The sequence below is a fragment of the Schistocerca gregaria genome, chromosome 2 (assembly GCF_023897955.1).
Source record: "Schistocerca gregaria isolate iqSchGreg1 chromosome 2, iqSchGreg1.2, whole genome shotgun sequence".
Lineage (NCBI taxonomy): Eukaryota > Metazoa > Arthropoda > Insecta > Orthoptera > Acrididae > Schistocerca > Schistocerca gregaria.
The window spans coordinates 425,734,222-425,806,310 of NC_064921.1; the positions used below are offsets into that span (position 1 = coordinate 425,734,222).

At 44.1% G+C, this 72,089-nt stretch overlaps 1 protein-coding gene across 1 annotated transcript; it reads right to left on the minus strand.

Annotated features, from left to right (window-relative positions):
- Positions 1–1,699: 1,699 nt before the first annotated feature.
- Positions 1,700–59,984, minus strand: LOC126324024 (uncharacterized). The gene is made up of 3 exons (XM_049994882.1): positions 59,900–59,984; positions 17,428–18,325; positions 1,700–2,790 (listed from the first exon to the last, which is right to left on the minus strand). The coding sequence occupies exons 2-3, from the start codon at positions 18,304–18,306 to the stop codon at positions 2,395–2,397; spliced, it is 1,275 nt and encodes a 424-aa protein (XP_049850839.1). The 5' UTR covers positions 18,307–18,325; positions 59,900–59,984; the 3' UTR covers positions 1,700–2,394.
- Positions 59,985–72,089: the final 12,105 nt, after the last annotated feature.

Consider the following 72,089-nt stretch of genomic DNA (forward strand, 5'->3'; position numbering starts at 1 on the left):
CTATACTAGTTTAACGCCGCTTCAGTGCATAAGAACATCGTGCCTATTTCAGAGGGCAGTGCAGCTCACATTTCCACATTGACCTCTAAAACAAAGATATCTGTTTCCTTGTTAGTTACTATTGTGAAATATAGCGAACTAAAATCAGGATATGAGAGACATTTGCCCGTCACGTTTCTGGAGCAACTGACCATACGGTTAGAAGAAAAATAGTTTCATGGCGTGGTGACTGTAAAAGTTTATAATGCTAAGGACCTGCGTACTTTGTCGTGACAGCGGTATCGGTACATTTCCCAGCAAAATGGTGAAACAAATGTTTCGTCAGAGATGTCCACCTCTATATCTTTGTGGATAGGTGTTGTGATTTACCATCCAGGGGTCGCCCATTCGATTTGCAGGCCCACAGACAACTTGTGTGAGGGGAGTGCAAAACGTAAGTTTTTCTTTCCACGTTAAGACCACTGAGCAATAGAGTGTCACATTTTCATAAGAGACTGCTTGTTCTTGGTTTCCTGTCGTGGTATGGATAACAGGTGAGCAAAGTGACGCGGCAGCTGCAGGTGAAGTGCTTGAGACAGTACGATTCTTGTGGTCAAAACCTGTAAACCGCACACAGATTGACAGTGAAATTCCGGTGGAGTACTGGACCAAATGCCATGTTGAGTCTAGCGTTAGTTAAATGGTACCAACAAATTGACCAGGGCCGCGTAGACGTGGGTGATGTTGATGGGGAGGAAAGGCCATCGACATCGACCACAGACGGCAATGTCCAGGCAATCGACTAATTGATTGTCATCAATGGCAGGTTTCTCTACGTTGAGGACTTTCATACGTCGATGTCGAATGATTCCGTGGGCAATGAGCGGAGTCTGTCGTCGGGGAACTGAACGATAGGTAGAGCGTCGAAAAACAGAGTTAACAACTTGTGTCACTTTGAAGTTTAGTGCAGCGTTTAAAAAACATACATGGCCTGACTTAATAATGTGATACTTACTTTTTGAAGTCCCGACGTATAATGATTCATTCGCTTATGTTTTGTTCTTGTGGTGGATGCTGTCACACTGGTCGACGATGGACACACAAGGTCGTGGCGACCGATCGCCATGCTTTCCTGCCTGTGAATGGGACCCAAATGTGTTACATTTTGTGTGTTAAGTGTAATATTATTAAACCTGCCACAGAAACAGTAAAAAGCAGAGCAAACAAGAGCCGGCGATGGAAATCACCTGATGCTACGACATTTTTAACAAACGGTTGAATTGGTGGTATTATTGACAAGCTGTTCTATCAGCGCGATTCACATCCTGTGAGATATTTGTAGAATGCTAGTGCAAACGACAGAAAGGAGACTTTATGTGAAGAATCACTTCGGTGTCAGGACTTCGATTATGAATTAACTTAGTGGTACAAATTTCTAGACTTCAGAACTAAATATTGGGTAGATGCCCTGTTGTGGGCTTTTTTTTACGTATTCAGAATATTTGTTACTACGTGAGACACTTCATGCGACCTCAGTCCCGACAGTGTTGCGATATACACCCGTGCTGGAGTCGGCCGTTGCAGTCCGACATATTCCATTGTGCTCGTCAGCAAAAGTAGATCGGAAATCCATGTTCCGAAAGCAGAAAGTAGGTCTAGAGTGGGAGAGATTGAATGTAACCATGCAAATATAATCTGAAAAGATTCAGTAGTACTGGAATATGAATCAAAAATCAGTTTATTTTCAGAAAAGAGTTTAAATTCTTTTGAAAAGTCTATAAATGTCGAGTAGTCACATATGTGGCACACTAGTAAATCTTATAATTAATGAAAACACAAAATTTACTTAGTCTGGGCTCAAGTGTTCTTAAACATTAATGGCAATAAAAATTGGTACTTGATTTACGTAGCTACAGTAATTCTTGTAACTGATGCAGCTGATGAACTTTAACATTTCACTGCCATTGCGTAATCAATTCCATTGTACATTTTAATTTAACTATACGCTCTGTACACACGACTTACCTGCAGCATACACTAGACAGAATGCTAGCATTTTCTTTTACAAGAAACTTTTAAACTTTGTTAGGTGATCTAATGGAGCAGTCAGTACCCATTTCTTCTCACAGAACTTATCAACACATTGCACTGTATGCGCATTAATTTCAGTTTTCTTACGGTATGGTGCCCTCCAAGAATTAAGATGCATTGTGGTGCAATACTGCATCTTATGGTGTAAAGCAAGATGTAGATAAGGTAGATACTACAATTTAAATTTAATCACTCTTTAGGATAGTCAAAAATACTGAACTATTATTTGTCTTTGGGCAAATGGGCGCGATGGTCAAAACATTTTTCATCAGTATTACTTGTACCTCAGTCGAAGAAACATTTTGTACCCGAGTTTACGGTCAATTACAGCACGCCCTGCTTCTGAAAGTGAGGAGACAAGTATTCGATGCAACTGAGGTATGTGGGGTTGCTGTACACCTTGGTGAGTATTTCAGCTTGCTTGTCTTCGCTGCTGTAGCTCTGTTGTATGTCGGCTCCGTGGGCCTCCACCCCGAGTATGACGCCCATGAGGATCGCGCAGTGGAGAGCGATGGGAGCGCAGCGGTCCATGTCCCTCCAGAGCTCCTGCAGGGGGTAGGCGTCAGCTTGCTGGTGCAGCCCCAGCGCCTTCAGCGTAGCCTGCAGTGTGCCGTGGTACTCAGACACCAGCTGCTCCAGGTGCTGGCGGTGGGTTTCTTCGCTGGCGTTTGCGTACAGGAAGTGCACAACGTCTATCGCTGGAGCTCCAGTGTTCACCATCTGTGGATTTGCAAGTGGGATCTGTTAATATCTGGTGAAAAGTAGAAGGTAAAGAGACAGTTCATTAATTCACTGATCGCGTTTCGCAGATCCCATCAAAGAAGATAACCTTCAGTGATGTAGGACAACTTAAGTTATACATTGACAAAAGACATGGGAATCGTAGAAACATAATGAATCCGCTGTATTAACAATGGAGTGTCAGTACATTACTTAATGGTATTCATGCTTAAGCCAATTATATTTAATCACGTATTCAGAAAGGAATCTGCGACTTTACTTAACACTGCTGCCTCTTCAGTTACTCTAGTTATTTATTCTTCATATGCTATTTGTAGCGTAATATTTGCTTCAGTGCAGTGGTATTTGAAACAGTGTTATCTATATCTCTTAATATAGAATCCTGTTGACAGTATATTACTACCTGCCATGCAGCTTTACAGTGAACAACAGTTCGATGTTGGATGAGTCCACAGTAATCATGTAATTACAAAACATGGTCGCTTACGCTTACCGTTGTCCAAATTTGTTATTTTATTCGTTGTTTTTCTCGTCTTCAGGGACAAATCCCAAGTTAAAGTTTGCACACAGGCGAAAATACAGCCTCTAGTCCAAAACTCAAGCAAGAGTTAACGGAGACACTAAAATACCTTGGACTATCCGTCGAACTGCAACTCAGATGGAAACCTCGCGTACTAACCACCCAAGATGAAGCCTACAATAGACTGAACTACTGACTGGCCGAATTCGGGGATTACACCACTCCACTATCCTCCGCACTCACAAATCCTGTATCTCACCAGTTATCCCCCTTGAAAATGTTGCATGGATGTATCGCTCCACCTAACAGTGCCTCCAAATCCGTGAACGTAATGCACTCACCCTTATTTATTTTTGCATCCTTTTACCTTCGCCTAGCTGTATCGCCTACTACCTCATCACATTGGACCCCTACTCATGCACATTAAACATCTCCACATATCCTATGCTGTCAGAAAGCTAGAATTCTAACCCTACTGTTTACCCTCAGATCACCAATTCTGATACGCTACCGCGCCTTTACCAACACATTCCACCGTCCCTATACACACATAACTCCGTATTTGATCCCAATGTAACTTCAACCGACTTCTAATACCAGACAATAAAATTCACCTTGATATTTATCCATCCTATCAACAGCAGTTCTATCCCACCCATCTCACTATAGATCGGGTCTACGCCCTCACTCTTCCCTCTCTTCTTCCTCACTCTTCTCTTTCCCTCTTGATATGACAGCACTGCCATCGAAACCCATCCCACTCCCTACATACCCCTCCTCAACCCATCAGACTTCTCCTCACTTTTATCTTTCCTCTCACTCTCCAAACCAAGATCTACTCTCATCTCCATAATTGATATTTGTGCAATCCATACAACTTTAATCACAACCTTCATCCATACAGAACGCATTTTCTCTTCCCTGTATCCGTTTCCCCAGTGCAATTTCTTCAGATTTTAGTGAAATTGCAGCCAGTTTTTCTTTCTTTATTTTTTTAGACCATTACAGTTTATGAATATTTTTAAAAATATATTTTTTCTTTTCATCTTTTAGTCTTTAGATTTTAAATCCAAACAACAAATAAAATAAACAGCTTTAATGTTTTTTTTATAAACGCCAAGAAAGCAAGAAAGCTTATCTTTTTATAAATTTCAAAAAGACGTGGAACTTCCCTTTTTTTTAAAAAAAAGAAAACCAGATGTGTTTCGTCTTTATGTTCCTAAAGCCCTTGGCCTGAAAAGCGGAATCTTGTACCGCTGACAGTCGACCCCTGCCCATTTGGAGTGAATGGGATGGAACAGAACTAAAGAAAAACGAAACGTCTAACGAGTACTAGTGATATCCATATCATGGACTACTCGAATAAACACGAAAACAGATAAAATCCACCGCTGTAACATATTTCTGTTGTTGGTATGATTCCAGTTGACAGATGTCGTACTTTACGTGTCATTTTTATCTTGTTTTGTGTTTATATTTATGTACGTCTTGATTTGACACCGTTCATACTGGCTTGATCGTTGAAACTGATTCTACATTTGTGCTAGTGTGCATATTTGCATTTGAGTATCTGGATAAAGGTGATTAATTCTCGAAATTACAACCTACGTTTCTAGCGCTTGTAGACTTAGAGAAAGCTTTTGACAATGTTGACTGGAATACTCTGTTTCAAATTCTGAAGGTGGCAGGGGTAAAACATAGGGAGTGAAAGGCAATTTACAGTTTGTACAGAAACCAGATGGCAGTTGTAAGAGTCGAGGGACATGAAAGGGAAGCAGTGGTTGGGAAGGGAGTGAGACAAGGTTGTAGTCCCTCCCCGATGTTATTCAATCTGTATAGTGAGCAAGCAGTAAAGGAAACAAAAGAAAAATTTGGAGTAGGTATTAAAGTCCATGGAGAAGAAATAAAAACTTTAAGGTTCACCGATGACATTGTAATTCTGTCCGAGACAGCAGAGGACTTGGAAGAGCAGTTGAATGGAATGGACAGTGTCTTGAGAGGATTATATAAGATGAACATCAATAAAAGCAAAACCGGGATAATGGAATGTAGTCGAATTAAGTCGGGTGATGCTGAGGGAATTAGATTAGGAAATGAGGCACTTAAAGTAGTAAAGGAGTTTTGCTATTTGGAGAGAAAAATAACTGATGATGGTCGAAGTAGAGAGGATATAAAATGTAGACTGGCAATGGCAAGGAAGTCGTTTCTGTAGAAGAGAAATTTGTTAACATCGAGTATAGATTTAAGTGTCAGGAAGTCTTTTCTGAAAGTATTTGTATGGAGTGTAGCCATGTATGGAAGTGAAACATGGACGATAAATAGTTTGGACAAGAAGAGAATAGAAGCTTTCGAAATGTGGTGCTACTGATGAATGCTGAAGATTAGGTGGGTAGATCGCATAACTAATGAGGAAGTATTGAATAGGATTGGGGAGAAGAGAAGTTTGTGGCACAACTTGACCAGAAGAAGGGATCGGTTGGTAGGACATGTTCTGAGGCATCAAGGGATCACCAATTTAGTATTGGAGGGCAGCGTGGAGGGTAAAAATCGTAGAGGGAGACCAAGAGATGAGTACACCAAGCAGATTCAGAAGGATGTAGGTTGCAGTAGGTACTGGGAGATGAAGAAGCTTGCACAGGATAGAGTAGCATGGAGAGCTGCATCAAACCAGTCTCAGGACTGAAGACCACAACAACAACAACAACAACTGCTGCTTTTGCTGTTGCTAACAGAACTTCTCAATCCTTGCCTCTACATCTCCAGATAATTCGGAAGAGTAGCTGATGAGAAATGCTTTTAGTTGTTTTTTAATTGAAAGGGATTTCATAATCTGTAAGTTGTATGGGAACTTGTTAAATATCTACACACCACAGTAAATAATCAAGTTTGAACCTTAGACCACCAGGTAAAGTTTACATGAAAGTTACTTTTCTGATTTGTATTGCAAGTGTGGAAATCGCAGTTCAGCTGTGACTGATTACTATTCTCAGTAACAAAATAAACTCAAGGAATAATGTTTTGTGAAGTGAGCCAAAGAATTCTAAGATTCTGGCAACGTGAATAGTTATATAATTTACACAAGATTCTCATTGTTCATCTCTGACGAATAAACACTTTATTTACTTCAGGTGCACAGCCTCAGAAGAAAATTCAATACGCTCCCAGGAGTGAACACATGCAAAGTAAGCCAACATTTTTGTTGTTAGGTAAATACAATGAGAGGTACTTCACAGAAGAAAACACGTTTAACTTTGCTTCCTGATTAGGTTAACAGTTTTACAGAAACAGATAACCACATAAACACCGCCAACCGCCTTAAAATGATATCCTTCTGGGCCTGGCACGCGCAATGTGTGTAACAAGTAAAGAACAGCGTACTTCTTAGCCTTCGACCTCAAAGAAGACACAGTCCTGTTGCTTGAACACAACGAAAGATAATCGATCGTGTACAGCACTCACTCTGGTTTTATTTAAAATTGTGAGGAACAATGAAACAATTGATTGCAGGCATTGCAAAAACGCCTTCAGCAGTTGACAGTGCTACTACAGTGCATAATAAGATGATGGAAATGTGCCAATAGAAATCGTATGCTCTTCATACAAGAACATAGTATTAGAAATCGGTATAAAGGCACGGGCATTTGTAGGAAAATGAAAATTGCCGGTTGGAATAATTGTGTCCAGTATGTACACAATAGTATGAGATCCAGTATACTGACATAAGCAGTCAAATAATATCACATTCGATGCCAGTAACACAGTATGCAACAAGACATCAACAATTCAGGTTCGGGAGGTTGGAACTCGGTATAAAGGCAGTGGGCTCTGCACAGTGTTAGTGTGTGTGTGTGTGTGTGTGTGTGTGTGTGTGTGTAAGTACAATTTCTGCAGATACGAATCAGACATCATTAGCGGCAGTGTATGTTGTGTATACAAACCACGATTGTGATATATCCACCCGGAAAACAGTTACCATGTGATGAAAAAGTAAAAATCTGTGCATAGAAGGAAACGGGACTCTCTAATCGTCAAGTCGCCAAGAAGTTAAACAGTTAAAAATCAGTGATTTATAATTTTGTTAGATTCAGCCCACGATATGGACAGAACGGAAAATATAGGCAAAGCAGAAAATTGTCTGAGACATCGAAATGGTTACATCTCCGCAAATGAAAAGCCACAAATCGTTAATCTTATTACGTTTTTGCTAATTTACCGTTACCAGTAACTGCCAGACGCGTACGAGAAATTTTGTCAAATGGAAACATCTTACATTCAGAAACGGCTGCAGAAACTTGGCGTAGCACCAAAACATAAACAGGCTAGATTGAAATTCGCTGAAAAACATGTGCCATGGACTTGAGAATGGGATAAATTTATCTTTATTAATAAGAAGAAGTTTATTTCAGGTAGTCCGGATGGATTTCAATATGACTGGCATGATCTGAGAAAAGAGCAGCAGGTAAGAACGAGCACAAATTTTGATGGTGGAAGATTATGATTTGGGCAACATTCTCCACTGAAGGTAAACCATGCATTGCTTGAGTGTGGACTAGAATGAACTCAGATTCTAGAGGCAGAACGCATTAGACTGCACGAGGGCCAAGGGGCGAAAGTCTAATGTTTCAATAAGATAAGGCATCTGTGCATGTTTCTGCACAACGACAAAAATGTTTAAAGATAAAGATATCAATGACTTGCTTGCCCTGACCTGCCCGTAGCCTTGATTAGAACTCCGTGGAAAACATTTGAGAAACACTTGCAAGGCGTATTTATCGCAATGTAAGGAAAGTTCTGGCCATAGGTGAGCTGAAAAGAGCAAGAAGAGTAGGCGATTATTTCAAGAACTTCAAACCATAATAAAAGCATCGCCGAAGATAATTTTTGACGTAATTAGGAAGAACGTAAATCGGACAAAGTACTGACAATGTAGTAACACAACATGACAGTGAGTGCTTTAATACCAATTTCTACGCGGAAAATTGAAAACGCCTTGGTTTGTTACCCGTGTTGTGAAGGAAATTATGTAATTCCGTCCAGATTGTTTATATCTATTTATATGTATCTCCTACATTAACAATAAATTCGATGCATGTATGCTTCGGCCATTATATATTCCTTTCGTAGGAACCCTGCCTTTATACTTATTTCCATTACTGTAGATGGTGTTGGAATGCAGAAGCCACTTCAGCTGGTGGAAACAACCGTACTTACAGTACAGTAATAACACATTTTGTAAGGAGGCAGGCAATATAAATTTAAGAAGCCTTAGACTATTTAGAAGAAAAAATACATTGCTACAAACAGGATGTATACACAGTCAGGTCACTGAAGATGTTTCACATATAACCGAAACAAAATGTGTGTAACTGTGCTTATACAATCAAACAAGTTGGTGACTTATGACAACGTCAACAATCTTGTAAGACGAACGTTTGCCCATATGGAGTCCCGCAAGCCCTTAGCCGTCGGCACGCGGACCGTACTTTCGAGAGTCAACGTTGATCGTGTCAAGTTCAACAACCTGCTGAACGCTCAGAAACGAAGCGACCTTTGTATACGGTCCGTGTGCCTCAAGGTGGTATACGCGACCGCAGCGCGCTCCAAAGGCAGTTGCCGTCTGTAATTGGCTCGCAAAGAATATTGTTTACGAAATGGACGGCCATGAAATTCCTACGACAGCTCCATTAAAACGCACATTTTAATCCCTTGTCCACATGCTAGTGATGTTCTGACGGTAGTCTGCATAAAGAAACATTTCAATATCCATGAACATGGTATAAGGCAAAAAGGGAAGTACCACGTCCAGATAGTAAGGATATCGGCTTATGAAATTTCCATTACAAATTGCGCCATGAAAATATAGCATAGTTCTCTTCACAAGGTAAAAATTACTTCATCATTCTCACTTTTTAGTAAAGCTCTAACGTCATTCTTACTTCATCACTGTTTCTGTTCAGCAGCAGAATATTTACAACATGTGAAATACAAAACGTGAAACAAGAATGCGCAAAATGTCTTTCTACAAGCAGTGTAAGTTGTCTTGTACATAAACCCAATCTCGTTAAGTCATTCCTCAGTCGAAGTGCACAGATTTTTACATAACTTCCATTATCATAAAATATTCTTATTGATAAGAAAGTATCAGAAACTACTAGAAAACACGTAAATTAGAAAAAAATCTACGTCGCTGCTCATTATGCTACACCTACCGCAAACAATTTACGACCAAACTCTGTGTCTAGCCATCTCCTGGCAGCTTTAATTGTAGATATATTATTAACTGCCATTGAATAACAACACATTGTATTAAGTACAACGCGTTCCAATTCTTGTTGGATCCTCAGTATACGACATAAATTTATAATACGCAGTTTACAACAATTCTTTTACCATCAGAATCAGCAGTAAGCATTGCTTGGACATGGAATCAGCAGGAAGATCAGAGTGCATGTCTAAGGCCTTGTTATAAGAAAAACAGGTGGGGCTTAGAGGAAGACTGCACGGTATCTAAGGAAAACGACAAGTAAATTCGGTGATCAACAACTAATGGCACGGACACATTATAATAAAATAAGTGGGTTCAAATGGTTCAAATGGCTCTGAGCACTATGGGACTTAACATCTGAGGTCATCAGTCCCCTAGAACTTAGAACTACTTAAACCTAACTAACCTAAGGACATCACACACATCCATGCCCGAGGCAGGATTCGAACCTGCGACCGTAGCAGTCACGCGGTTCCGGACTGAGCGCCTTAACCGCGAGACCACTGCGGCCGGCAAAGTAAGTGGGAGTATTAGGGAGTAACGGGTACTAGGAGTCGAAAGGGACTTTGGTTGGAATCCGTGTAGGGAGCATACATAAGGAGTAAGAAAAGTACGAGTGGGGAAAGTTGGTGTAGTCAATTCGAGAGATTACCTGAAAACATATAATCAATTCATTTTTCCTTCGGGCAGCGTGTGAACGTGCCCATAATCACATTTCTGCTTACTGTTTCTACTCCATATCTTCGCTATAACATGAATTCATCTTCTTCACCATTTTATAAATTTCTAAATTACGACTTGGCATTACAACGTAGGTAACGGTGATTGGTCAAAATCTTTAGTCATTTGTGCTATCACTAATTAATTCCACACTGCTTGCGGTTTTTACTATGCACAGCTTATCTTCAGAACATAAAACGTTCTAACAACATACTCAACACCAGTGTTGTCAATGCAACAAAGTCGTGGCTAATTTCCTTTTCCGATCCTCGCCCAAACTGATAAAAGTTTCGTCTTTAATTATGACGATGTCCTAGGTGCATTAGGTTTTACATTCCTGTTTATCCTGTTGCACGTCCTGACAAAAGGCAGTTGGTAAGTGAACAGCACAAAGCATTTCAAGAGTGAAACAGAGAAAGATGTATGAGTGATCAATGTAAAAGGTCCCATAGGACTGCATGTTAATCATCGTGCTGTATAGTATTACAACTATTTCACTTCTCGTAAAATAATTTTTAGGTGTAATGTGATTAGTTATTATTGTATTTTTAATAACCATTTTAAATGAGGACATGTTCTACAAACTACACACACAGTTGTACCAGCTTTAGTATCCAGGTTTGGTTTCGTAGTTGTGTACAGAAAGAAATTTTCATTGTAGTTGTCACATTTCTGCAGTACCCTGAGGAAGACCGAACTGTAATCGTCAGTTTGCAAATAAACCGGAGGCTTTGTGACGCACAGAAGGCGCACAGGTAGTGTTTAAGGAGCTACTGAAAGAACCTCAAAACATCGCACACTACAACGGAGGATTCTGCTTAGTGATTCCTAGAGTCTGTAGGGGACACTGGGAGGATTTCTCCTCCGAATTAGGAGCTAAGTGATGATACGTCGTAAGGCTTTGGTAGATTACACGTCAATAAGAGGAACGTAACTTTGCAAGTTTTGTTAACAACTAAATATGGCCAATTTTTGACTGCTAAGAAAGGCAAGTGACAGGCGCATAACTGTTTTGTATATTTATTGGAGCTCTAAAAATTATATGGCCTGCTCTCGTTCTTTTGAAACGTCTGAACGACTCTTTTTTCCTTTTTGCACTCTTCCATATTTCAGCTGTATTCAGACTTTACCTAAGACATTTCTTCAAGAAAATCCTTTGAGTTCTGATGCGGTCAGTAACACAATGTAGTACCATAGATAGTTACTCAATGAAATCATATGAGGGTGGAAGCATTAGAATGGCTGGATGGCAGTTTTGAATCATGTTCCTCCGGAATACGGGTGCAGTGTGTTAAGGTCGATTCGCTCTGGACATTGTGGAACGGAACGTTAAAACCTGCCACAGTGTGTTTCGAACAACGGCATGCGTACAGTACGTCAACGGGACTGGTCGGAACGGAAGGGGACTTTTCTGGGGGACAATAACGACGTCTGCTAACGCTGGAAGTTAATCTGTTCTCACTCAAATTACTTAGGTACCAGCAGTCTCATAAGTTTTTCCATTTCATTAGTATTTATTTTATGTTTACTTTATTTTCGTGAATGATTGGTTATATTCCATGAGGACTAAGACTTTTTTTCTGTGACTTATTCGACAAAAGAGGTCAAATACTCGTAAGCGGACAAAGAACATGCCTACACTGGACATACACAATAACAAAAATAGTTCAAACAACTTTAACTGAAAAACGTTTTTCAACTGTGAAAAAGTTAGCGCTAGGTAGAAACGTTGCTTGCTACTTGAAATGAAAACGAAACATTATGTATAACGTAAATGAACTCTATACACGGTCTTCTAAATTTCGTTTGACGCGTTTGTAAGCGTACATTTTGTTGGAAAGACACTTGAAGTGTATGGATAACACCTTGATGCACTTTCATTTCTCATCGCTGTGGGAGATTTATTATTCGACCTTTCCCAAGAACGTAGATTATGAATTTTGCTTCGGGTATTAATAAGCCTTACCATTGCTACTTCCCTGTTTCTGATACTACACTGCGCAACAGAATTAAAGGATCACTTTTTCGAAAGGCCGTAATTGTTTACCGTTCCGATGCGTAGCTTTAGATCTGACTCAAAGATGTCTACGATCTTCTTCTATAATGGTGCAAAAACGTTGCGCACTGGGACGCCACCCATGCTGTCGACAACGCTTCAAACAGCCAGGAGACGACACATGCGAAAAGAAGGCAGAGCTCAGGAGTGTGAAGCTGCTTAACGATGTGACATTGACACCAACTTTCACGACAATTATGCCCAGCACCACTGTGGACGTGTGACACCATGTGAAGGTCGTCACAGTCGCCCCTTATCAACCACTTCACCCCTCATTTTGACACCTCTGGGGCGCAGTTTCCTTAGGAGTGGCCGATGAAAACATTTCAGATACTCAGCTGGTCAGAATCGAAACGAAAAACCCTCAGGGGAAAGTATAATGGAGGCCAATGAAACCACCGTTCCCTCGAGACGTTGATTCCCACACATTTTAAGGTCGGAAACCGTGGTGCGATGAGCGGAAGGAAAACCTATGGCACTCTCGACACATTCTGTGCGGTTCTACCCTTCTCAAAGAATATTTCGAGGCTGCAGTCTCCTTGAATTTGGTCTCAAAACTTTGGAGTCCTGCGTGATCCTGATTTTTGCTCTTGTGCACAGGACGGAATCCTTAGGGACCGTTCAGAATAATGTGAACTTGATTTGAAGCACCGAAGTTTCATCATGCTTTTTCAATGCTCCTGTTTCAAGCACTCCTGTGGCGTGATCAGGTGGAGGTGCGACGTCGACACATGCGTGAATAAAACGGCGAAGGGCTCCTCCAAGACCTCCCAGTTTGGCAAAACTATCTGTGGCAACCACCCACATTTACTGAGAATTTTAAAAAAACATATGTGTCTTTGTGGAGAAAATGAGATGTAGCTCGAGGTGCCTGGAGGCAGGCAACCTTTTGACACTTCTATGTGGCCAGCTGTGTGCCTGCAGGCGCCCAGGTGTGTTTTGAAGGTTTTATCTGCACAGGCACATTTTCAAAACAATAAATGTGGTCAGATACCACCGAGTGTTTTGCTGAACTGGAGGGGAGGGAGGTCTTAGAGGGGTGTTTTTCTGTTTTATGCATGCATGTGATCACGCCACAGGAGGGTATGAAACAGAAGCACTGAACAAGCATAGAGCATAGGGATTTCGTCGAATGGTTTTGAACGGTCCCGAGTGGTTCCTCGCTCTGCACCAGAGCAAAATCTGCGATCACACTGCACCCCAAGGGGTGATGTTATGTTTCATGAGACTTGTAACGTATTACTATCTTTACGACGTTTCTCATCGAACCATATACGTTACCTCATATTTCTAGCTACTTCTCTCACACAAATAATGATAAAAATTCTGAAATTCAGGGTCGCTACCAGCCCAAGCCCTTCCTAACCATTTAAAAAAACGGAGCTGGAAATTTATTAGTTTAATCACTTTGCATACTTGTAATAAAATTATTAAATTTCTTTAAGTAGCCAGATAAGTAGCACTCCATGTCGTACATGAAGCAACTTGATTAATTCAGGATTGGAAATCGGAGTAAGCGGGTAAGATCGACAACACAGAATTTATCTGCCACCTAGAATATTTATTATATCTAGGTATTTGGTTGCACATCCTAGCTGCACGTAACTGGTGCCCGCCTAGAATCATTTAAGTAAGAATTTCGTGAGAATGTAACGGAGTACAATTTAACTAGAGCAAGAAGAAACACAGAAAACGAGGGAGGGAGACAATGATGCTATCATCTCCTTTGCATTCGTACCATAAAAATAGCTCAGTGAGATTCGCATTACGATTCTACGATTGCAGTATTCTGGACAGAGGTTTAACCAGTGCATGACGTTGTGTGATAATTAGTCAACATACTAACTGCGTCTGCTGCTTGCAAACAGCCGAACTGGAGCAACTGGTGCATTCCGAATCAAACTGTTGTGCTGCTTTGTAGAAAGAGCACGAGAAAACAGATATTCTTGCAGAAATTATAGCTCATGAAACAAGCAAACTGTTAAAATAAAGCGTATTGCGGTGCCATGGTGGACCAGTAGGGTCATTGATTACCAAACACGTGGCACAAAATCGATACACAAAGACAAAAGCAACTTCCACAAAATACAGGGTGATTCAAAAAGAATACCACAAATTTAGGAATTTAAAACTCTGCAACGACAAAAGGCAGAGCTACGCACTATCTGTCGGCGAATTAAGGGAGCTATAAAGTTTCATTTAGTTGTACATTTGTTCGCTTGAGGCGCTGTTGACTAGGCGTCAGCGTCAGTTGATGCTAAGATGGCGACCGCTCAACAGAAAGCTTTTTGTGTTATTGAGTACGGCAGAAGTGAATCGACGGCAGTTGTTAGCGTGCATTTCGAGCGAAGTATGGTGTTAAACCTCCTGATAGGTGGTGTATTAAACGTTGATATAAACAGTTTACAGAGAATGGGTGTTTGTGCAAAGGGAAAAGTTCTGGACGGCCGAGAACGAGTGATGAAAATGTAGCACGCATCCAGCAAGCATTTGTTCGCAGCCCAGGAAAATCGACTCGCAGAGCTAGCAGAGAGCTGCAAATTCCACAATCAACTGTATGGAGAGTCCTACGAAAAAGGTTAGTTATGAAACCTTATCGTCTGAAATTGGTTCAAGTACTGTCTGCAGCTGATAAGATTAAAAGAATCGATTTCTGTGATTTTATCCTTGCGCAAATGGAAACAGATGAATCTTTAGTTTCAAAGATTGTGTTTAGTGATGAAGCAACTTTCCACACTAACGGGAAAGTCAACCGTCACGATGTCTGTATATGGGGCACTGAGAATCCGCTGGAAACAACTCAGTATGAACGTGACTCGCCTAAGGTGAACGTTTTCTGTGCCATTTCAGCCAATAAAGTTTTTGGTCCCTTTTTCTTCGAAGGTGCTACTGTAACTGGAGTACAGTATCTGGAGATGTTAGAGAATTGGCTGTTCCCTCAGCTCGAACAAGAAGCACAACAATTCATATTTCAGCACGATGGAGCGCCACCACATTGGCACTTATCTGTCCGTAACTACCTGAACGTCAAATACCTGAGGCGATGGATCGGCCGCCAGGCAGCCCATGACAGATCACTTCATCACTGGCCTCCAAGAAGCCCTGATCTTACCCCCTGCGATTTTTTCTTAGGGGGGTATGTTAAGGATATGGTGTTTCGGCCACCTCTCCCAGCCACCATTGATGATTTGAAACGAGAAATAACAGCAGCTATCCAAATTGTTACGCCTGATATGCTACAGAGAGTGTGGAACGAGTTGGAGTGTCGGGTTGATATTGCTCGAGTGTCTGGAGGGGGCCATATTGAACATCTCTCAACTTGTTTTTGAGTGAAAAAAAACCTTTTTAAATACTCTTTGTAATGATGTATAACAGAAGGTTATATTATCTTTCTTTCATTAAATACACATTTTTAAAGTTGTGGTATTCTTTTTGAATCACCCTGTATAATATTAAAAATCATACTCGCTTCGACACAGTATTACACTCACGTCCGGTTGAAGTGATCCTAACCAGCTTTTCCTAATCAGATTTACCGATTGAAATTCTACTTCATCGTTGTTCGGAATGAACAAAGAAACTTCCACACTTTTAACTCAAACACCCAAATATCGCCTATTTAAAGCAATATAGTTATGGCACATTCGGAAAAATAGCTCACTTTACACCCTTCAGGTAAGCTGAATTTCTTAAGTATTTCAACAGTTGAACATAGCTAAGTCCTAATTTAACCTGCTTCCTGTCATCTGAAACCCCCCCTTGAGAGCTACGATCCGTACTCACCAAGCATTCGCCGAAGAGTGCCCCCTTCTCTTTCGAGATTACCTAGCGCCGTGTGCAGCGGAAGCTCCCAGAGGGGTAGTCCTCTGTCACCAACCTCACACACAAAAGCAGCCTTCGACTGAGATGCGTAAACCTCTCTGTTCAGGTATTGGACTTAAGTTGGCTATCTTGTGCTCTCCTCCGAACGAGAAGCAACATCGTCTGCTCCCAGCACACGATGACCAACTCAGCAGCCGGCCGGAGTGGCAGAGCGGTTCTAGACGCTACAGTTTGGAACCGCGCGACCGCTGCGGTCGCAGGTTGGAATCCTGCCTCGGGCATGGCTGTGTGTGATGACCTTAGGTTAGTTAGGTTTAAGTAGTTCTAAGTCCCATAGTGCTCAGAGCCATTTGAACCATTTATTTGCACCAGTACACAGGAAGGCTGTAAACGGCTACCTTTGAGTCAAAATAAATACTTAAGCGTTGGAATGGGAGACATTTACGGAGTTTCGAAAAGTGATCTTGTAATTTTGGTGGACAGTGTATATCTGCAGAATGAGATTTTCACTCTGCAGCGGAGTGTGCGCTTATATGAAACTTCCTGGCAGGTTAAAACTGTGTGCCGGACCGAGACTCGAATTCGGGACGTTTGCCTATCGCGGGCAAGTGCTCTACCAACTGAGCTACCCAAGTACGACTCGCGCCCCGTCCTCGCAGCTTTACTTCTGCCAGTACCTCGTCTTCTACCTTCGAAACTTAACACATGCTCTCCTGCGAACCTTGCAGAACTAGCACTCCTGAAAGAAAGGATACTGCAGAGACATGGCTTAGCCACAGCTTGGGGGATGTTTCCAGAATGAGATTTTCACTCTGCAGGGGAGTGTGCGCTGATATGAAACTTTCTAATAGAATAAAACTGTGTGCCTGACCGAGACTCGAACTCGGGACCTTTGCCTTTCACGGGCAAGTGCTCTACCAACCGAGCTACCCAAACACAACTCGCGCCCCGACCTCAGAGGCAAAGGTCCCGAGTTCGAGTCTCGGTCCGGCACACAGTTTTAATCTGCCAAGAAGTTTCAGTCTATATCTGACTTTCTGTAATGTGGGCGGTATCTCATAACCTCACTTTTGTTGTTCGCCAATGGGCTAAGAAAACTGACGTCCTGTTGGTGTTTTCGCTCGCGTGAACACGGCTCCACTACATGGTGAGGTTGCATTCCGTCCTGTTGACGTTTAGTCATTGTGTTACCGTCCCGATAACTAGATGAGTTGGCAGTGCGGTACCACTTGCCTGGAAGTCGAGTAGCCGGACGTCGGTGGGCTGCTGGCCCGAGTAGCGGAAGAGGAAGTTGTTCTTCCAGAGGTCGCCGTGCAGCAACACCCGCAGCGCCGGCGGGCCGCCGCCGTCCAGCTGCCTGAGGCGGCCCACGATGCGCTCCGCTGCAGCCTGGTACCTGTCGGCCAGGGCGCTTCGTCCGCTGGCGGCCAGGGCGGCGGAGAGGGCGAGCGCGTGCCGCGGCACGATGCTGGCCAACTGGTCGCACGCCTCGCGGCTCGTCAGCGGCGACCGCGAGAACAGCGGGTCCGTCCGGAGTGGGGGCGAGTCCTCCAGCAGGCGCGCGGAGGCGGCGTGGAGGCGCGCCAGAGCGCTCAGGCCCAGCGAGCAGTGCGCGCGGTCCAGCCCCGCGCCGGGTTGCGGCGTGCGGAAGCCGCTGGCGCGCAAGTCCTCCAGCAGCAGCCAGGCGGGCCGGCCGCCGCCCCCGGTCGCCGCCCCCAGGGTGCGCGGCGCCAGCGGCCGCCACTCGCCGCCGCCGCCCCCCTCCGCCGCCCGCAGCGCCTCCTCGGCCTGCGGCAGCAGCTCCCGGTAGACGCGCGCCTCGCGCTCGAACACCTGGCCCTCCTCGGCCAGGTCGGCCATGGGCCCCGCACCCAGCCCCACCTTCAGCACCAGACTGCGCGCCTCCGCCGCGCCGCCGCCGGCCAGCCGCACCTCGCACGACAGCCGCAGCAGCGAGCTCATGAAGTTGGCCCCCGCCTTCACCGCCGGCTCCACCGTCAAACTCGACACCTCTGCTACCTGCTTGCCCTCCGCTTCACTGAGCGCTTCCTTTACGAATTTCTCGTCCACCCAGGCCGGCGAGACCACGGCGTTCTTTTCTGATGAAGACATGATGAGTCGTCACGAATACCTAAAACGCAAGAGGGAGATGGTTGGCTAGCTATTTCCCATTTCCCATGTTCCGTGCACCGTAACTACGACCCCTCAGTGGGATGTGGGACGACTACGTTTAAATGATTAATGGAAAATCTCATATAAAGATGTGAAACAAATACTAACAAAGAGATAGAGGGACTGGCCAGAACTTAACTTGAGCTCACTACAACCGATAGATACACAAAACAGTCTGGAACCGCGCGACTTCTACGGTCGCAGGTTCGAATCCTGCCTCGGGCATGGATGTGCGTGATGTCCTTAGGTTAGTTAGGTGTGTGTGTGTGTGTGTGTGTGTGTGTGTGTGTGTGTGTTGGGGCCTATGGGCGCTCAACATAGAGGTAATCAGCGCCCTAGTTATGTTTAAATAATTCTAAGTTCTAGGGGACCGATGATCTCAAATGTTAAGTCCCATAGTACTCAGAGCCATTTGAACCATTTTGTAGTATAAGTGTAAGTTCTGTGATTGCAGCTACACTAACAGTTCTTGCTACTTCAGCAACGTCTCACCGCTGCGCAGGTTAACTGCCAAATGGGACCTGCCTCTGTGTCTGCAGCTTCAAGCGTCGATGTGCGAACTAGTTCCGTGTACCGTACCAGATTGAATGTATAATTGATTTCGCAAATCACGACAGGCATACGTTTTCAGGAAAACTAAGTATGTCTTCATTTATTTGTCTACAGTTATAAATATGTATGTCTTAATACTTAAATTTAATTAAAAATAGCAAGTAGTCAAAATATGAAATTGACTAAAACTTCACGCAAATACACGTGTTTTTTTAATTATACTGCATCTCAAACGCCATAAATTAAATAATATGACCAACGATGAAAAAAATATAGATTAAAAACTAATACTAAGCGGGAGTTGAACTGTCACCTCTTACACGTTTGTCTAACATACCTCGAAAGCTAACCACTTGACCACCGTGAACTCTAACATGCAGCACCTACGCACAGATACATCAATTACAAAAAAGACGTATAAAAGTTCTCTTGCGATTTTCTCGGACTTTTCAAAGTAGTTCACCTTATCGCTTGCACATTATTTTGTTTTAATGGCCTACTAAAGGTGTACGAATTTTGAAGTAAACCTATCGTGGCCTCCCCATGTCAATAAAGTATGGAGACGAGAACATAATGGGACACAGAGGGCTTTCTCACCATTAGTGCTGACTAGAGACGATGAGCGGAACGCTGACTTGTGTCGCAAGCACACCTCCGGCAACTGCTAAGTAGCGCCAAAACACTACGCGTTATAAAGCGGAAGCTCCGCCCCTCGCCTTCTGTATGTCATCGAGAACCAATAGCGCTTAACATAAGATCGTAATGTATGAGCAAACTTATATCAATCGAGATACAAATAGAATAGTAGTTACTCCTAAGGCAACCTTACGTTTCTGTAATCTTTCATATTATGCTTCTTTTGTATCTAGATTGATATTTAAGTTTTGACATACGCTACCATTGCACGTTAAGGGCTATTGGCTCCCGATGAGATCATTCAACAGGCGAGTGGCGGAGCTTCCTCTTCATAACGCGTAGCTCTTTTTTTCCCTTTTCTTTCCCTTTTTGATACTGTTCAGCAGTTGCCGGAGGTAGGGCTCTATTTAAGCACGACTCCAGCTATTCGAACAGTTTACGTCACACTTCGAGAAATCTCTGGTCATGTTCGATCTTTTGACCGGCCTGCAATCTAGTCTTGATGTTTTTAATCTACTACGCATTTTAAAAAAGAAAAATAACTGAAACACTGATTGAAATATCTTCTAGGGTGCAGGTCATGCGTAACAACCGCAACTAATAAATAATACCTTTCCTTAAAATGCAGCATAAATGTTTATAAATCCATACGTAAATATCGTGATTCTGTCCAATTCTGGAACTTTCGCTCGTTCTGCGATCTAGTGAGGTCTAATGGTGCTATCTCCAAGACTGGTTATTCCGCTTTAATTTATTCTCGCGATAATAACTACAATCAGTGTATTGCCATACATTTCGTTTGTTGGGCATTTAAATCTTAATTATCTTCAATGTTTCACCTCGATGTTGCCGTCTTGTTTCCAAACTCATTAAACTCTTGTAAAGTTTTTGTCTGTTACTCTAATGAACTGTTCATTTACAACCTCCTTAGTAAATCATTAACGCCTCTCATAAACGAATGGGGTTATTGAAGATTTTTTTTCTGGAGGCCGACATTTTCGTCTTTGTATGTTACCTTTCTATAAAATGCAGCATAAATGCAAATTTGTTCTAACACAATAGGAGTTTATTCATTGGTAGGATTCAATGATATTTTCTCCACTTTTTCACCGAGTCTTAAGTTATGAAGAGCCATAACTTACTGTCGTGGCCAGTTCGTAGTATTCTTGCGTGCGTATTCCTTGCACACCAGCCGAGCGAGTCAAAAGTCGCGTGATGGTTCGAACAAGCTTGATATTGTATCGAATGCAGCGGCGTCTCGGGAAATCTCTAGCCTATTCGAACGCGATATCGTTTGCACAGCCCTAGCCGGAGATATATTGCTACATTTGTCAGCGCGCCGCTTGTCATCTCTGCTCACCTTGTTCACCACATAATGGTACATAGCTCCTTCTTTTTTTTATTATGATCGCGCATCCATATTTTATTCTGTAGACTGACTGCATAATTTTGGCATCTGTTAACCTCTAAGAAGAATTACTCTTTCGCATTGCAGAGACATGATCTGATGATGACCCTGACGTGATCGAAACCGGTTACCATTGGCACGTGATTTTATTTTAACAAAATGACAATCAAGATTGATTATTATATTAGATTCACATGATAACATTAAGTTTCTTTTTCAAATGTTTTCGCTTTGCTCAAACAGGACTTCCTAGATATTACACAATGAATTTTTGTCCCAATTTTCGTAGCCAGACGAAGAGTGAGAAATGTGCAAATGGGGTATCAAACTATCGAGCGTGAGATATAGTTTTGCAAAGTTTTGCAAAACTGCTTGGAAGTAATTAGGGTAATTCAGAAAAATTTAATGAGTGATTTGAGTGAAAATAGAAATATGAAAAATAAAGAAGTATCATAAAGTTCATTTCTTCAAATGGAAGCTATTTTTGCATCAAACATTTCACTGGTGTGATATTGTCAATAAAATATTTTGGAACTACAAACTTTGAAGAAAAAGTTCAAGTCTTCTGACACCATTTGCATAAAAGTAAAGAATAAAACAAATTAGAGAAACATTTGATGCGTCTTTGTAGGATACTCGAAACCCTGTACAGAAAATGAGGTGTCCATTGATAATTTAAAGTTCAATGTCGTAAGTCGGAACCTCAGAATTTTAAAGAGTGCTACAGGATATTTGTCTGGTGGATTATATAGACCGTGCAGTCTCATTTGCTATTCATAATTTCGAGCATCATACAAAGCCGCATCAAGAAGAAGAAGAAGAAGAACTCCGTCCGAACAAGCCTTGGAAGGCAGAACGGTATCGACCGGGCTCCATGTCATCCTCACCCCACAGGCGTCACTGGATGCAAATATGGAGGGGTATGCGGTCAGCACATCGCTCTCCCGGCCGTATGTCAATTTACGAGACCGGAGCCGCTACTTCTCCTTCACGTAGCTCCTCAGTTTGCCTCACAAGGGCTGAGTGCACCCCGCTTTCCAACAGCTCTCGGCAGACCGGACGGTCACAATCCAAGTGCTAGCCCAGCCCGACAGCGCTTGACTTTGGTGATCCGACGGGAACCGGTATCACCACTACGCAAGGCGGTTGGAAAAGAAGCATCAAATGTTTCTGTAATTCATTTTCTTTCTTATTTGTCTTACAACTCATTAAATAAAAATTTCCTTTAATTTTTTTACATATGTAAGGTATAGCACGTGCATGAAAATCGGCAGGTGACGGAATCGCATTCCTGTCGGCCCATGGAAATTTTCGCTCTACCTTTAATCTAGCCTTCATCTTTCAATTACACATGGCTCGGATTCCACGTTTAACTGACTGTGCTAGATCAGCGACCGGCAAGTCGTCTAAGTCGCGTCCAATTGAAACACTTGGTAGACGCATTCAGCTAGACGCAGTATTAAATACGTTTAAGCACACACACACACACACACACACACACACATACACACACACACACACACAGATTATCTTCTTACACATTCGGTAGTTCTGCTATCCTGTAGAACGAGATTTGAAGCATATATGGTTGGGTTGTTTGGGGGAAGAGACCAAACAGCGAGGTCATCGGTCTCATTGGATTAGCAAAGGAAGCCGGCCCTGCCCTTTCAAAGGAACCATCCCGGCATTTGCTTGAAGCGATTTAGGGAAATCAAGGAAAACCTAAATCAGGATGGTCGGACCCGGGATTGAACCGTTGTCCTCCCGAAGCATATATGATTTCACTAAAATTATTTTTAGGTGTTCATCGCATATATCCTGCATTATGATTATCAGTTTCAACCTTAGCCATATTCTGATATGTTGCAGCAAGCATAAAGGAAAAATTACAGGTAAAAGTTATGTTACAACGAAGACAATGTTCGAAATCTCGTACCACAAAACTATAGGTAAAAATTACGATACAATAAACATAATGAGCAGCAGTTCACATTTGTATACCCCCTATGTATGCTATAGGTACGATGAGCAAACATACCAGTTTTTTGCACTGTTAAATACAAAACTAATCACATCGTAAGTTTTTGTGTACAGAATTTACATGTCACAATTTAAAAGTGCTGCAGATGAAAGTTACAGGCTCCTTTTTATATTCATATAGAGATAAAATAGATCACGTCCGGTATGGAACGTACGGTGTACAATGTTATTAGTACCTTTATATATTCATACATAGATAATATAGATGACGTCAGCTACACACTAGCGGCAGCAAACCCTATTGACCAAAATTAATTTAGGTATAGACGATTGCACGAATTTCCTGTTTATTATTAAGAATGAGTTTAGTTTTTATCGCTCGTGCTGTAACGTGAACACCGTCTTGCGTTACTCGGGTAGCTTTTTCCGCCCAGACGTCGGCCACGCCGTCAAGTCTGCGGCCGGCACTGCAGCCCCACAACACATTGCCGGCCACCAGCGCCCGCGTGACATCTGTATCCTGTATACTCTCTGCCCGTGACCGTTGCACGAGCGAGCCTTGAAAAATATAGAAGTAAGAGTTGTAACAATTCACACTGCTTTTGAGCGGTGTCCCAAGATCACTTTTTCCATGACGGTAAATTTCTAATTCTTCCGACAGGCTAAGTAGATGGCTCTTGGGATATTTATGCAACACGTTTAGTCTTTCTTGAATATTTCCGACTGCATGAATCATAGTTAACAGATGTGTAGTAAAAGCAGTTTTGTTGTTTGCATATGAATTTTCTTTATCGGATTGCAATATTTCCAACATTTCTGCCAGTTTGCGCCGGCCGATGTGGCCGTGCGGTTCCAGGCACTCCAGTCTGGAACCGCGTGAGCGCTACGGTCGCAGGTTCGAATCCTGCCTCTGGCATGGATGTGTGTTATGTCCTTAGGTTATTTAGGTTTAAGTAGTTCTAAGTTCTTCGGCTGATGACCACGGATGTTAAGTCCCGTAGTGCTCAGAACCATTTGAACCATTTTTTTGCCAGTTTTCCCAATAAATTACGAGTCGTAAATTTGGCACTGTATTTTATATACTCGTGAATCATCTAATTTTCTTTTACTAACGTTATCTCGGCGTTTAAATTTGATCTCGTTTTTCGTCTGAAAACCGATCTTAAAACCCTTGCAGTTTCGTCTGAAAGTGTCCCATTATAGGTACGCCGTCGCGGCGTACTTATTTTCGCTGGTTGCTGTAGGTATTTATAATGATTCCTGCTTTTTAGGATAGGATCATTTTATGAATTATTACACGTTTCTATGACATACTGTTCCTTATAACCATTTGCTACTGCTACTCGTTTGGTGGTATTTTCTTTTTTGATTGCTTCAGCATCAAGTGGCAATTTCAACATATCACTCAACATAGCCTCAAATTTTGCCCATTTCTGTCGCTTCGGATGGCGCAAGCATTCATTTATGGTGGTAACCGTTATAGTAGGCTTCCGTAAAGTTCCGAATTTATGCCTGCCATTACGCTTGGTTATAGGTCTAAAAAGTTAACGCTCTTATGTCTTCAAACATCATGGTGAAATTTTTAGGGTGTATTTTGCTTATTTTTTCTCTGATTTCTTGTATATCTTTCTCGCTGCTGCCCTGCAAGAGAATGGTCATACCTCCGATGATACAGGACCTTCTGCTGGATTTATAGGTTTGATTCGAAGAACTCCTGGCCGGCCGCTGTGGCCGAGCGGTTCTAGGCGATTCAGTCCGAAAGCGCGCTGCGGCGACTGTCGCAGGATCGAATCCTCCCTCGGGCATGTGTGATGTCCTTATGTTAAGTTTGGTTTAAGTAGTTCTAAGTCTAGGGGACTGATGACAGATGTTAAGTCCCATAGTGCTCAGAGCCATTTGAACCATTTTTGAAGAATTCCTTTCCGAATGATTCAGTAAAATTTCGGGCAGCGTTCCTATCAGGGTGCTCCCCATTTATAGGTCTAATGAAAAATTGTTTTGTTAAATTTAAAACAGATAAAAGACAGGATATTATGTGAGTTTTTGTAAATACATGATTTCTATTTCAGGTCGAGGTTAATTTTAACCCTGTAAGACCAAAAATTAGTTGTTTCCCTTCAATGAACACACTGTTTCTTCTGAAACACATTGTAGTTAGTGTAGAACTGCTACCAAGTGTTGGCTTAAATCATGATAACGGAGCGGTGTTTATGTGTCAGCCGGTTGCATTGCAAAAGCTACCTTAAGTGTGCCGGCCGGAGTGGCCGTGCGGCTCTAGGCGCTACAGTCTGGAGCCGAGCGACCGCTACGGTCGCAGGTTCGAATCCTGCCTCGGGCATGGATGTGTGTGATGTCCTTAGGTTAGTTAGATGTAATTAGTTCTAAGTTCTAGGCGACTGATGACCTCAGAAGTTAAGTCGTACAGTGCTCAGAGCTATTTGAACCTACCTTAAGTGTCTTGGTCTCCATATCAACGTATTCAGTCTTCGCATAAATGTCAGCACACATGTGTCACAAATTCGTTTTAAACATGCCATAGGTATAAAGAGCAGCTCCCAGGCTTGCTTCAATTAAGTGTTTAGTTCGTTTCTCGTTTGTTAACTTGCGTCTGTACTCCTGTGTGTCGCATGTGATAAAGGACAGTTACGTTTATCTGAGAGATTAAATCGTCAAGGTTTACGCCATTCCAACACCGTTTAATATTTATTACAATGGTTGCGCTGAAGTTGTCTATTAGACGTTTCCAAATATACTCATACATTTTGAAAGGGTCCTGTAGACTCATTTCATTAGTCCGGTAGCCCATTTTCATTAGCATTTCTCTTTCTTTTCCTTGTTTCTCTTTTGTCATAACTCTCATAGTGATGTGGTTGAATGAATGTGGTTGTGTGTCACGTTGCTAGACGGTGGCGTAGTCGACTGCAGAAAGTCTGCGATAGTCATACAGATTCAGCAGTAGCTGTACAGAATAGCCAACTCCCGTAGTGGCCAAGTAGGCAAAGAGGTTTGCGCTACTTGCGAGAAATCCACCTGCGTTTGGTTGGTGGCGGAAATGGCATCTTTGGGTTTTCCGGGCCACACGGAGCGTGGAAGAGGCTGGAGTTGAAAAAGGGAGGCAGTCTGCCGCCGGTACGGGAAGCGTCCAAAGCTGTGCTCCAGTCGAAGAAGGGTGAGTTAAACTGACCGCGTGGAGCGATGTTACTTGGCGAGAGGAGAGCTGTTAGCTTTTGGTCTCGCTTTTCAACTCCTAAAGATTGCTTTGCCTTGTCACAGCAAGGAATGAAAAACTTTGGCAGATTTTTCTTTTAGTAAATTTCTGTAGCAGACTTAGATCCTCCGGAAGAGCGCCACACAAAGGTGTCGATAAGAAGTGAGCACTCGCTTATGTATGAATGTCTGTTTGCCTTCAGCTGTGCCTGTATAAGCTTTCATTTTTCTAAATATTAATAGCTTTGCCTTCTCGTAAATTTTCCTTCCTTTATGTATCTTTCGTCCGTGGGGAACAACCATGTGGTTGAACATTTAAGTTTGTTGGGCTACCGTCATCATTAACTGTCCAATCTCATGTTTGTTTTAAAGAATGTTGACTGTTCATAATTGTGTGATGTGATATTATTACAACTTGGCCACGATACCTTGAAGTTGCGTCTCCGCAAACCACGTGGCCACGCGGGTGTACTACGAAACGTGTACCGCTTTACGAGTTATTGCGATCAGTTATCAGGCAACAGCAGTTGAGTGAATGAGTCACACCAATGATTTTAGGTGTAGATTATAACGGTGAATGTATCGATGCTCTTTTTTACTGTTTTAGGAATTAATGCCATCAGGTATTGTGTTCATGCCTTACATCCATATCTTAGGAATAAATGATTTTATCCACAATTTTCTCTTGTGTTCCGAGGTTACGTTTTTGCACCTAAGCCACTCACATCATAGCTTTCCCGTCAGACATCCAACGCGTTTCCTTACGTACAGGTCCAGTGATTAGTTTCCCCTAATATTTTAAAACAAATGCTTTAGATTAAGTCTTATTTTCAGGTGTGTCGCAGGGAGCTGATCTATGCACATTGTTCATGCATTTTTTATTTTATTTTAAATGTTTGTTTATCGTGAACAGTGCACGGGGAATACTAATAATTACATCGCATCCCTTATGAACGTTATCACAAAGTATGCATTTTTATGAGTTTTTGGTCTGTGATCAAATTAATTTATTTTCCGACTCGGCCAAACCTTTGATTAGTTGTATGGTTAAACTTAACGCAATAACCCGTAGAAACAGGTTAGTTACAATTTTATGTCCAACACAAGACACACACACTCGACTGAATTGACTAATTGTTATTCATAAAATTCTGATTATTAGAGCAAACAACTTGAAATTGCTTGGAGAATCTTCCACATTAAACACCGAATAAACAAACACCCATTGCGTAATTCTTAGATGGCATGAAAGGCTAGTCTTGCTACTGCCAAGACTAAAGTCATTTGCTAGACTATACAGGGTGATCCATTGATCGTGACCATGCCAAATATCTCACGAAATAAGCGTCAAACGAAAAAAACTGCAAAGAACGAAACTTGTCTAGCTTGAAGGGGTAAACCACATGGCGCTATGGTTGGACCGCTAGATGGCGCTGCCATAGGTCAAACGGATATCAACGGCGTTTTTAAAAATAGGAACCCCCATTTTTATTACATATTCGTGTAGTACGTAAAGAAATATGATTGTTTTAGTTGGACGACTTTTTTCGCTTTGTGACAGAGGGCGCTGTAATAGTCGCAAACGTGTTAGTACGTGGTATCACGTAACATTCCGACAGTGCGAACGGTATTTGCTTCGTGATACATTACCCGTGTTAAAATGGACTGTTTACCAACTGTGGAAAAGGTCGATATCGTTTTGATGTATGCCTAATGTGATCAAAATGCCCAACGAGAGTGTGCTTTTCTTTTGTTTCCTTTACTGCTTGCTCAATATACAGATTTAATAACTTCGGGGAGAGGTTACAACCCTGTCCCTTCCCAATCACTGCTTCCTTTACATGTCCCACGTCTCTTATAACTGCCATCTGATTTCTGTACAAATTGTAAGTAGTCTTTGACTCCCTGTATAGTACCCCTGCCACCTCCAGAATTCGAAAGGGAGTATTCCAGTCAACATTGTCAATAGCTTTCTCTAACTCTACAAATGCTAGAAACGTAGGTTTGCTTTTCCTTAATCTTTATTCTAAGATACGTCGTAGGGCCAGTATTGCCTCACGTGTTCTACTGAATCCAAACTGATTTTCCCCGAGGTCGGCTTCTACCAGTTTTTCCATTCGTCTCTAAAGAATTGGCGTTTTTGCAGCTGTGACTTAGGCTATTAAACTGATAGTTCGGTAATTTTCACATCTGTCAACACCTGCTTTCTTTGGGATTGGAATTATTATATTCTTCTTGAACTTTGAGGGAAATTCGTCTGTCTCATACATCTTACTCACCATATGGTAGAGTTTTGTCAGGACTGGCTCTCCCAAGGCTTAGTTCTAATGGAATGTCGTCTACTCCCGGGGCCTTCTTTAGACTCAGGTCTTTCAGTGCTCTGTGAAACTCTTCTCGCAGTATCATATCTCCCATTTCATCTCCATCTACATCCTCTCCCATTTCCAAAATATTATCCTCATGTACATCGCCCTAGTATAGACCCTCTATACACTCCTTCCACCTTGCTGCTTTCCCTTCTTTGCTTACAACTGGGTTTCCATCTAAACTCTTGATATTCATACAAGTGGTTCTCTTTTCTCTAAAGGTCTCTTTACTTTTCGTGTAGGCAGTATCTATCTTACCCCTAATGATATATGCCTCTACATCCTTACATTAGTCCTCTAGCCATCCCTGCTTAGCCATTTTGCGCTTCCTGTCGATCTAATTTTTGAGACGTTTGTATTCGTTATTGCCTGCTTCATTTACTGCGTTTCTATATTTTCTCCTTTCATCGATTAAAAGCAATATACCTTCTGTTACCCAAGGATTTCTACTAGCCCTCGTCTTTTTACCTACTTGATCCTCTGCTGCCTTCACTACTTCATCCCTCAGAGCTACCCATTCTTCTTCTACTGTATTTCTTTCCCCCATTCCTGTCAATTGTTCCCTTATGCTCTCCCTGAAACCCTGTACAATCTCTGGTTCTTTCAGTTTATCCAGGTCCCATCTCCTTAAATTTCCCCCCAGGGGCTCAGCATTCATTTGCTGGGTACGGGCTTGGCGACCCCGGGGTTCCTGAGCTGGGGACTGGTAAGCGCCGCCAGTCCCCTGTCACCGTAAGCTCTGGGCATGCTTCAACGACCACCGTGCGGCGCGGCGGTGGAATGTTGTGTGTCTCAGAGAGTGGGGAACTTGGGTTGGCCGCCCGGATCGCGAGGATGGAATAAACCTCTGTAAACAACCCCTCAATCTCAAGGTGTGCTGCGCGCCGATGAGATGCATGGCTGTTGAGGTGGAACAGTCGTTAGCGGGCAACCTCTGGGGAACCTGCCGCACCTCAGTTGTATAAGGCTTACCTAGGCACACGGGGCTGTGTCTAGTTCCCTAGCTGCTCGTGGGACCGAAATGGATCCTTCGAAATCCTCTTTTCCTCCTCCCAGCGGAAAGGGTGGGCCGCTGGAAGGTTCTAACACCCAGTCTCTGAAGAGGGCTCGTGCAGTCAGTCCCCCTGACTGCAGCACATCTTTGACAAGTGAAGTCTTTAGTAACAAGATGCATTCTGGTGCTCAGAATGTGTTTCTCATTGTGAAACAGAAGGAGGGTAGTTTTGAGAAGGTTTCGCCCTTCTATATACAAAAGGGATTGGAGGGCATCTGTGGCTCCTTGAAATCGGTGAAGCGCTTACGTAATGGGACCTTGCTAGTGGAAACTTCCACTTCCCAGCAAGCAAGTAACCTCCAATCTGCTAAATGTCTTGGAGAGTATGCCATAGACACTGAATTGCACAGCACCTTGAACTACAGCAAAGGCGTTGTGACATGCCGGGATCTAGTTGACATTCCCAAGGACGAACTGCAACGTGAGTGGGCTCCAGAAGGTATCGTTGATGTCCAACACATCATGAAGTGGGTTGATGGCAATCTTGTCAAATCCGACTCCTTTATTCTGACCTTCAGTAGCACAAAACTTCCTGAACATGTTAAAGCTGGCTTCCTTCGCCTTAGTGTGAGGCCTTATTTCCCGACCCCAATGCGCTGTTTTCAATGCCAGCGTTTTGGGCATACCACCTTAGGATGTAAAGGCGAAGCGACTTGTTTGAACTGTGGTAAGGCTGCTCATGAAGGAGTTGTTTGCTCGTCTCCGGCTAAATGTATTAATTGCTCTGGGAACAACCCTGTTTGGAGTAGGAACTGCTGAATATTTTTAGAGGAACGCAAAGTCCAGGAAATCAAAACAATCAAGCGAATCCCCTATGGTGAGGCCAAGAAGATTTTATAAGTCGATGCAACCTCCCACATTTGCTACATCTTTCGCATCCCTGGTTCAGAAGCCTACTCCAAAAGTCGATGCCTCAACGCAGACCAAGGTGGTGAGTGTTGGCACTAACACCTGCAGCTGTCAGTGCACTTGCAACACAGCCAGTGTTTCAGAGCCGGTAGCCCCTACTCGCACGGCAGGCAAGGGTATAGTGGCGAACTTGGGCCAGCCCCCGTCGCCTCCAACAGCTGAGGCAGTTCCCAAGCCCAGTGCGCCAATTACCACTCCCACATTAGCTCCCCCAAAGCCCACCAAATCACAGAAAGCTTCTGTACCGCAGCAACACCGGGTCAAATCCCGTGGTAAACCGTCTGACCATGCGGCTGTTGTTTTACGTGAGGCTTCATCTGACTTTTCCCCCAGGTTGATGGAATACGACGTATGTGTGTGGCAACCAGCTCACCCCACACCTGCTCCTCCACCTGCTGCGGTCTCCCCGCCCCATCGGAGAGACAGGATGAAGGTGCTACTCCCAACATAGATGGCTCCCATACTTCAGTGGAACTTGCAAGGGTTCAGGACGCATGTGGAGGAACTTCGTCTACTCTCTCAGGGTAGACCATTGAATCTCTGTCTCCAGGAGACTTATTTCCATCCCTCATACTCCCCTGAGCTGCGAGGCTATACACTCCACAAAAAGGACGACCTGCGTGGAGAGAGAGCTAGAGGAGGTGTAGGTATTTTCGTTAGGACGGACTACCACTCCTCGCCTCTCTCGCTTATGACGACTTTACAGGCTGTCGCTGTGTCTGTGCAAGTACGTCATCCATTGACTGTCTGTTCACTTTACTTGCCCCCACATGATGCACCATTCATTATTTGTGGTGATTTTAATGCCCACAATGTGCTTTGGGGCTCTTCAATTACCTGTGCCAGGGGTAGAGCAATTGAGAGGCTTCTCCTGTCATCCTGTGCCTACTTGCTCAATGGAGGACAGAGTACTCATTTCTGCACAGCGACTGGGTCGTTCTCTGCCATTGATCTCTCGCTTTGCTCTCCAGCTCTTGCCGCCAGTGCTCACTGGGAAGTGGTCGCCGACTTGCATGGCAGTGATCATTTCCCCATCTGGATTCACCTGCCAGATGGCGTGGGCCCCGAAAGGAGACCACCACGATGGGTGCTCAGTGGAGCTGACTGGACACTTTATAGCCAGTTGGCCCAATTCGAACACTGTGCGACTGTTGAGGTGTGGGCGGATCATATTATCGAAACGGTCCACCACGCCGCTGCAGCATCCATTCCACAGTCCATGGGCCCCCGGAAGAGGCCACCTGTGCCTTGGTGGAGTGCTGACTGCCGCTCTGCCATCAGGACCAGGCGTGCGGCTCTGCGTCGGTTCAGGTCTCGGCCGACTGCTGAGAAATACTCCATTTCGGGTGGCGAGGGCAAGGTGTCGCCGCATTATTCGTGAGAGCAAGAAGAGGTCATGGCAACAGTTCCTGAACACCATTAATCGTTCCACCAAAAGTTCCATTGTGTGGGAGACCATCAGGAGAATTTCTGGCAGAGGAGGGAGGTGTCCCATAGCTGCTGTAATGAATAACGGCACTCTTCACACGGATCCGCGAAACATTGCCCAGACTATGGCAGCGTATTTTGCCACAGTTACTGCAACAACCAGTCAGGATCCCGGTTTCCAGCGCCATAGGGCCGTTGCTGAGAGATGTAGTCTGAACTTCCAGTCCACATCTCATGAAGTTTACAACTGCCCATTTTCTACGTGGGAGCTGGATTCTGCATTGTCTGGAGCTCGTGACACGTCCCCTGGTCACGACAGGGTCCATTACAGTATGCTATGGCACCTCACAATGCGCAACAAAGAAATCCTCCTCGCACTTTTTAATGGAATTTGGGCGTCGGGTCACTTTCCTGACGCGTGGCGTGAGGCAGTTTTAATCCCTTTTTTAAAAGCTGGGAAAGACCGCACGAGCCCAAGTAGCTACCGTAGTGTTGCCCTCACTAGTTGCATAGGGAAGACCTTGGAGCGGATGGTCAACCGCCGCCTTGTCTGGATGTTAGAACCCCAGCAAATCCTTAGTCGCTTTCAGTGTGGGTTCAGGAAGTTTCGTCCCACCGTCGATAACCTGGCCCTACTGGAGGCGGCTATACAACAAGCTTTCCTACGCCGTCATCACCTTCTAGGTGTATTTTTTGACATTGAGAACGCCTACGATACCACTTGGAGGCGTCTCATCCTGGAGCAACTTCACGAATGGGGTTTTAGGGGTTGTCTTCCTCTTTTTATTCAGTCTTTCCTCTCGCCACGATATTTTAGATACCGAATTGGTGACGTCCTGTCTGATCGCTTTGAGCAGGAGAACGGTGTCCCTCAGGGTAGCGTTTTAAGTGTGACTCTCTTTGCCATCGCTATTAATAGCATTACGTCCATAGTGAAAAGTCCTGTCCAGTGTTCTTTGTTTGTGGATGATTTCTCTTTGTTTTGCTCTTCTTCAAGCCTTGCAACGACAACTCGTCAGTTGCAACTTACGATTAGACGTTTGGATGACTGGGCGCGGAAGAGTGGTTTTAAGTTTTCCACCGAGAAGTCTGTATGTGTTCTTTTTAACCGTCCTCGTTCGATTTTAACCTTTCCTGAGTTGCGGATGAGGGGCACTATTCTTACTTTCAAGGACACGGTGAGGTTTCTGGGGCTCATTTTTGACTCGAAACTCACGTGGTTACCTCATCTTAAAGACCGGAAACGGCGGTCGCTTAAGGCTTTAAGTATTTTAAAATGTCTTAGCCACAGTACATGGGGAGCTGACAGGACTTGTCTGCTCCAGTTTTACAGGGCGTTTGTGCGATCTCGGCTCGATTATGGGTGCACGGTGTATGGGTCTGTGAGGTCTTCTTACTTAAAGATGTTGGACGTTGTGCACCATGAAGGGCTTCGGTTGGCCACTGGGGCATTCCGAACTAGCCCCATACCAAGCCTCTGTGCAGAGGCTGGTGAACCGCCACTTCCTATTCGGCGACGGCTGCTTACAGTGCGCCAGGCGTATAAAACTTTGTCCACACCATACACCCCTGCATACCCTGTCATTGCTCAGCCTCCTCTGGCACAGTTATTTCATAACCGGCAACGTGCGACGCAGCCCTAAGGGATTCGCGCACAGGATTGCCTCGCTGCGATGTCTATGGCTGGTCTTCGTGTTTTGCGTCGCGCTTGGAGCAGATCCCCACCTTGGCTCCTCCGGAGACCCAAACTTATTTCAGATTTGACTAATTTTAAGAAAGATCGCACATCAGATTTTACATTCCAATGTCTGTTTTTTAACATTTTAGATGTGCATCACGGTTTCACTGTCGTGTACACTGATGGCTCCAAACAGGAAAATTTCCTTGGCTGTTCTGTAGTGTTCCCTGATCAAGTTACCCGGATTCGCCTGCCTGCTGAATATACCGTTTTCGCAGCGGAGCTCCACGCGATCCTGAAGGCACTGGAGCAGATGAATCGTGTTCGGGGCGATCGATTTCTTCTCTGCTCCGATCCTCTTAGTGCCTTACAATCACTGCAGAACCTGTATCCGACTGAGGCGATGGTCCAGCTGATACATAACCAACTGTACTTGCTCCAACGGCGGGGTACAGAAGTATCCTTCTGCTGGGTGCCTGGTCATGTTGGCATCTGGGGCAATGAACAGGCCAAGGAGGCCTGCAGAGAGCAGGATGTGGTCCAGTGTCCTATTCCCTTGCAGTCAGTCATCGCTGCACTCCACAGGAAGTGCATGGAGTTGTGGGAGGACGAATGGCTGGCGGTGACGGCCAATAAACTGCGGTTGATAAAGTCAACCACTCGGCCGTGGCGTTCCTCCTGCCGGTTGCTCAGGCGGGAGGAGGTGGCCCTCACACGTCTTCGGATCGGGCACTGTCCTCTCACACATAGCTTTTTATTACGGAGGGAGGATCCACCGTTTTGTGATGCTTGTGGTGTGCACATCTCTGTCCGGCACATTTCAACAGACTGCATTTTATACCGTGATGCACGGGCAGAAGCACAAGTTGCTGGGGATCTGCCTTCTGTTTTAGCTAATGATGAGACGTGTGTATCTAGGGTTTTTAAGTTTTGTGATGTGTCTGGACTCTGTCCTAAAATTTTAGGCTGGAGGTTTTAGTGTATTGCAGAGTGGCTGACTCCTCCCCTTTTTTCCTTGCGGTCAGCCAGCCACTTCCATCTGCTACATTGTTTTAGCTTCCTCTATTATTTTCTTCCTGTGTTGTCCATGTTTTACTGCTGACGCTCTGCTTCATCCCACGCTTTGGTGTGGGTGAGCACATGTGTTTCGACCATTGTTACCCATGTTTTCTGTTCCGTTTTATATTCCTGTTCTGGGATTTTTCTTGACACCTGTCTTACTAAGTTACTGAACGGGCGCTGAAGACCTTGGTGTCGTGCGCCCAAAAATCCCTCTACTACTACTACTACTCTCCTTAAATTGCCCCCCTTTTGCAGTTTCTTCAGTTTTAATCTGCAGTTCATAACCAATAGATTGTGGTCAGGGTCCACATCTGCCCCTGGAAATTTCTTACAATTTAAAACCTGGTTCCTAAATCTCTCTCCTAATCTATCTGATACCTACTAGTATCTCCAGGATTCTTCCATGTATACAACCTTCTTTTATGATTCTTGAACCAAGTGTTAGCTATGATTAAGTTACGCTCCGCGAAAAAATCTACCAGGCGGCTTCCGCTTTCATTTCTTAGCTCCAATCCATATGCACCTACGTTTCCTTCTCTCCCTTTTGCTACTATCGATTTCCAGTCACCCATTACCATTCTTCACTATCTGAATAATTTCTTTTATCTCATCATACATTTCATCAATTTCTTCGTCATCTGCAGAGCTAATTGGTATATAAACTTGTACTAGTGTAGTAGGTGTGGGCTTCGTGTCTATCTTGGCCGCAATAATGCGTTCACTATGCTGTTTTTAGTAGCTTACCAGCACTCCTACATTTTTTATTCATTATTAAACCTACTCCTGCATAACCCCAATTTGATTTTGTATTTATAACCCTGTATTCACCTGACCAAATGTCTTGTTCCTCCTGCCACCGAAGTTCACTAATTCCCACTATATCTGGCTTAAACCTATCCATTTCCCTTTTTAAATTTTCTAACCTATCTGCCCGATTAAGGGATCTGATCCGTAGAACGCCAGTTTTCTTTCTCCTGATAACGACGTCTTCCTGAGTAGTCCCCGCCCGGAGATCCGAATGGGGGACTATTTTACCTCCGGAATATTTTACCCAAGAGGACGCCATCATCATTTAATCATACAGTAAAGCTGTATGCCCTCCGGAATTTTGGAAATAATTCCAAAATTAAAAATTTATTTCTGAAAGTGCCAGGTTGACATGAAAACGTAGATCTAGTTAGATTCGTACGACACATGTGTTCTACTTTACTGATTTTCGAGCCTGGGCCAGCGACGTTACGCGAGCGTGCGTTAACGACCTGGGCTACGGAGGCGGGTACAGCTGTGGAGAGTTTATATAAAGAAACACTAACGGCCATGGGTGGCCGCACTAACAAGAGCTCTGAGGAACCGCTCCAAGGTTTCTTAGGATAAGGAGCAAGAGCAGATTCTCCGACTCAGTTCCAAGGGAACTGCTGCATCAGTCACTTTACCTGAGAATCTTTTTTCAAAAATTATGGTTGGGATTGCCAGTTTCGGTCAAACAGCAGACCATTACCGCTGCCCTCGATATTCGTTTCCTTGTTGAGGACCTGTTCCTTGAACGAAACTGGTAGTTTCAATAAAGCGAAATATCTATTGTGCTAGATCGTGGATTAAGGAAAAAAAATTCGAAAACTTCCGGACAGAGACGATAAAACTGTTCGAGTCGGTGCATAGTAGCTGATGTAAGGTCTTGTTATTCATAAAAACTGCTACGTTCGCTTGCTAGATCTGAGCATGACGTTTACTGAGAACACACTGACTGACACCAGCACTGGTGTTAGACGCTGAAGGTCTCCTTCGTTCGCGAGGCTTCCGATCGCGCCGGCAAGTAATACTAAGCTTCTTATATCGTCGTCCTCTTAGTAAGAGGATAAATTATCTTTTATGACCATCAGGCTGCGCGTTGAGAACAGAGCGCTAATGTCTTTCTAAGTGTGACAGTGCTGATACAAGAGCACCGCCAACGTTATCGGCATCCAGAGAGATACAGCCTGAATACCGAGGCTTTCCGAAGTGCTGCACGTGCCAGCTGTGCCGAGTCAGGAGCCCCATTTGCATTAGCTAAGCTGGCGATCAGCATTCAAATGGTTCAAATGGCTCTGAGGACTATGGGACTTAACTTCTGAGGTCATCAGTCCGCTACAACTTAGAACTACTTAAACCTAACTAAGCTAAGGACTTCACACACATCCATGCCCGAGGCAGGATTCGAACCTGCGACCGCAGCGGTCGTGCGGTTCCAGATTGCAGCGCCTCGAACCGCTTGGCCACCCCGGCTGGCTATCAGCATTCGCGATGGTTTGACGCAGAACAGCATTTTCTCCAGAGAGTCGCGATCATTTGCTCCCTGTGCCGGTATTCCAATCCCTCTGTGTTTTCTCCTACATTTTGTTAAACCTCTAGGGCTCCCTCTAACATCACAGAAGTTATCCCCTGATGTCTTAGCAAGTGTCTGGCCACCCCGTCTCCTCTTCCTGGTGGATTTACCACATATTTATTTCCCTGTCGATGCTCTGGAAACCCCTCCTTATTTCTTACCTTATTAGCCCACAAAATTTTCAGCATATGTAAAACCATATCTCAAAACTCTTGATTCTCCTCTTGATCGATTTTACCACAGCCCATATAGCTAAACACAGTGTATGTATGTGAACAGCTTGCAAAATGTGCATTATCAGAATGAATTTGTCATAGATTTCAGGAGGCACTGCAGTCACCAAGACCGTAGCTTCTAGCAGCACATAGTCCAGATAATATTCCTGTAACACCTCCATTTGATGGTGGCCCTGCAGTGACAAAAAAAAAGTTTTATTAAAATTGGAAAAAAAGACTGGTTATATCCAAATGAATCGGCAACTGTTATTGCGTTAGTTTCTGTCACATCGTCTAGAGATTAGGTTTGGTTGTCTTAGACATATATGTGGTACATGTTACCATGTGTTAGCTTCGTGAATCTTACATTCTGACAATAAACAGAAATTGATCTGTATTTAAAAAAATGAAATCAGTGTTGTTTCTGTTGGAAGTCCTGAGAAACGAGTCCCTGTTAGGCATTTAGAGAATGTTCATGAACACGTAACTGAATAGCAAAATCTCAGAATTTCTTAAATACACTGTCGTGATTTAAGGTATGGGATAGCGATATGCACACATGCACATGCGGTAGTATCACGTATGCAAGGTATAAATGGGCAGTGCTTTGGCATAGCTGTCATTTGAACTCAGGTAATTTATATGAAAAGTTTTCCGAGTGATTATGGCTGCACGATAGGAATTGATAGGCTTTGGTACTCGGAGCTAGAGGGCATGCGACGTTCCATTTCGGAAATCGTTGGGAAATTCTCTAGTATCCCGGCCCGACACCTTCGAGAGCCCGCCAGAAAGCAAGGACGTCGACGACAGCCGCTAGGCGGCGCCCTTATAACTTGAGAGCGCTGCTGTCGCCAGCACAGCGCTATTCGCGGGCCACACCCAACGCGCTGGCGATCGTGCTCACGGTGGTCCTATAAAGCCGGCTGCGCAGGGGCTCAGAACGTCCCTTACCATCTGCGCCCGTCCTGTCCGCCTCTCCCCCACCCCCGCCTACCTTGGCCTCACCATTGACCGTCACCTCACCTGGATCTCCCATCTCCGCTCTATCCACTCCAAAGACCACAACTGCCTCCGAGTCCTCAAACTCCTTTCTGGCCGAACATGGGGGTTGAACCCGTCTACCATCCTCCACATGTACAAATCTTTATCCATCCCATCCTCTGTTATGCCAGTTCCACCTCGATATCCACCCCCCTCCCCCCAATTTTATAAGTCCCTCCAGATCCTCGAGAACCATGCACTCTGCCTCGCCTTCCATATACGTCTCCCATCCTCTATGACCTGATTCCTTTCCCTCATCTGCTCCTATTCCTAGAACATATCCACATACTCTACACCTCCCACCCCCTGGATCCACTTCATCCCCTGGTTGCTCTTCTCCTCTCCAACCCCGCCCTCTGCCTTCACTGTTGTGTCCCCCCTACCCTCAATCTCACACCCTTCATCTTCTTTCCCAAGGTGGCTTCCATCAACTCCCCCTTCTGGATGATGCGCTCTCTCCTTCCATACCTCCTATCAACTCTGATCCTCATCTCCCCCTCCTTTCCTCTGTCCTTTGCCCTGGCCCACTCTTGCCCCCCCCCCCCCTTCCATCCTGTTTTTTCCCTACCTACCCTTTCTCTGCGTCCCTTCTCTCCCTCCTCGAGTCCTTTTGCATTCCCCTCCTCTGCCTTTCTCCACTCCCTCTCATGTCTGCCCAGACCCCCCCCCCCTCCAGTCCCCCTTATGAGTCCTCGTCCTCCACTGGCTTCTTTCCCCCCTCTCTGCCCACTTTATTTTTCCTCTCCTTCCCCCTTTTCTTTCCCATCATCTCTCCAGATTCCCCCATCTGCCCTCTGCTGTGATGTGTATCATATTTGTACCAACTTTTTAGTGCAGTGTTGAAGTGAGTGTTCAGTGTTTTGAGTCTTTCCAAAGTGTTGCGAACAGAAGTCGTGCTGTCGCTGAGTGTGATTTTTATATCTCTGCCGGCCGAAGTGGTGGTTCTAGGCGCTGCAGTCTGGAACCGCGAGACTGCTACGGTCGCAGGTTCGAATCCTGCCTCGGGCATGGATGTGTGTGATGTCCTTAGGTTAGTTAGGTTTAACTTGTTCTAAGGTTTAGGGGTCTAATGACCTCAGAAGTTGAGTCCCATAGTGCTCAGAGCCATTTGAGCCATTTTATATCTTTTATGAACAGAAACCAGACAGTCGCCGTCTTTTTAATTGTCTGTCTATTACTTTACCTGTCTGCTTCCTGTGTTTTTTATTCGCATCACCAGCCCTTTGTTTTATGTTTTAAGTTCCACAATTTTTCGCCATTTTACCATTTAAGTCACCGATTTTATAGCCTGCTTCTAATATTTATCATCTTCATTTTTTTAAACAAATTCTGTAGGCTGAAGAGCGGCGTACTAAGCTGCTGCCAGCCAGCCCCCTTCGGGGGCTCAGAACGCCGTCCAATACCGACAGCGCTCGTGTTGGTTCATCCATTCATCGTTACTGTGGTCGCTGATAGTTGCTACGTCTTGGTATCCGGTTTGGTTTTCCTCTCTGATCTTGGTATTTCGCCGTGCGGCTTATTTTGTCAATCGTCCCTGTTGAGTGTGTCTGCGTTACACCGACGATTCCCCTTTCACTCCATCGGTCGGTCGGCCGGTGCGCTCGGGTCTCGCTCGATTACTAGAAATTCAGTATTCCGAGAACGATAGTATCAATAACGTGCCGAGCATACCAAATCCGAGGCATTGCATCTCACCGCGGTCAAAGCAGTGCCCGACGAGCAGTGGTGTTCTCGTTGACTTGCGAATGTTAACAAACAAGCAACACAGCGTGAAATACCACAGAAAGAAGTTGGGCCGTGCGACGACCGCATCCATTAGGACAGTGCGGCGAAATTTGGGGTTAATGGGCTACGGCGATAAACGACCGACGCGAGAGCCTTTGCTAACAACACGATATAACCTACAGCACTTCTCCTGGGCTCGTGACCATAATGGTTGGACCTTAAACCAATGGAAAAGCGTGGCCTCATCAGATGAGCCCCGATGGTACGAGTTGGTAGAAGGGTTCGAGTGTGGGGCAGGTCAAGCGAAGCTATGGACCTCAGTAGTCAACAAGCACTGTCCAAGCTTGTGGTGGCTCCATAATAGTGTGGGCTGTGTCTCCATCGAATGGACCGGGTCCTGTGGCCCAACTGCACCGGTCATTGACTGGAAGTGGTTATGTTCGCCTACTTTGAGACCATTTTCAGGCACTCGTGGACTTCAAGTTCCCAAACAACGATGTAATTCTTATGGCTGAGACTGCGCCATATCACTGGGTCACAATTGTTCGCGATTGGTTTGAAGAACACTCTGGACAATTTGAGTGAATTATCTGGCCACCCAGATCGCCCGTCGTGAAACTCATCGAACATTTATGGGACATAATCGAGAGGCCAGTTTATGCAGAAAATCTTGCACCGACATCACTTTCGCAATTTTTGACGGCTATAGGCACAGCATGACTCAGTATTGCTGCGCGAGACTTCCGTCGACTTGTTTAGTCCATGTCACGTCGAGCTGCTGAACTACGACTGGCAAGATGAGATCATCTCGATACCAGGAGGTGTCCCATGACTTTTGTCACCTCAGTGTATGCTGCTACACACAGAAGTTTACAGATCGATTTCTTCATCGAAATTCGTTAATGGGTGCGACAGGTGTAAAGGGCTTGTTGACAGTGGCGACTAGTTCACTGCACGTGAGGCAGACAGTGACACTAACTCATATTTACTCACTATCTGGAGATGTGCCTTAACGCAGCCTTTGATTTAACATTTCAAATTGTCCTTAGAGGACACCAGTTGTATCAGATACTTATACCTGATGACTGAAGGTTCATGCTCAAGTAGCGCCAATCATAGAGAACTATTTAAATAGCTTCTCGAAATGACAGTTGACTTCTAAGACTTGAACTTGTAATGGAGATGTGAAACAAATGAGTTCAAAATGATGTCACATTTTGGTAAATATTTTCATGAACGATTATTCTAAAATTAAAGAACAATTTCTATGCGAACAACAGTAAAAGGAAATCAGTCAAGTTTTCAGACTAAATGTAGATATCTGTGTATTATGTTTGAACCACCTGATATAAAGGCTGCATTTTCACTTCAGATAAGGTTTGAAGACTGCAGATTTAACAAAACTTGGAAGGTGAGTTGTATGCAGAGTAATACTACTGCAAATGTATATAGTTTTTATTACCCCTGCTAAACTCGTTTTCAGGGCAATGCAGTCTACACCAAATGCACCATATATGACGATTTATACATCGTTCTGGAATCTGATACTGGAAATTTCACCATGAACTACTGGCACTCGTCATTGTGGGTAGCATTCAGGCTGTTACGTCACTAGAGAAAGTCTCAGTCTTCCTATTATTTGGGCCTCAACTCGACCCGTCGTGTACTCGCACCTGTGAGCAGTTCCAAACGACAGCTGGAAAGATATATGTTTACAAAACGCCGTTAAATATATTAAAATATTCATTCCTTGCGCCGGCCGGGGTGGCCGAGCGGCTCTAGGCGCTACAGTCTGGAACCGCGCGACCACAACGGTCGCAGGTTCGAGTCCTGCCTCGGGCATGGATGTGTGTGATGTCCTTAGGTTAGTTAGGTTTAAGTAGTTCTAAGTTCTAGGGGACTGATGACCTCAGAAGTTAAGTCCCATAGTGCTTAGAGCCATTTGAAACATTTCATTCCTTGCGAACTCATTAACAATTTACCCAGGTCTTTCCGTCTAACAAAATGAATTTGTAGTTCCTCAAGGGTACGCAACGTTTTCTTTTACCAATTCTGCGCAGAATTTTTGAATTTTCATTCTCGTTAATAACACTACTTTTTCTTCACTAAGGCGAAGTCTCGCCATCGATTTGTTGCTATTGTACGTATGATCTTTGAAACAAACGTCGAAGGATAACTGTTTGCCCTATATATTGCGGTGGTGAACTGGAGCCGAACTCGCGGCCGCAGACTGTATGTACCTGGCGCGCCAACGTCCCAGGGCTTCTCCGCGGTCATTTCCGGTGCGGTTCTCCTCTTGCTACCGGCGACGGTCGTTTGCTGCAGAACGGGAGGCCAGGATCCGTTTACCTTAAGGCTTTCCTCTTTCTTGTTGAAGCTGTTCGCGTGTTTTTTTTTTAGTTCTACAGCTTCTCTGAACAAGTGTGTGTGATAGTGATTCTCTACCCCCAGAACTTCCGTGTCGGCGAATTTTATTACGTGGTCGGTCTCACTCAGTGCGTGCTCTGCCACGGCCGATTTCTCAACCTGCTCCAGCCTGCAATGTCACTTATGCTCTTTGATCCTGGTGTTGATTGATCGTCCAGTCATTCCGACATAAACTTTTCCGCATGTGCATGGTAGACGGTATATTCCCGACATTGCAAGTGGGTCCCTTTTCCACTTTGCCGAGTGTTGGGTTCTGCTACACTTCTAATATAATTTGTGCAGTACCCATTGCTACTCAGAACACTTTCCAGGTGTTGCATTTCGCGTCTGAGGTGCTGCTGCTCACATATTCGTCCTGCTCTCGTTACGAGTGTATTAATCATGCCTCTTTTCTGGTTCGTATGATGGTTTGATAGTTTGTGCAGGTATCGGCCCGTGAGTGTCGGTTTTAGATCTGGGGCACAGCGTGTATCGAAATAATTCACGAGGTCACACTGAAACACTTGATAGTGTACGTACAAGTGTCTTGAAATATCTGACTGTGCGATATATTTTCCTCCGTCACCATTCTAATTGTTTCGTCACTGCGTGTTTTCTATAATGGGAGTGTCTCGCACCAGTAAAACACCGGGCTGCGCTGACGTTTCAGACCGGAAATTGATATTACGTGACCATACTCTACCAGCCTTAGAGGTCACATGGCTGTGCATGTTCTACCATTCCGAAAGTCGCTGCTAAGACGTGTAATACGCTTGCCTACTCCTATGTTGCTTGCTTATACTCATTTCACTTGCTTTCTTTGTCATTTTTTGTTTGTTGTTTTACATTTACTGCTGGAATTTACTTATTTTTTATGCAGTTTACGCTATTAAAGAGATGAATACAGTAAGCAGGTTCAAAATTATGTAGGTTGCCGTAGTTATTCGGAGATTGGGAGGCTTAAGCAGAATAATGTGGATTGAGTGATTAATTGATTGATTTGGGGGAGAGAACCAAACAGCAAGGTCATCGGTCCTATCGGATTGGAGAACGATGGGGAAGGAAATCGGCCGTGCCTTTTCAAAGGAACCATCTCGGCATTTGCCTGAAGGCCTGAACCGTTGTCCTCCAGAATCCGAGTCCAGTGTGCTAACCGCTGCGCCACATCGCTCGGTAATGTTGTGGAGAGCTGCAAGACACCAGTCTTCGGTCTGAACGTAATAATAACGACGACGTGGTTGTGGTGACGACTATCACTGTTTAAGTAGTCTGCTATTACTTGCCCATTACCCTAATCTTAGAAAACGAGTCTCCATAATGTAAATACACAGTAACGGTAGAATACCTGAACTCTTAAACAAGGGTTTATAGGAGTTTCCAAATTTACATCCTTTATTTTCTTAATGACCCTTTATTCGTATTCTGGAAACTCGCTTAGCTGCTGCAAAATTACCCCAGAGTATTACTCAAATACCGCGAACTATTACAAACAATGTAGCAACTAACGTTTGCTATAGACCAGAAGAAAGTTACTACCCTCAGTGATCTGATTAATGCAGAAATACACAAGCCATTTTTTTTTAATAATATTCGAAGTGATGAGCTCCTGCTATAATTTTCAAAACCTTCTCGTAATATGCTATACATTCTCGCGACACACGCTAACAGCAAGATGGCATAATGTTATGGATTACGAACAAGCTGCAAAAATTATGTTTTTGTGTGTTTAAAAGCAGCTGCAAGGCATCCAATGAACGTGAGTACATGACACACTACGTAACACCTTAGTACACACCAAAACTATATCCACACAACTACAGAAATCCCAATAGTATAACGCTGACATACATAAATACACTTTTTCAGGTTTTTTTTCTAGCAGCCATTCATACAGTTGCAGATGACATGTTGTATGCCGAAGAAACAGCAACAAAAATGCAGAAAATGTGCCGGAAACAGCAGCAATGCACATAAAAACCATGTTGTGACGTAAAATAAATAAATTATTATACTACGATTTACAGACCATAATAATTTTCAATCAAAGAGAGCACATGTGCCGGCCGAGGTGGCCGAGCGGTTCTAGGCACTACAGTCTAGAACCGGGCGACCACTACGGTCGCAGGTTCGAAACCTGCCTTGGGCATGGATGTGTGTGATGTCCTTAGGTTAGTTAGGTTTAAGTAGTTCTAAGTTCTAGGGGACTGATGACCTCAGAAGTTAAGTCCCATAGTGCTCAGAGCCATTTGAACCATTTTGAAGAGCACATGTAATAATGTTTTACAGTGCTATTTTTGCATGTTTTAGAATTAAAGATCCCACGGATGATGGCGATACTGTCCTTGAAAGTACACATCTGGCCATTACAATTGCTACACCAAGAAGAAACGCAGATGATAAACGGGTATTCATTGGACAAATGTATTATACTAGAACTGACATGTGATTACATTTTCACACAATTTGGGTGCATAGATCCTGAGAAATCAGTACCCAGAACAACCACCTCTGGCCGCAATAACGGCCTTGGTACGCCTAGGCATTGGGTCAGAACTTGGGTGGCGTGTACAGGTACAGCTGCCCATGCAGCTTCAACACGATACCACAGTTTATCAAGAGTAGTGACTGGCGTTTTGTGACGAGCCAGTTGCTCGGCTACCATTGATCAGACGTATTCAATTGGTGAGAGATCTGGAGAATGTGCTGGCCAGGGCAGCAGTCGAACAGTATAGCGATGTCGAATACACACTTCCAATGTGCTTTCACCGCGATGTCGCCAAATACTGATGCGACCATCACGATGGTGTAAACATAATCTGGATTCATCAGAAAACATGCCGTTCTGCCATTCGCCACCCAGGTTCGTCGTTGAGTACACCATCGCAGAGGCTCCTGTCTGTGATGCAGCGTCAAGGGTAACCACAGCCATGGTCTCCGAGCTGATAGTCCATGCTGCTGCAAACGTCGTCCAACTGTTCGTGCAGATGGTTGTTGTCTTGCAAACGTCCCTATGTGTTGACTTAGGGATCGGGACGTGGCTGCGCGATCCGTTACAGCCATGCGGGTAAGATGCCTGTCATCTCGACTGATAGTGATACGAGGCCGTTGGGATCCAGCACGGCGTTCCGTGTTACCCTTCTGAACCCACTGATGCCATATTCTGCTAACAGTCATTGGATCTCGACCAACGCGAACAGCAATGTCGCGATACGATAAACCGCAATCGCTATAGGCTATAATCCGACGTTTATCATAGTCGGAAACGTGATGGTACGCATTGCTCGTCCTTACACGAGGTATCACAACGACGCTTCATCAGGCAACGCCGGCCAACTGCTGTTTGTGTATGAGAAATCGGTTGGAAACTTTCCTCATGTCAGCACGTTGTAGGTGTCGCCACCGGTGCCAACCTTGTGTGAATGCTCTGAAAAGCTAATCATTTGCAAATCACAGCATCTTCTTCCTGTCGGTTAAATTTCGCGTCTGTAGCACGTCATCTCCGTGGTGTAACAATTTTAATGGCCAGCAGTGTAGTTTCGGAATAAATAAATATAAAACATGAGTTCAAAATGGTTCAAATGGCTGTGAGCACTATGGGACTTAACATCTTAGGTCATCAGTCCCATAGACTTAGAGCTACTTAAACCTAACTACCCTAAGGACACCACACACATCCATGCCCGAGGCAGGGTTCGAACCTGCGACCGTAGCAGCAGCGTGGTTCCGGACTGAAGCGCCTAGAACCGCACGGCCACAACGGCCGGAAAAACATAAGTATTTTGCATCAAGCCGGATCCACAGCCCCATACTGTTATTTCTGTTATCCCCCCCTCCCCCACCACCACAGTGTGTATCAGATATAATCGTAGATATACTCGTACATGCGGATGTACACATATAGAATAATGAGTGCAGTCACCTGCTACTAGTTACAAGAATTCTGCACCGAGTGTTTCCACGAAATGCTAAAATCTGCATTACTGCAGTTAGGAGTATTCATTGTTACCTCTTCCAGAGATTGGAGATTAGGAGTGCAGCTTGCAGATACAGTGCGGAGACTCAGCTATTAGGGAACATCCAGGAAACAGCGACTACTGTTTGCTGGAACGGCAGAGCTGCGCCTTTTTAAGCTGCGATCTGGAGTGAGGGGCGTGTTGCGCCCCCTGCACTCCGCGATGCAGGCAGCGAGTGGAGTACCGGCTGATAGCGAACAGGTCAGCGGCCGCCCCAAGGTCGCAAGCGCTCGGCTTGTTGACCCACTGGCGGCGTCATATCCGCACCTGTCTCCTCCAAACCACTTCAAAGTCCCGGTCATTCACCTCACTAATCGATAACTTCAGCAGCCGGGCAAGAACGCAAGGTACGTGATGCAAGGAGCGTTAATGGTTACTATGCTATCAGACACTTCAGCTGTGACCAACGTTTCCTAATTCTGCCGGGTTATCTGACAGATGTTAGTGTTTCAGTGTGTCAGGGTTGAAGTACTTGTTGCAGGTAGTATCCAACATGCATTTTTAATGAAATAAGGAAGCAGTAATTCTAGAAACGCATCAAGGTCGCTGCACGAACATCAGTGACGTGACGGTGGCGTGACCGCCCCGTGTTTATACCGGCCGTGGTGCCACAGTGACGCCTATTCACATTGCTCAGTGTTTCTGGCAGTGCACTCCACCGGCCATTTTGGCTTTGTTCTCGGACGATGATCTCAAGCTGATCGCTACGCTTTTGGGTGAAGAAAAGGAAAAGCAAGGTGAAAAAACGGAAGTTGATGCATCAGTTGTGGAACAATTAAGCGACAGCAGGAGAATATGCCACTCTGCACAGGGAACTGATGGACGACCGAGCAAAGTTTTATAAATATTTTAGAATGTCAGAAAATTAATGCTAATTACTACTGAACAACTTGGAAGTTCATCTGAAAAAAAAAAATGAAACACTGGAAAAAGCCATCACAACAGGAGAATGGCTAGCTAATGTGTAACATAATTGACATACCCTTTTGCGGGTTGTTGCTAACTCATCATCATCATCATCATCATTTAAGACTGATTATGCCTTTCAGCGTTCAGTCTGGAGCATAGACCCCCTTATAAAATTCCTCCATGATCCCCTATTCAGTGCTAACATTGGTGCCTCTTCTGATGTTAAGCCTATTACTTCAAAATCATTCTTAACCGAATCCAGGTACCTTCTCCTTGGTCTGCCCCGACTCCTCCTACCCTCTACTGCTGAACCCATGAGTCTCTTGGGTAACCTTACTTCTCCCATGCGTGTAACATGACCCCACCATCTAAGCCTGTTCGCCCTGACTGCTACATCTATAGATTTCGTTCCCAGTTTTTCTTTGATTTCCTCATTGTGGACACCCTCCTGCCATTGTTCCCATCTACTAGTACCTGCAATCATCCTAGCTACTTTCATATCCGTAACCTCAAACTTGTTGATAAGGTAACCTGAATCCACCCAGCTTTCGCTCCCATACAACAAAGTTGGTCGAAAGATTGAACGGTGCACAGATAACTTAGTCTTGGTACTGACTTCTTTCTTGCAGAAGAGAGTAGATTGTAGCTGAGCGCTCACTGCATTAGCTTTGCTACACCTCGCTGCCAGTTCTTCCACTATGTTGCCATCCTGTGAGAATATGCATCCTAAGTACTTGAAACCGTCCACCTGTTCTAACTGAGCATATGAAATGAACATTCATCATTATTGGCTTTTGTTATACAGTCTTGAGTGTTTTCTTCTGTTTATCGCGATACATTATCTCTAAGACCACTTGCGAAATCTTCATCTTCTCCTTGCTGTTTAACTTTTTTCAGATATTTGGCCACTGGAGATGCGCTGAACACGATTTCATTTAGTTATCGCGGGGGGCACAGTATGGTTCTCAAGATCGTACGAGAAACCTGCAAGGTAACTACAGAGAATGTAATGGACGAAACAATGCTGCTTGCCAAGAACAAATGTGTAGGAACGTCTCTAAGGATCTTTACGCAGTGTGGAATTTTCGCAAGCGTATAGGGAATTTGGATCGCAAACGCATTACTATTCAGGCTCCTTCGAGCACTGGGTCAGAATTCTTTAATTACAAACATACGTTTTTAGCTTTATTGGCTCTTGTAGATACTCAACTGCCATTGATGTCGGGGCATATGGAAAGGAACACGTCTGTACTGATAAATTGATTACATTTCTGCTCCTATTTCATTCCAGTGTGCGTTGTTCAGCTCTGTGCCCATCTATTTGGGACTGGAGAGATCATACAATACGGGATAGTTGTGCACTAATTCAATAAATTTTCGCCATTCATGTTTATGTTGACAGACTACTAGACGACAACACAATACTCTGATCATGCCGCAGCCGTAGAGTTAGTTTCCTATAAATTCATAGAACAATATCTCCAAAAAAAAAAAAAATGGCAGTGTAACGGGCCGGGCATTGTCGCGTCGAGCTAAGTGTGTAAAGCGGCATTAATACGTAATCATTTACAGTGAGGATTTTATAAGAAAAATTTCTTACTGGAATACGTGCCCATGAAATTTTCGAAGTAAGCCTCTGAACGTCTGGATCGTAGCATATCCTATTGTAGTTATTGTAATATATCTTATTGTAGTTATAGGCAAAAAAGAGACGAAACGCGTCACTTCTCCCCCCCCCCCCCCTCACGCGACCGACAGCTCCTTATTTCTCTCTCTCTCTCTCTCTCTCTCTCTCTCTCTCTATCTCTCTTGTGTTGACGGAACTTAGGAACTGCTCGAACAGAGGTATTGAAGGAGACTTTCTTGGTGGGTCATTTATATTTCCTTGGGATTTCTCCGATATATTTCAGTCTAAGGTGGAAGCAGCGAGTGCATTATGCCGGAGCTAAGTGAAGTTGAACGTGAGAACATTGTTGGTGCTCATATGGTGGTTGATTCCGTAACCGAGGATATCGAAGTGTTTGGTGTTTCATGAGGCACCGTATCGAAGATTTGCACTGCAAACAGGCAAAGAGGAAAAATGTCATCCTCTTCGCCGGCCGGTGTGGCCGTGCCGTTCTAGGCGCTTCAGTCTGGAACCGCGTGACCGCTACGGTTCGAATCCTGCCTCGGGCATGGATTTGTGTGATGCCCTTAGGTTAGTTAGGTTAAAGTATTTCTAAGGAACTGATGACCTCAGATGTTAAGTCCCATAGTGCTCAGAGCCATTTGAACCCTTTTTTGTCATCCTCTTCGTAACAACGGGGAGAAAAATGTGTGGTGGACTGTGGTGACAGACTGCTATTGAAGAGGATTGTGATGAAAAATAAGAGGACGACACCTGCAAAAACCACGGCAGAACTGAATGTCGCACTCGCGAACTCTATCAGCAGTAAAACGACACCAATCAGCGATTGAAAATGATCGTAACAGGAAACTGATGTGTCGAAGCCATAAAACTCGGATTATGGAATAATGGAAGAATGACATTTGGTGGGACGAGACTTGTTTCACACTGCTTCCAACTTCTGGCCGAGTTTGCGTGCCAAGTGAACCATGGCGAAGGTTCGTAGATGATTCGGGAGACCATATCGTGGTATTCCATGGACCCGATCGTTATTCTGCGAGATCGTATTACTGCCAACCATTTTGATTGATCAGATCCCTCCAATGGTACCATGATCGTTCCTCAGTGGTGATGCTGTGTTCCTAGCTGACAGGGACTCTGTTTAAACAGCTCACGTTATTGAGGAGTAATTTTGTGAGCATGACAATTAATTGTCGCATTCCAGTCACCGCCTCTCAGTATTACTCAGCCTTTGTGGTCTACTTTGGAGAGAAATGCGTGATCGCTATCGACTTTCATCATCGGTATCCGAACTTAGCGTTATTTTGCAGGATGAATGATGTAGGATTCTTCATTTGTGTGGCCATATTGTCCGTAGTTGCTTTGCGATACCTGAGGGTATTTTCGTTCAGTCGTTGCAACTACAAGAAACAGCGAGTTTTTCTCAGCAGTAACGTTTCGCTTTACTAAGGTAAAGGATCATCAGTGGTCTGTAATTAAAGATATTTACAATCAGATTTGTTTTTAAGATCGAAAAATGGTTCCTTAACAATATCTTGCTTTTTACTTACAGTGATTTCCTCTTGTTTTGTGGCCTACTTTGGAGAATACCGTCTGCTAGCACATCTTTGGTGTTTTTCTTCGTTAGGCATTGATACATGTCTAATTTTCAGTTTCTATGCAGAAGTAGGCATTTCTTACGTTTCACACAGCATCCTTTCTCGCACTCCACTATTCTTGCACAGTATATAGATTCGCAGCAACATAGTTAAATAAACTTACACACATACAGTTAACAAATAAAGAAAAAAAGAGTATACGTCAAAGACAAACTAGTGTCAGTGTTACGTTGGCAACACAACAAAACACAAATCACAATAAATACTTAGAAGCATAAAAGTAAACGAAAAACAGTGCTGTGCGAGACAGTGTGCTGAGTAAAATGTAAGAAATGCCTAGTTCTGTAGAGCAACTAAAAATTAGACTACAAGTATCAGTGCCTAACACAGAAAAAACGACAGGGAAGCAGTGGGCATTTTTCGATGTAGGTGAGAAACCAAGTGAAAATCACTGTTAGTTAAAAGCAACATATTATTAACGAACTGTTTTTCGATCTTAAAACAAATCAAATTATAAATATATTCAATTCCATACCGCTGTTGATGCCTTACCTCTATAAAGACAACTCGCATCTGGTGAAAAAAAAATGCTATTTTAATTAGCCTCAGGGTATAGGATCCACTTGGGAAGCGTGCAGGACAGGTATTTATCCATTGCTAGGTGAATGGAAGCTGTTTTGAACTTCAACCGTTTTCCTACACCATATTAGACACGGTAATTAGTTGTGTTTTTGGTGTCTCCATATTTTTTACCACCACCGGTAGGTATAACGAGATTACAAAGTGTCTTTCGGAGACGCCTTCTCGAGTCTACATCTACATCTACATGACTACTCTGCAATTCACATTTAAGTGCTTGGCAGAGGGTTCATCGAACCACAATCATACTATTTCTCTACCATTCCACTCCCGAACAGCGCGCGGGAAAAACGAACACCTAAACCTTTCTCTTCGAGCTCTGATTTCTCTTACTTTATTTTGATCATCATTCCTACCTATGTAGGTTGGGCTCAACCAAATATTTTCGAATTCGGAATAGAATGTTGGTGACTGAAATTTCGTCAATAGATCTCGCCGCCACGAAAAACGTCTTTGCTGTAATGACTTCCATCTCAATTCGCGCATCATATCTGCCACACTATCTCCCCTATTACGAGATAATACAGAACAAATGCCTTTTTGCACCCTTTCGATGCCCTCCGTCAATCCCACATGGTAAGGATCGCATACCGCGCAGCAATATTCTAAAACGTGTGTAGAGGACGAACGAGTGTAGTGTAAGCTGTCTTTTTAGTGGACTTGTTGCATCTTCTAAGTGTCCTGCCAATGAAACGCGACCCTTTGGCTCGCCTTCCGCACAATATTATCTATGTGGTCTTTCCAACTGAAGTTGTTCGTAATTTTAACACCCAGGTACTTAGTTGAATTGAGAGCCTTGAGAATTGTACTATTTATCGAGTAATCGAATTCCAACGGATTTCTTTTGGAACTCATGTGGATCACTTCACACTTTTCGTTCTTTAGCGTCAACTGCCACCTGCCACACCATACAGCAATCTTTTCTAAATCGCTTTGCAACTGATACTGCTCTTCGGATGACCTTACTAGACTGTAAATTACAGCATCATATGCGAACAACCTAAGAGAACTGCTCAGATTGTCATCCAGGTCATTTATATAGATCAGGAACAGCAGAGGTCCCTGGACGCTTCCCTGGGGAACTTCATGTTTTACTCGATGATTTGCCGTCTATTACTACGAACTGCGACCTTCCTGACAGGAAATTACGAATCCAGTCGCACAACTGAGACGATACCCCATAGGCCCGCAGCTCGATTAGAAGTTGCTTGTGAGGAATTGTGTCAAAAGCTTTCCGGAAATCTAGAAATACGGAATCAACTTGAGATCCCCTGTCGATAGCGGCCATTACTTCGTGCCAATAAATGCGTTGCACAAGAACGATGTTTTCTGAAACCATACTGATTACGTGTCAATAGATCGTTCCCTTCGAGGTGATTCATAATGTTTGAATACAGTATATGCTCCAAACCCCTACTGCAAACCGACGTCAATGATATAGGTCTGTAGTTCGATGGATTACACCTACTACCCTTCTTAAATACTGGTGCGACCTGCGCAATTTTCCAATCTGTAGGTATTGATCTATCGGTGAGCGTCTGGTTGTATAGGATTGCTAAGTAGGGAGCTATTGTATCAGCGTAATCTGAAAGGAACCTAATCGGTATACAATCTGGACCTGACGACTTGCCCGTATCAAGCGATTTGAGTTGCTTCGCAACCCCTAAGGTATCTACTTCTAAGAAACTCATGCTAGCAGCTGTTTGTGTTTCAAATTCTGGAATCTGCGCTAATGAGAAGAAGTTTAATAACACTCACCAAGTGACTGAATTTTCTGATGCTCAGAAATCAGAAGGAACGATCTGTTTAATTAGTAGAAACTTTCAAAAGCCAAGATCGCATAAATATTTCTTTATTCACACAACCAGTTTCGACATGTTGCTGTCACCTTCATTTATTTAAAAACTGTTGCTATGAAACGTGTTCGGTTTGAGTTGGAACCTCACGCCCGGATGTCATGTTAGTGGATGAAATGAAACACGTTATGCAAAGGTTATTCATAAATAAAACATTTAAAATCAAAAACCATCTTGTACAAATGTCCATGTCCATATACACTGAGAAGCCAACGAAACTGGTGTACCTTGCTAATATCGTGTCCTTGCTAATATCGTGTCGTGCACACGCGAGCAAGCAGAAGTGCCGCAGCATGACGTGACATGGACTCGATTAATGTGTGAAGTAGTGCTGGAGGGAAATGACATGATGAATCCCGCAGAGCTGTTCATAAATCCGTAAGAGTACGAGAGGGTGGAGATCTCTTCTGAACAGCACATTGCAAGGCGTCCCAGATACGCCCAATAATGTTCATGTCTGGGTAGTTTGTTGGCCAGCGGAAGTGTTTAAATTCAGAAGCGTGTTCCTGGAGCCATTCTGTAGGAATTCTGGATGTGTGGGGTGTCGCATTGTCCTATTGGAATTTCCCAAGTCCCTCGGAATGCACAATGGAATGAATGGATGCAGATGCGGCTGGATCAGGGATTTTCTCTGCCTCGTGATGGCTGGGTGTTGTGTGATGTCCTTAGGTTAGCTAGGTTTAAGTAGTTCTAAGTTCTAGGGGACGGATGACCATCGATGTTAAGTCCCGTAGTGCTCAGAGCCATTCGAACCATTCGAACCATTCGGATGCAGATGATCAGGCAGGGTGCTTACGTACATGTCACCTGCTAGAGTCGTTTCTGGACGTATCAGGGGTCACTTATCATTCCAACTGCACGCCCTCCACACCGTTACAGAGCCTACATCAGGTTCAACAGACCCCTGCTGACATGCAGGGTCCATTGATTCATGCGGTTGGCTCCATACCCATTCGCTGCATACAACTTGAAACGAGACTCGTCCGACCAGGCAGCATGTTTCTAGTTATGAACTGTCCAAGAGGTGTTGACGGGCCCAAGGGAGGCGTAAATATTTGTGTCTTGCGGTCATCAAGGGTACACGAGTGGGCTTTCGGCTTCGAAAGCACATATCTATGATGTCTCGTTGAATGGTTCGCACACTGACACTTGTTGATGGCCCAGCACTGAAATCTGCAGTAATTTGCGGAAGGGTTGCACTCCTGTCGCGTTGAACGATTCTCTCCAGTCGTCGTTGGCCCTGTTGCTGCATGATCTTCTTCCGGAGATGTCGGAGATTTGATGTTTTACCGGATTCCTGATACTCAGAGTACATTCGTGAAATGGTCCTACAGGCAAATCCCCACTTCATCGCTACCTCGAAAATGCTATGTTCCATTGCTCGAGCGCCGACATAGCGCCACGTTCAAACTCACTAAAATATATCTGTTTAAAAAAAGCTTATAAAAATGCTCTGAACGCCTTTTTAAGAGACAGTGTGCACTCCTTCCCATCTGATCATGTAAGCGTAGAAAAGTTGTGGAATGGTTTCAAAGAAATAGTATCGGCAGCAATTGAGAGATGTATACCACATAAATTAATAAGTGAAGGTACTGATCCCTAAGGTAACAAAACGGGTCAGATCGCTGTTGCGGAAGCAGCGAAAAAAGCATGCCAAATTTAAAAGAACGCAAAATACCCAAGACCGTCAAAGTTTTGCAGAAGTTAGAAATATAACGCGTACTTCAATGCCAGATGCTTTCAATAATTTACACAACGAAATGCTGTCTCGAAATGTAGCAGAAAACCTAAAGAAATTCTGGTCATACACAAAGCACATCAGTGGCAAGACGCAATCAATTCATTTACTGCGCGATAACTACGGTGAAGTCATTGATGACAGTGCCACTAAAGCAGAGTTGTTAACCACGATTTTCCGAAACTCCTTCACCAAAGATGACGAAGTAAATATTCCTGAATTCCAATCAAGAACAACTGCCAAAATAAGAAACATAGAAATAGATTTCCTCGGTGTCGAAAAGCAGCTTCAATCACTTGATAAAAGCAAGGCTTCCGGTCCAGATTGTATATTAGTCAGGTTCATCTAAGAGTATGCTGATGCATAGCTCCAAATTTTGCAATTAAATACGACCGCTCGCTCACAGATAGATCCTTACCTAAACACTGTAAAATTGATCAGGTCACACCAAAACCCAAAAAGGGAAGAAGGGGTAATCCGTTGAATTACAGGCTCATATCACTAACGTCGATTTTCAATAGGGTTTTCGAACATACACTGTATTCGAAGTCCCTCGATGAAAGCGATTTACTGACACGAAGTCACCACGGATTCAGAAAATATCGTTGTGGCGAAACACAACTAGCTCTTTATACTTGTGAAGTAACGAATGCTATCGACAGGGGATGTCAAATTGATCCATATTTCTGTATTTCCGGAAGGCTTTCGGCGCCGTTCCTCATAAGCGTCTTCTAACCAAACTGCGTGCCTACAGAGTATCGCCTCATTTGTGTGACTGGTTTCGTGATTTCCTGTCAGAAAGGTCACAGTTCGTAGTAATAGACGGAAAGTCATCGAGTCAAACTGAAATAATATCCGGCGTTCCGCAAGGAAGTGCTATAGGCCTCCTATTGTTCCTGATCTACACTCCTGGAAATGGAAAAAAGAACACATTGACACCGGTGTGTCAGACCCACCATACTTGCTCCGGACACTGCGAGAGGGCTGTACAAGCAATGATCACACTCACGGCACAACGGACACACCAGGAACCGCGGTGTTGGCCGTCGAATGGCGCTAGCTGCGCAGCATTTGTGCACCGCCGCCGTCAGTGTCAGCCAGTTTGCCGTGGTATACGGAGCTCCATCGCAGTCTTTAACACTGGTAGCATGCCGCGACAGCGTGGACGTGAACCGTATGTGCAGTTGACGGACTTTGAGAGAGGGCGTATAGTGGGCATGCGGGAGGCCGGGTGGACGTACTGCCGAATTGCTCATCACGTGAGGCGTGAGGTCTCCACAGTACATCCATGTTGTCGCCAGTGGTCGGCGGAAGGTGCACGTGCCCGTCGACCTGGGACCGGACCGCAGCGACGCACGGATGCACGCCAAGACTGTAGGATCCTACGCAGTGCCGTAGGGGACCGCACCGCCACTTCCCAGCAAATTAGGGACATTGTTGCTCCTGGGGTATCGGCGAGGACCATTCGCAACCGTCTCCATGAAGCTGGACTACGGTCCCGCACACCGTTAGGCCGTCTTCCGCTCACGCCCCAACATCGTGCAGCCCGCCTCCAGTGGTCTCGCGACAGGCGTGAATGGAGGGACGAGTGGAGACGTGTCGTCTTCAGTGATGAGAGTCGCTTCTGCCTTGGTGCCAATGATGGTCGTATTCGTGTTTGGCGCCGTGCAGGTGAGCGCCACAATCAGGACTGCATACGACCGAGGCACACAGGGCCAACACCCGGCATCATGGTGTGGGGAGCGATCTCCTACACTGGCCGTACACCTCTGGTGATCGTCGAGGGGACACTGAATAGTGCACGGTACATCCAAACCGTCATCGAACCCATCGTTCTACCATTCCTAGACCAGCAAGGGAACTTGCTGTTCCAACAGGACAATGCACGTCCGCATGTATCCCGTGCCACCCAACGTGCTCTAGAAGGTGTAAGTCAACTACCCTGGCCAGCAAGATCTCCGGATCTGTCCCCCATTGAGCATGTTTGGGACTGGATGAAGCGTCGTCTCACGCGGTGTGCACGTCCAGCACGAACGCTGGTCCAACTGAGGCGCCAGGTGGAAATGGCATGGCAAGCCGTTCCACAGGACTACATCCAGCATCTCTACGATCGTCTCCATGGGAGAATAGCAGCCTGCATTGCTGCGAAAGGTGGATATACACTGTACTAGTGGCGACATTGTGCATGCTCTGTTGCCTGTGTCTATGTGCCTGTGGTTCTGTCAGTGTGATCATGTGATGTGTCTGACCCCAGGAATGTGTCAATAAAGTTTCCCCTTCCTGGGACAATGAATTCACGGTGTTCTTATTTCAATTTCGAGGAGTGTATATTAACGACGTAGGATACGACCTCAGTAGCCGTCGTAGACTGTTTGCGGATGATGCTGTCGTGTACCGTCTTGCAAAGTCATCAGATGACCAAAACGAATGATTTAGATAAGATATATATATATATGGTGCGAAAAGTGGCAATTGACCCAGAATAAAGAAAAGTGTGAAGTTATTCACATGAGTACTAAAAGAAATCCGCTAAATTTCGCTTACGCGATGAGTCACACAAATCTGAAGGCTGTAAATTCAACTAAATACTTAGGGATTGCAATTACAAATAATCTAAATTGGAACGGTCACATAGATAATGTTCTGGGTAGAGTCAACCAAAGACTGCGATTCATTGGCAGAACACTTCAAATGAGGAGCAGGTGTACTGAAGAGACTGCTTATACCACGTTTGTCCGCCCTATTCTGAAGTATTCATCTGCGATGTGGGATCCGCATCAGATGGCACTGACGGATGATACCGAAGGAGTACAAAGAAGGGCAGCTATGTGTGCATTATCGCGAAGTAGAGGAGATAGTGCCACAGACGTATACGCGAATTGGAGAACAAAGGCGTTTTTCGTTGTGACAGGATCTTCTCTCAGTGCAGAATTTTTATTTACTTTATGCAGAAGGATAATTATTTATTCCTTTTATGCAGGGTAAACAATAATAAAACCGACAAATCTCAGTGACAGATTTCTGCCTGGAAATGGAAGAGAAAAGGTCCGGTATACATGTATCCGGAAATGCATCGTTGCCACTGTAGACGGCGGTGACGAATGAGAGTTCCTCGACCACGTGCCGTGTGCTCTTTGTGTGTTGCGGGCTATGTGACTGACGCACGGTACAGTAAGCAGCAGAATGGTCTTGTGTTCACGGCGGACACAAGCCGAGATGTTGTTTGTGTACGGACAAATAGATGAAAACAATCGAGAGGCAGCACTGTTATACCAGAACAAGTACTCTCACGGATACCAGCTACATCACACCACATGTCAAGCCTTTTCTTCTTGGTCATGTGGGTGCTTTTGTGTGCTCTGTGATCATGTGTCCTTTCAGATCGATTAACGTACATGGAGGCGGCGGACTGTGAGTACTCCAGATTTGAACACCGGGGTCTAGAGGATACTGAGACGGACCTCTCAGTACAAGCTCCAGGCAAGTTGCCCTCCAACATAGTGTACGCCCAAGTAGGTTTACATGTATTCTGCATATCAACCACGCCGGCCGGGGTGGCCGAGAGGTTCTAGGCGCTACAGTCTGCAACCGCGCGACCGCTACGGACGCAGGTTTGAATCCTGCATCGGGCATGGATGTGTGTGATGTCCTTAGGTTAGTTAGGTTTAAGTAGTTCTATGTTCTAGGGGACTGAAAACCTTAGAAGTTACGTCCCATGGTGCTCAGAGCCATTTGAACCATTTTGTCAACCGCGTGCATTGCACCGAGTAAAACTGAAGTGATATCAGGTGTTCCCCAGGGAAGCGTCCTGGGACCTCTGCTGTTCCTGATCTATATAAATGACCTGGATGACAATCTGGGCAGTTCTCTTAGGCTGTTCGCATATGATGCTGTAATTTACCGTCTAGTAAGGTCATCCGCAGACCAGTATCAGTTGCAAAACGATTTAGAAAAGATTGCTGTATGGTGTGGCAGGTGACAGTTGACGTTAAGTAACGAATAGTGTGAGGTGATCCATACAAGTTCCAAAAGAAATCCGTTGGAATTCGTTTACTCGATAAATAGTACAATTCTCAAGGCTGTCAATTCAACTAAGAACCTGGGTGTTAAAATCACGATCAACTTCAGTTGGAAAGACCACATAGATAATATTGTGGGGAAGGCGGGCCAAAGGTCGCGTTTCATTGGCAGGACACTTAGAAGATGCAACAAGTCCACTAAAAAGACAGCTTACACTACACTCGTTCGTCCTCTACACACGTTTTAGAATATTGCTGCGCGTTGTGGGATCCTTACCACGTGGGATTGAGGGAGGACATCGAAAGGGTGCAAAAAAGGGCATTCGTTTTGTATTATCACGTAATAGGGGAGAGAGTGTGGCAGATATGATACGCGAGTTGGGATGGAAGTCATTAAGGCAAAGACTTTTTTTCGTAGCGGCGAGATCTATTTACGAAATGTCAGTCACCAACTTTTTCTTCCGAATGCGAAAATATTTTGCTGAGTCCAACCTACGTAGGTAGAAATGTTTATCAAAATAAAATAAGACAAATCAGAGTTCGAACAGAAAGGTTTAGGTGTTCGTTTTTCCCGCGCGCTGTTCGGGAGTGGAATGCAAGAGAGATAGTATCATTGTGGTTCGATGAGATGGTGGTCAAAAATATGGAGACACCAAAAACACAACTAATTACCGTGTCTAATATGGTGTAGGAAAACGGTTGAAGTTCAAAACAGCTTCCATTCACCTGGCAATGGATAAATACCTGTCCTGCACGCACGGATGACGCTTTGAATATCTGTTGTGATGTGGATGCGATGCAGCTCTGCACTGTGTTAGCGGACGATTTATTACCCTTGCACGTACACCGTCAGTTTCCGGATACATGTACACGGGACATTTCTCTTCCATTTTCAGGCTGGAGTCCGTCTCTGCAGTTTTTCGGTTTAATTAATGTTGACCCTGTAGTATACAGATTAGGAAGTAAAACCCGGTTATTGTTAGTTTAGCAAATACCATATCTGATGGTGATGTGTATTTAGTTATTCTACATGAGCAACGGTGTATGAACCCTTTTTTCCGTCACTGTAGTGTGTGAGCGCGATCTGAACGCCAGCGGAACTCACCCGTGTGGAGCCGCCAGCGCGCGTCGCGTCCTCCTCTCTGGCCGCACCTGTGCAGCGAGTGCGGAGAAACGACTTTAAGTTGCCACGCCGCATCCCCCCCCCCCCCCCCCCGCCCCCACCAGCCGGCAGGCTGTACCCGCCCAGCTGATAGCAACACCCGCGCCAAGGCCGGCACCACTGCCTCGCTGACCCACTGGCGGTCTCCCCTCCCCCTCGCCCCTCTATCATGCCGCTTCACCTCCCACCACCCCGCCCGGCCACTGGAGCTGAGCGGGGATATCCCGGCCGTTGACCTCGCTCGAAGTGTGAACAATAAACTGCGCCTGTGCTCAAGACAACACAAGGTGGCAGGGACAAAGAATCCACAGACATTTTTTTAAGTGCATTATCTGAAAACTACATTGAGCAGTTAAACAGAGAAACGACTCGTGGCGATAACATATTAGACCTTCTGGTGACAAACAGACTCGAAGTATTTGAAACAGTTAACGCGGAACAGGGAATCAGCGATCATAAAGCGGTTACTGCATCGATGATTTCTGCCCATTAATAGAAATATTAAAAAAAAGGTAGTAAGATTTTTCTGTTTAGCAAAAGTGACAAAAAGCAGATTTCAGAGTACTTGACAGCTCAACACAAAAGTTACGACTCAAATACAGATAGTGTTGGGTATCAGTGGACAAAGTTCAAAACCATCGTACAATATGCATTAGATGAGTATGTGCCAAGCAAGATCGTAAGAGATGGAAACTGCTACGGAGGCAAAGGGAACTTCACAGCAAACATAAACATTGCCAAAGCCTTACAGACACACATAAAGTACACGAAGCGAAATGCAGTGTGAGGACGGCTATGCGAGAGGCGTTCAATGAATTCGAAAGTAAACTTCGGTGTACTGACTTGGCAGAAAATCCTAAGAAATTTTGGTCTTATGTCAAAGCGGTAGGTGGATCAAAACAAAATGTCCAGACACTCTGTGACCAAAATGGTACTTAAACAGACGATGACATACTAAAGGCCAAAATACTACATGTCTTATTCCAAAGCTGTTTTATAGAGGATGACTGCACTGTAGTTCCTTCTCTAGATTGTCGCACAGATGACAAAATGGTAGATATCGAAACAGATGACAGAGGGATAGAAAAACAATTAAAATCGCTCAAAAGAGGAAAGGCCGCTTGACCTGATGGGATACCAGTTCGATTTTATACAGACTACACGAAGGAACTTGCCCTCTTTCTTGCAGCGTTGTACCGTAGGTCTCTAGAAGAGCGTAGCGTTCCATAAGATTGGAAAAGGGCACAGGTCATCCCCGTTTTCAAAAAAGGACGTCGAACAGATGTGCAGAACTGTAGACCTATATCTCTAACGTCGACCAGCTGTAGAATTTTGGAACACGTATTATGTTCGAGTATAATGACTTTTCTGGAGACTAGAAATATACTCTGTAGGAATCAGCATGGGTTTCGAAAAAGACGATCGTGTGAAACCCACCTCGCGTTATTCGTCCACGAGACTCAGAGGGCCATAGACACGGGTTCCCAGGTAGATGCCGTGCTTCTTGAATTCCGCAAGGCGATCGACACAGTTCCCCATAGTCGTTTAATGAACGAAGTAAGAGCATATGGACCGTCAGACCAAGATTTCCTAGATCAGTACGTAGCATGTCATTCTCAGTGGAGAGAAGTCTTCCGAAGTAAGAGTGATTTCAGGTGTGCCGCAGGGAAGTGTCGTAGGACACACAATATACCTGAATGACCTTGTGGATAATATCGGAAGTTCACTGAGGCTTTTTGTGGACGATTCTGTGTATCGAGAGGTTGTAACAATGGAAAATTGCACTGAAATGCAGGAGAATCTGCAACGATTTGATGCATGGTGTAGGGAATGGCAATTGAATGTCAATGTAGACAAGTGTAATGTGCTGCGAATACATAGAAAGATAGATACCTTATCATTTAGCTACAATATAGCAGGTCAGCAACTGGAAGCAGTTAATTCCATAAATTATCTGGGAGTACGCATTAGGAGTGATTTAAAATGGAATGACCACATAAAATGAATTGTCGGTAAAGCAGATGCCATACTGAGATTCATTGGAAGAATCCTAAGGAAATGCAATCCGAAAACGAAGAAAGGAGGTAGACAAGATCCAACGGAGAGCAGCGCGCTTCGTTACAGGATCATTTAGTAAACGCGAAAGCGTTATGGAGATGATAGATAAACTCCAGTGTAAGACTCTGTAAGAGAGACGCTCAGTAGCTCGGTACGGGCTTTTGTTGAAGTTTCGAGAACATACTTTCACCGGTGAGTCATGCAGTATATTGCTCCCTCCCACGTACATCTCGCGAAGAGACCATGAGGATAAAATCAGAGAGATTAGGGCCCACACAGAGCCATACCGACAATCTTTCTTTCCACGACCAATACGAGACTGGAATAGAAGGACGAACCGATAGAAGTACTCAAAGTACCCTCTGCCACACACCGTCAGTGGCTTGCGTAGTATGGATGTGAGTAAAGATGGCTGTGAATAGAGAAGGCCGTGAGTAGAGATGGGCAAAGTGAATCATCTGAATGTTTACACATTAATGAAACAGTACAATGAAACAACGATAGAGCTTGTTTTTCCTCTTCACGGGACATCCATAACTGTTATTCATTGTAAATGATAAAATCCGCTACAGATGTACAAATTATTAATATCTAAAAGGAAAGGCACTACCCGGTTTCAGGAAATGTCTCACCTACAGGCGCGTATTAAAATGTGAGACCACAAGGATGGTTAACTAGGGTTAAAACAGGTAGAAATTTGTTACAATAGTTCAACCGTGGTACATGAAATGCCAGACAATATTCTTTTCAGTACTGGGTCTGCCAGAAGGTATAGGCTAAACACAGTTGGCGGTTCCGTGTTTGTTGCTATTAAAAGTAGTTATATTGTAGATAAGATAGTTCCTGTGAGTTAGTATGGGTAGAGGTCATACTTGGCAACCGTAAGAAAACAATAGATAAATCCCTTTAGCAACTTCCCAACGCAGATGATACAACTGCTGAAAGATTCAAAGAAAACTTGAGTTTAATTACAAACACGTAAACATACGCACACTTTCGCTTGACGCCTTCCTGAGAGGCAATCTCCATTCCTCCGATATTAGCATTGTTAACGTAGACCAGATGCGGCTTGAACTCAGAGAAACGGTATCGACAGCAATTGAAAGATTTATACCAAATAAATTAACAAACGACGGAAGTGATCACCCATGGTACACAAAATAGGTCATAACATTGTTGCAGAAACAACGAAAAATGCATGCAAAATTTGAACGAATCCAGAATCTCCAAGATTGGCGATCTTCTACAAAAGCTCGAAATTTCAGTGCGAGATGCTTATAATAGCTTCCACAACGAAACTTAGCTCGAAACCTGGCAGAAAATCCAAAGAGATTATGGTCGTGTTTATAGTGTGTGGAATCTATGAGTCTGGCGCTGTACCATATGACTTTCGGAGAAATATCATCCCCAAAATTACAAAGACTGCAAGAGCTGACAAGTGCGAGAATTACCACACAGTCAGCTTATCAACTCATGGATCCAAGTTGCTAACAAGAGTAATATGCAGAAGAATGGAAAAGAAATTGAGGATGCGGTAGATGACGATCATTTTGACATAAGGAGAGGTAAGGGCACCAGAGAGGCAGTCTGATATCGAAAGCAAAACTAAAGAAAAACAAAACTCGTTCATGGGATTTGTCGGATTGGAAAAAGCGTTCGACAGTGTCAAATGGTGCAAGATGTTCCAAATTCTGAGGAAAATAGGAGTAAGCTATAAGACGGGACTGGTAATATACAAGTTGTACAAGAGCTAAGAGGGAATAATAAGAGTGTAAGACCAAAGGTGAAGTGTACGGATTAAAAAGGGGATAATATAGGGAGACGAAAATTTAAGTCATGGGTGACTGGAATTCGATAGTAGGAAAAGGAAGAGAAGGAAACGTAGTAGGTGTATACGGAATGGGGGTAAGAAATGAAAGAGAAAGCCGCCAGGTAGAGTTTTGCACACAGCATAACTTAATCATAGCTAACTCTTGGTTCAAGAATCATGAAAGAAGGTAGTATACACGGAAGAGGCCTGGAGATACTGAAAGGTTTCAGAAAGATTATATAATGGTAAGACAGAGATTTAGGAACCAGATTTTAAATTATAAGACATTTCCAGGGGTAGATGTGGACTCTGACCAGAATCTATCGTTTATGAACTGTAGATTAAAACTGAAAAACTGCAAAAAGGTGGGAATTTAAGGAGATGGAACCTGCATAAACTGACAGAACCAGAGGTTGTAGAGAGTTTCAGGGAGAGTATAAGGGAACGATTGCCAAGAATAGGGGAAACAAATACAGTAGAACAAAAATGGGTAGCTTTGAGAGATAAAACAGTGAAGGCGGCAGAGAATCATACAGGCAAAAGACGAGGGCTAATAGAAATCCTTGGGTAACCGAAGAATTGAATTTAATTGATGAAACGAGAAAATACAAAAATGCAGTAAATGAAGTAGGCAAAAAGGAATACAAACATCTCAAAAATGAGATCGACAGGAAGAGCAAAATGGCTAAGCAGGGATGGCTAGAGGACAAATGTAAGAATGTAGAGGCATGTATTACTAGGGGTAAGATAGATACTGCCTACAGGAAAATTAAAGAGGCCTTTGGATAAAAGAGAACCACTTGTATGAATATCAAGAGCTCAGATGGAAACCCAGTTGTAAGCAAACAAGGGAAAGCAGAAAGGTGGAAGGAGTATATAGGGGGTCTATACAAGGCCGACGTACTTGAGGACAATATTATGGAAATGGAAGAGGATGCAGATGTTAGATGAAATTGGAGATATGATACTGCGTGAAGAGTTTGACAGAGCACTGAGAGACGTTAGTCGAAACAAGGCCCCGGGAGTAGACAACATTCCATTAGAACTACTGATAGCCTTCGGACAGCCAGTCCTGACAAAAGCCCACAATCTGATTAGCAAGATGGATGAAACAGGCGAAATAGCCTCAGACTTCTAGAAGAATATAATGATTCCAGTCCCAAAGACACCAGGTGTTGACAGATGTGAAAATTACCGAACTATCAGTTTAATAAGTCACAGTTGCAAAACACTAACGCGAATTCTTTAGAGACGAATGATAAACTGGTAGAAGCCGACATGAGGGAAGATCAGTTTGGATTCCGTAGAAACACGTGAGGCAATACTGACCCTACGACAGAAGATAGATTAAGGAAAGGCAAAGCTATGTTTCTAGCATTTGTAGACTTAAAGAAGGACTTTTGACAATGTTGACTGGAATACTCCCTTTCTAGTTCTGAAGGTGGCAGGGCTAAAATACAGGGAGCGGAAGGCTATTTACAATTTGTACAGAAACCAGATGGCAGTCATAAGAGTCGAGGGGCATGAAAGGGAAGCAGTGGTTGGGAAGGGAGACAGACAGGGCTGTGGTTTCTTCCAGATGTTATTTAATCTGTATATTGAGAAAGCAGTAAAGGAAACAAAAGAAAAATTCGGAGTAGAAATTAAAATCCATGGAGAAGAAATAAAAACATTGAGGTTCACTGATGACATTGTAATTCTGTCAGACACAGCAAAGGATTTGGGAGAGTAGCTGAACGGAATTGACAGTGTCTTGAAAGGAGGATATAAGATGAACATCAACGAAAGCAAACCGAGGATACTGGAATGTGGTTGGGTGATGCTGAGGGAATTAGATTAGGAACTGAGACGCTTAAAGTAGTAAATGAGTTTTGCTATGTGGGGAGCAAAATAACTGATGATGGTCGAAGTAGAGAGGATATAAAATGTAGACTGGCAATGGCAAGCAAAGCGATTCTGAGAAGAGAAATTTGTTAACATCGAGTACAGATTTAAGTGTCAGGAAGTCGTTTCTGAAAGTATTTGTATGGAGTGTAGCCATGTATGGAAGTGAAACATGGACGATAAATAGTTTAGACAAGAAGAGAATAGAAGCTTTCGAAATGTGCTGCAGAAGAATGCTGAAGATTAGATCTGTAGATCACATAACTAATGAGGAGGTCTTGAATAGAATTAGGGAGAAGAGAAATTTGTGCCACAGCTTGACTAGAAGAAGTGATCAGTTGGTAGAATATGTTTTGAGGCATCAAGACATCACCAATTTAGTATTGGAGGCCAGCACGGAGGGTAAAAATCATAGAGGTAGACCAAGAGATGAATATACAAAGCAGATTCAGAAGGATGTAGTTTGCAGTCGGTACTGGGAGATGAAGAAGCCTGCACAGGATAGCATGGTGAGCTGCATCAAACCAGTCTATGCACTGAAGACCACAAGAACAAAAACAACAACAACAACAACACAGGGACATAATCTTTCGCAACTATTGTTCAATCTTTGCATCGTAGAGGCAATGATGGAAATGGAAAGAAAGCTGAAGAGTGGAATTAAAATCTAAGTGGAAGGCAGTGATGGAAATAAAAGGAACGTTCAAGAGTGGAATTAAAATTCAAGGTGGAAGCTGATGAGTTCCGCTTTTGACTTTGCTGTCTTCACTGAAAGTGAGGAAGAATTACAAATTGGAAAATTGTGGTAAGTTCCTATGAGACCCAACTGATAAGGTCATAGGTCACTTGGCTTACACACTACTAAATCTGACTTAAACTAGGTCAGGCTAAGGATAACACTCATACCGATGCCCGAGGGAGGACTCGAACCTCCGACGGGGGTAGCCGCGAGAACCATGGCAACGCGCCTTAGAAGAAGAATAACAGGAACTGCTGAATGTAACGAACAGTCTAATGAGTACAGAATATGAATTGAGAGTAAATATAAGAAAGATGGAAGTAATGAGAAGTAGCAGAAATGAGAACAGAGAGTAACTTAACTTCAGGATTGATGGTCACGAAGTAAATAACGTTAAGGCAGCGAAAAAACCGGTGACTATCGGAGCAAGAGACTAGCACCGACAAAAATGGCATTCCTGGGCAAGAGAAGTCTGCAAGCATCAAACACAGGCCTTAACTTGAGGAAGAAATTTCTGAGAATGTATGTTTGAAGCACAGCATTGTACGATAGTGAAACGTGGGCTGTGGCAAAATAGGAACGGAAGAGAAACGAATCATGTGAGATGTGGTACTACAGACGAATGCGAAAATTAGTTGGACTGATAAGGTAAGGAATGAGGAGAGGAAAGGAATATATGGGAAAGGCTAGTAAAAAGAAGGGCAGGATGACAGAACATGTAACTTCCATGATACTAGAGGAGCTGTAGAGGGTAAAACCTGTAGAGGAAGACAGACTGGAATACGTCCAGCAAATAATTGATGACGTAGGTTGAAGTGCTACTCTGAGATGAAGAGGTTGGAACAGGAGAGGAATTCGCGATGGGCAGTATAAAATCAGTCAGAAGACTGATGACTAAATAAAAATGTAAAATATTCTAGCAGCAAAACACAGTTAATAATTCCTATGCGCGATAGCAATGGATATACTGTTGATGACAGTACTGAGAAAGCAGAGTTACTAAACACAGCCTTCCAAAATTCCTTCATCACAGAAGACGGAGTAAATTCTAACATTCTGCGTGGTGTCTGCTTGTTCTATATCGTGTCTACCTACCACTTTCGCGCAACGACGCTCTGAGCTTTTTTTTTTTTTTTTAGTGAATTGACTAGTTTGAATCTGGGACCTGTTGCTAGTAAGGAGTCGCCAGATCACACATGACATGTAGAGTTCAGAATTAAGTGAGACCAGCGATGATATAACCAAATACTTAATGGTTTCAGCGTCAGCTCCACTGCACTCCCTGTAAAAGAATCTTAATATTAACTAAATTTAGTGGAAGAGGTTCAAGGCTTTCCTATTTTTAGTTAGCTGGTAAAATAACGTCGAAAAAGCAGTTAAGTTTACCATTCGAAATTTTATTCTACTCACAAAACATTGTTTATAAATTGCACTATTGATAAAAGGAAATGTTTTAATACAGGATGGTAAAAACCAACTGCGTTCAACAAAAATGTGAACGAATATTCCCTGAATGGGTTTCCAAGTTCTACAATGGATTGAAGGATGACCTTTGCCATATCACATCTATAATCTAGGTTTAATTTAAGTTTCACAAAAGAGAAAACTATCAAAATGGTCTACAGTGACCCTCAATTATCTTTAATAACTTATCTAACTTGTCGTAAATTACAGTGGCTGATGTGGCTTCTCAATAACTATAAAATAGAAAAATCATCGCGTTTCAGATCTGTTCTTCAAGTGGCAAATGTGAACACCATGAGTTTTAATTAACGATCGACACTAGTATTACGCAAAAAGGGGGTGTAACAGATGAGACTTTTGCAGTTCTGAGTGAAGCCTTATGCGCTCAAAAATGCGGCATCGCTTGCGTTCATTACCTTGTCGGGGTTTAGGCAGCGTCAGGGCGGCAGCGGCCGGCGCAGCAGCCGTCCAGCTCGCCGTCTCGGAACCAACTCTCCTCTAACTTCTCCTTACGGCAATTTACCGAAGTTGGTTTTAAAAAACTATCTGGCTGTGTTTTCATCTGACCAATCAGGGTCTCAATGTTAACCTTAAGTTCCGCCTACATAAATTCTGTCAATCCAATGAGAAACGTTATATTTTTCGTGGTGAGGCAATGTTTTTAAAGTTTGCAACGTAACAGAGATGTGAAAAAGTCTCACGCTAAAACTTGCAGCTGGTGTGATCCTTTTTAGTGTTATCATAAGATCTATACTGTTCTTCTGGAGGGCTCTAGCTTTTAACATGGGCTGGGGGTGGCCCTGACACAACAGAGATGCTAAAACGTCTCATGCTAAAACTTGCAGCTGGGGTGGTCCTAGTGGTTAGCTGGCGACGTGGGTGTCTAGTACGTCCCTTATCATAGGGCCTGCCAGCTTAACATGGTTCTGCTCTCGGTTTCTGTTCTCGTTTCTCCTCTCGGAACTGCGTCTGTCTCACGGTGGGAAGGTATGACATACATTTAGGCATTCTTGTGTTAGTTTGTGGTATTCCATTTGCTCACTCGTTACTCGTATTACTTCGGTTAATTTAATGACACGATTTAATCGGAGCTATGTGACATACTACTGGCTTTGCTTATCATGTCAGGGTTTTCATGGATTTGCCTCACACCTTACAAAATATTCCACAATTCGCATCAAGAACAGCTGCCAAAACGAGTAACTTAGTACATATCCTCGGTACTTTAAAGCACCTTAATTCACTTAATAAAAGCAACTCTCCAAATTCTGACTAATGCGTCTCACTTTATACAAGTTGACACATTTATATGACATGGCATAAAGCCAAAACATCTGCACTTGATAATGGCCTAAGGCCGAAACTGCAATAGTGGAAAAAAAATTTTGACAATCACTGGCGTGAATATGATGTCTTTCAAGAAATTTCACATAACTGTCAATCCCTGTTATGAAAAGTTAAAATAAAAGTGATTTCTGGCGTTCTCCGAGGTATAGGCTCTCCGGCACTCCTTACCTCTATAAACGATTTAGGAGACAATTTGAGCAGCCATCTTTGATAGTTTGCAGATGAGTCTGTCGTTTATCCTCTAGTAAAATTATCAGAAGATCAAAACAAATTACGAAACGATTTAGAGAAGATATCTGAATGGTGCAAAAATTGACAATCGTCCTAAGTGATGAAAAGTGTGAGTTCATTCACTTGGATCCTCAAAGGCATCCCCTTAACTTCAGTTACACGACGAATCAGTCAGACCTAAAAGCCATAAATTCAACTAAATGTCTAGAAATTACAGTTAGTAACAACATAAATTTGAAGAAAGACATAGAAGATATTCTGGGGAATGCGAATCAAATGCCGTTTTATTGGCAGAACATAGGGAGGATGCAACAGCTCTTCTAAAGAGACTACCTGCACCACGCTTGTCCGTCCTCTTTTGGTGTACTGCTGCGAGATGTGGGATCCTGACCAGATTGTCTTAACGGAGTACATTGAAAAGTCCAAAGAACCGCAGCAAGTTTTATAGAGGAGAGAGTGTCACGGACATGTCCACGGTTTGCGGTGTTCATCATTAAAACAAAGGCGTTTCTCGTCTCGGTAGAAACTTCCCATGACATTTCAGTCATCAACTTCCTACTCCGAAAATATTTTGTTGACGCTGACCTACGTAGGCAGAACCGATCATCATAATAAAATAAGTGAAATCAGAGCTAGCGTGGAAAGATATAGGTGTTGGCTGCGAAGTCTTTCGCAATGTATTTCTTGAATAAAAATATCTCGGTGTACATGCCATGTCAATTCAGGATAAAACTCCAAGCTTTCGACCACTACCTCCACGGTCGTTGTCAGAGCTAAAACTGACTGTCGTTAACAATTTTTTTCTTTATTGTTATTTCAACACCTTGTACAAAAGGTGGGCCGACAGCAGCAATAGCACGCTCTCTTCGGCCACAGTCAGTAGAAATAGAGACAAACAGTTCACAACGGTGGACAAAAAACAGTAGACACATGAGTAAAAAAGACGGAGCGTTCACAGGTGTAGTAAAAAAATAAAAAAACGGTCAGCACTGTACATGAACAGTGCTGACTTAGATAACACACGTGAACGATGGAGGGTGGTGTGGTGAAAGCACTGAAGCACTAACATGGCGGCCCACACACAGAACCGATGGTGATGAGCTCCAGCGCGCGAATGTTCAGCTGCCAAAAGGGGAAAAGGTTGGGGAGGAGAGAGAGGGGAGAGTGTAGATGCCAGTGGTATTGGAGGTGGGAGGGGGGCAAAGAAGGTACGGGGGTAGGGGAAGGCCGAATGGAGGAGGGATGGAGGAAGGAAGGAGGGAGAGAGGGTGCCCTAAGGAACCACAGGGAGGGTATAGGGAGGATAAAAGTTGATAGGAGGGGTAGATGGAGGGGATGAGGGCATCGTCAGGGAGGGGGAGTTGGTGGAAGCCACCTTGGGAGAGGGTACGTAGAGTGGAGAGATGGAGAGCAGGTGGGATGTGGGAATACAAGCACGGTAGTGGACAGAGGTGGGTGAGGATGGGAGAGACAAGTGGGTGAGGGGGATCCAGTTTACAGGAATGTACAGGATCCGTATCTGTTCGAGGAAAAGGAGGAGGCATGGGAACAGAATAAGGTCATACAGGATCCGCGTGGGGGAGGGGAGACAGATGCGATAGGCGAGGCGGAAAGCATGGCTTTCTAGGATTTGAAGGGATTTGTAAAAGGTAGGATGGGCAGAGATAGGCAGGGTGGGCGTAGCATAGGGCGGATGAGGGATTTATAGGTATGGAGGATGGCGGAGGGTCCAGACCAGATGTGAGGCCATAAAGGAGCTTCAGGAGACAGAGTCAGGAGCGTGCCTTGGCTTGGATTGTCCGGAAATTAGGATTCAGGAGAGGCGATGGTCAACGGTGACGCCAAGGTACTTGAGGGTAGGGACAAGGGTGATAGGACTGCCATAAATGGTGATAAAGAAATCAAGGAGATGGAAGGAAGGGGTGGTTTTGCCTACAATGATCGCCTGGGTTTTAGAAGGATTGCCCTTGAGCAACCACTGGTTACACCAAGTGGTGAACCGCTCAAGATGAGATTGGAGAAGGTGTTGGGAGCGTTGCAGGGTGGGGGCGAGGGCGAGGAAAGCAATGTCGTTGGCATACTGGAGAAGACCAACAGGGGTTGTAGGCGTGGCATGTCCACTATGTACAGAAGGTAGAAACGAGGGGAGAGGACGGGACCTTGGGGCACACTGGCGGAGGGGTAGAAGGTTTAGGAATCCGTGTTATGGATAGGAAGGACATTGGGAAAGAAAAGATCTGATCAGATGGACGTAATTGATAGGAAGAGTGAAGGTTTGGAAATTGAAGAGGAGACTGGAATGCCATACACGGTCGTAAGCACGCTCAAGTCGAGAAAGAGGGAGATGGCAGACCGATGGGAGTTGAGCTGTTTGGAGAGGATGTGAGTAAGGTGAAGGAGAAGGTCATCAGTAGAGAAGGATGGTCAAAAGCCACAATGGGTAGCGGGAAGGAGGCAGTGCTGGCGGACATGCAGGTGGATGCCTCGGGTAAGGATGGACTCCAGGACCTTGCTGAAGACCGAGATAAGGCTGATGGGATGGTAGCAGGAGACAGCAGTTTGTCGGGTTTGAGGATCATCAGGATATTGGAGGTTTTGCA

Coding starts and splice junctions, on each gene's coding strand:
- LOC126324024 (XM_049994882.1), bottom strand. CDS start 18,306: ATGTCTTCATCAGAAAAGAACGCCGTGGTCTCGCCGGCCTGGGTGGAC. Junction 2,791..17,427: donor TCCGGCTACTCGACTTCCAG/GCAAGTGGTACC, acceptor GCAAATCCACAG/ATGGTGAACACTGGAGCTCC.